General features: G+C 43.7%; 1 long non-coding RNA gene across 1 annotated transcript; it reads right to left on the bottom strand.

Annotated features, from left to right (window-relative positions):
* Nucleotides 1-28,238: 28,238 nt before the first annotated feature.
* On the bottom strand, nucleotides 28,239-56,571 carry LOC142827337 (uncharacterized). Its single transcript, XR_012902043.1, has 3 exons — nucleotides 56,402-56,571; nucleotides 37,338-37,550; nucleotides 28,239-28,378 (listed from the first exon to the last, which is right to left on the bottom strand). It is a non-coding gene; the product is annotated as an uncharacterized LOC142827337 (long non-coding RNA).
* Between the last annotated feature and the right edge of the window lie 15,518 nt (nucleotides 56,572-72,089).

Here is a 72,089-nt window from a genome sequence, read left to right as displayed (position 1 = left end):
AAAAGGAGTTAATCTAGAGTTGTAGGAATAAGATTTGCAGCATGCAGCGTGACAACTTGAGATTTTGAAAAGTGTGTCACGTGTCCACCAATAAATCACAATCAGAGAGAGAAAAGTGGCAAAGTTCACCTCATCTAATTCTCAGCACGCTCACAGGCCCAAACTCAAATTGTTTTTGACAGGTAGACAGAATGGAAATGGAAATAGGTCAGAGCACAGCCCTGGGAATGAACCCTGAATTCCAATCAGTGTAGCAGCACAGTTGCATTATTAATTACCTAGGTGAATGTTTACGTACAAACCTCCCCTCTCTTTTCCCTGCACCCTATCCGTAGCAAAAGGAACTGAAATATCTGTGTAGAAATATGCCCAATGTTTATTTTATGGGAAGGAAACATTTTCCTTTCCTGTTGCACAGATAAAGAGGGATGTAAAAGAATAAATAATGAACAATCAATGATAGCAAGTATTAGCTATGAAATTATGGTGGACATAGCTATGATTCCATTTTCTGTGACAGCTAGAGGACAGAGCTATCAGGGATTCAAGGCTCTTCTTTTGCTTTCATATGTCTATAAAGTGCCATGTAGCTCAAAATAAGCTATGCAATTCAAGCTACACACATTGCATAGCATATTTCAAGAGTCTATTTTGAAATCTGGCACTGTCTACACAGCGCCAAATTTCGAAATAGACCACTATTCCAACAAGTCCTCGTGGAATGAGGTTGACCGGGACATCAGAATAGCAAGCCCATTATTTGAAATATATTTTGAAATAACAGGTTTGTTGCTAAGACGCAGAAAATGTTATTTCAGGATACTGGATGTAACCCGAAATACTGCCTCTGTCTAGAAGTACCCATAGAGGTTTCTGTTTGTTCTTTCATTGTTAGTTCCATCTCCTCTTAAGTTACAATAAATTATCCAGACAGTTATTAAATGTTTTGCACTCCATTTTATAGAGAAAATAGCTGGTATAAGTATCCTTTTTCTATGTCTATGGGTACATCTCACTGAATAGCAGACAGCTCTCACTTTGGGGAAGAGAACAAAAATTGGGGCTGGGTCGCCATCTTCTTCACCCCTCATTGTTCTGGCCACATAACTGCATAAATCAGCTTTCATTGTTCTGATCATGTTATAAACAGGTAAACTTTCATTGCTCCTGCTTCTTCCTCATCCAGACAGACTCTAAGGCTATATCTACGCTACAGTGATCTATCAGAAAAAGGTATGCAAATTGCGGTATGCAAATTGCGTACCTTTTTCTGATAGGTTTTTCAGAAGAGGCTTTTCCGAAATTTGGCCCATCTACACTGGGCCAAATTTTGGAAAAATCTCCTCTTTCGGAAGAGCCCTTCTTTCTCATAGGAGGAGGAATACAGGGCTTCCGAAAGAGGGCATCTGCTCTTCTGAAGGAAGAAAAAAAAAAAAAGGCAGAAGAGCAGATGTATTCCCTGGACGTGGTGGAGCATAGAGTAGACATACCCTAAGTCTCCTGGTGGGACCAGCTGTTGTGAAGAGTATGGGACATAACCTGACAAAGCTGGGAGGGTATGTCTACACTACAGCGCTAATTCGAACTCACTTAGTTCGAATTAGTTAATTCGAACTAAGCTAATTCGAATTAGCACATCCAGACTTAAAAACTAGTTCGAATTAGCATTTTTCTAATTCGAACTAGCATGTCCACACTGAGTGGACCGTGAACAGAGGTCAAGGATGGCTGGAAGCAGTGCCGGCAGGGCATCAGGTTAGGACTTAGAGCGTGGAGCTGCTGCCTCAGGCTAGCCGAGGGCTCTGCTTAAAGGGACCCGACCCCCACCCTGGACAGACAGTTCTCAGGGGTTCCCCGCTTGCAAAGCAGTCCTGGCTTGGAGTGCCCTGAGTGCCCACACTTGGCACATCACAGCACTCCGCCATCAGCCCGGCTGCACTTGCCGCAGTCTGCCATCCGGGGGGGGGGCAATACAGGGGGCTGCAGGAGAGCTTCCACCCCGAGGAGCCCGCAGAGCCACCCCAGTCCTCCCCATCGGGGGCTCGTACCCCATTCCTCCCTCACCTCCTTCCACTTACCCCTCCCTAGCCCCCTTCCTGATGTACAAAATAAAGGACACGTGTGTTCAAAAATAGAATCTCTCTTTATTGAACAAAACTCGGGGAGACTGGGAAAAGGAGGTGGGAGAGGGGAAGAGAGAGGGTGGGAGAGGGGAGGGCAACTAAAATGATCAGAGGTTTGGAACAGGTCCCATATGAAGAGAGGATAAAGAGACTGAGACTTTTCAGCTTAGAGAAGAGGAGACTGAGGGGGGATATGACAGAGGTCTACAAAAGCATGAGTGGTGTGGAGAGGGTGCATAAAGAACAGTTCTTCATTAGTTCCCATAATAGAAGGACTAGAGGACACCAAAGGAAAGGAATGGGTAGCAGGCTTCAAACTAATAACAGAAAGTTCTTCTTCACAAAGCAAATAGTCAACCTGTGGAACTCCTTGCTGCAGGAGGCTGTGAAGGCTACAACTAGAACAGAGTTTAAAGAGAAGTGAGATAAAGTCATGGAGGTTGGCTCCATGGAGTAGCCAGGGGGTAGAAATGGTGTCCCTGGCCTCTGTTTGTGGAAGGCTGGAGATGGATGGCACGAGACAAATGGCCTGGTCATTGTCTTCGGTCCATCCCCTCCAGGGTCCCTAGTGTTGGCTGCTGTTGGCAGACAGGCTACTGGGCTAGATGGACCTTTGGTCTTACCAAGTACGGCCATTCTAAGCTCAGGGCTCAGGGTCGGGGGTCTCACTGGACCACCCTGATTTTCATGCAAACCTGCTCCTGGGTGGCCAGGCTGGCAGCTATCCTGCCCTAGACGGCCACTTTCCTGTGCCTAGTGCGGAGGTCGTGGATGAGGTCCACGATGTCCGCACTAGACCAGGTGGGTGCTCGCCTCTTGCGGGCCCGGGTAGGCTCCCGGGAGCTGCCAGCCTGGTCCCGGGAAGAGGCGGAGAGCTGGGTGGCAGCGGATGGCTGGCTCGAGCCGTGCCAGGTGCAGGGTCTGCTGGCTGGGTGCTCGCAGGCTTGCACCTGGCATGGGCACCGTAGCCAGCCCGTGCCCCTTTAAGGGCTCTGGGGCTGGGAGGGGGGGCAGAAGAGTTTCCCTGCTGGTGCCCAGAGTGGCCACCAGGGCAAGCTGGGGAGGGCTAGCCTCCCACTAGTTCGAATTAAGTGGCTACACAGCCCTTAAATCGAACTAGTTAATTTGAACTAGGCGTTAGTCCTCGTAGAATGAGGTTTACCTAGTTTGAATTAAGCGCTCCGCTAGTTTGAATTAAGTTCGAACTAGCGGATCGCGTGTGTAGCGCCTATCAAAGTTAATTTGAACTAACGTCTGTTAGTTCGAATTAACGTTGTAGTGTAGACATACCCGGACAGATAAGTTACAGTCATTTTGTAGTCTGGTCTGCAACATGGCATTAGGCAACCTTTACCTTCTTATAGCAGAAATTCACATCGCTTCCATTAGGAATCCTGAAGTTGGTTCTAAGCTCTAGTGATTACTTTTAAATCCCTCCCTACCTTCCTGGCACCAACTCATTCTTTTGCCCATTTATCTATTCCAATACCTAGATGGCCAACTGGAATGCACAGACCATTTTCAACTGCTATTTCCAGTAACAAAACCAACTACCATGGTTGGTTTTAAAGCCTTTTTTGTACAAAGTTGATTCTGAAAGTGGGGGTGAGGGAGTATAAAAACGTAATGAGGTTTTCCTATATTGAAATATTCCTCTAGGGTAACTGATGGAAATAGAACATTTCAATTTTTGAGGAGTGATGATCCCATTAATAACTATCCCTCTTGGTGAGAGTTCTGGTGGTAGTAATATGGAGACAGATGCTGGCTTTCAACTTGGGGTGTGTCTAGACTACCTAGTTTTGTCGACAAAAGTGGACTTTTGTCGACAAAACTATACCAGCGTCTACACTACCGCTGAGTTCTGTCGACATAACGTCGACAGAACTCAGCAGTTTTGTCGACGCTGGTAAACCTCATTTTACGAGGCATAACACCTTCTGTCGACAGAACTCTGTCAACAGAAGGTGTTATTGCCTGTAACATTGCGTCCAGACTACGGAGTTCTGTCGACAAAGCAGCTTGCTTTGTCGACAGAACTCAATGTGTCTGGACGCTCTTTGTCGACGGAAGTTTTGTCGACAGTATCTGTCGACAAAACTTCCGTCGACAAAACGCGGTAGTCTAGACGTACCCTTGGAAAGAAGCTCTGGCCAATGGTGGCATAGCAGGTGTGGGGCAAGGGCATAACTTGGGCAGATGGGGCTGACAGCCTGGCAGTATGAATAGGGAATCTGATGACTAAAACAAAGGAAGATTGTAGCATGTAGGTCCTATGTCAGCCATAATGTTTTGTGAATCTAACTTTTGGATCCTGCACTTAAGTGCTACCGTGGCAGGTGGATGCATTATCTATTGCATGATAGTCAGATATGATTTATTATTTTTATTGAATCATCAACTATGCAGGTCAGAATGAAAAAGCTTCATGGACTGTTTACAGTATGGTTCTATTACTTACATAGCACTCGTAGCATATATAGGGTATTACATTCACTGGCTACTCCCATTCTGAACACAGTTGAGAAGAAGTAAGTGTATTAGTAATATAACATTAATCATCTTAGAGTGTGGCCAGCCACCAGCTTGAGGAAAATAAATGTGAATAAGGAAGGAATCCAGAGCCCTTTCTGAAGCTATTTAAAAGAGGAAAGGCTTCTGCTTTGCTGGCAGTTATTAACAGGCAGGATGCATCTTCTGTTTGGCGAGCCAGAAATGCCATTTCCCATCAACAGCACTCATCACTGCCCAGTTCTGATCATCTCCCAGGGGGAGTTACAGCTATTCATCTGGTTTGGTTTTCTACAGACACAGGTGACCTTTTGCACTCAACCTGTGGCTGGCAGTTTAATCAAATAACTTGTCTAGTAATGACCCTGGGAAGCACATTGAAAAAAGCAATCCATCCCTCTCTGGCAGAAACTTGGAGCTGTAGTATTCATTACTGCTGTCGGGTTCTGCTATTTGATAGTTCCAGTTTCCTCTCCTGCATTTCTGACTGGCTTTGCTTTTCACTAAGGACCTAAATGCCACCACATGCAATTCCTTCTTTTTAGGACATGATAATCATGTCTGTCCTTGTTGCAGTTTAATGGGAGGATGCACTGTAATAACACAGTCCTAGAACTGCAGAATCAAACCTGCACCTGAGCCTTCTTTGAACTGCATTAGAAATGGGGAGGTAACTTCATTCTTACTGAATTTCTGATGGCTTTTATCTCACTGATAGGACAAGGTAGGGGAAGAAATGTGTTTTATTGGCCCAAACTCTGTTAATAAAAAACAAGCTTTCAAGTTACAAAGAGTTACAAGTCACCTGAATAAGAATTCTGTGCAGTTTGAAAGCTTGTCTCTTGCACCAGAAGAAGTTGGTTGAATAATATATATTCTCTAACCTAATCTTGCTAATCTCACTACCATGACCATCACAGATACCATAACACTTTATCTCATTACCTTAGTTCATCACTTCATTCACATTCTTGTGGCTCATAGTGTGTAAAAATATCTAATGTTCCAGGTCACATGGGCATTATTGCTATTTACTTCTTTCTGTTGGGGTTGTGCCCAATGACCCCAATTAGGCTCCATCATTGCAAATGCTGTGCAAATGCACAGGAGCTGGAGAGTTCATATTCTCACAAAGAGAAACAGAAGACAAAGAGGGTATGAGGAAGGGGGGTGCAAATAAAGTGATCAGGCAGGCTTGTTAACTTCCTATCTCCTGTCTGTCATGGAGCAGGAGTGGGGTAAGAGGGAAAAGTAGAGATTGGATGAATAGGATCAAGGGAGTGGGGACACTGCTGGGGATGGAAGGAGAGGGAGGGGATCATGGAAACCAGGGAGAGTGAGGTTTGTGGTGAGGGGAGGAGGAGGAGGAATTTGGGGCAATCAGGAGACAAAATACTAGTTTAAAGCTAATGTTACAAAAAGCCGTCTCCTGCCATTAATGATGTCCAGGGGTGTGTTCTTTGTGAGGGGGCATAAAAGAAATGGGGGTCCCATCTGAGCGTCTCATGCCCTGTTGTTGCTCACTGGGATTGGCTGCAGCCCTCAGAACAGTTCAGCATCTCTCTGCTGAGAGAAGGGGGATAGAGAAGGGACTCTAGAGCTTCTGAAGTAGGGACTGACTTCATCTGCTCAAGTCTGGCTCCTGGGGAGTTGTGAGGAAAGCAAAGTTCCCAGCTCGGCTTCTCCTATGGCTGTTGATCGGCAATGCGATTATTGCCAAGTAAAGCTAATTTTGAAATGTGCCTATAACTAGGTGACTTCATAACAGAAAGTCTGAAGGGCTGGCATGCATCTGAATTATATAATCATCTTCTGTCTACTACCCCTGACATGCTGGTTCGGAAAAACAAGCACCCTTGTACCATCTGCCTGGATTGCCCTAGTTCAGTGACCCTGGATGATAGGGAAGGTGTCACACGCAAGCCTCTATGGAACACTATTCCTGAATGTGGCTCATCTGTAGCTTAAGGAATTTGTAGAAATTTTGATACTTTATCAATAAGGGAGGCCAGAGAAATGCTGCTCTTTTCTACTATAGCCAATGTGAAATCATGCCTAGAAGAACTGCTCCAGATAATGAACCATTTAGTCAGCCAAGACTGTTTTCACCCATCGAAGATGTAGTGATAGGCCTTTTTTCACAATTAAGATGGACCCGAGGTGGGAGTGTGATGGGGTGGACAGAGCCCGACCTCCCTACTGGAGGCCTTTCAGCACCCTAGCCAGCAGCAGGAAGAGTGGAGAGGTCCTCTGAGCAGGGTAGAAGGGCAGCCTATCAGGGTACAGCAGGCTGCTATATAAAGAGCTGCTAAGTGAAGGCCAGGCAGTTCCATCCTGGAGCTCAACCCAGGCAGACCTCTGGACTGACTGGGAACATCAGCACCTGGGCCAGCTCCGAGTGGGAGCTGAGCCTTTTGAACTAAGCAGGGCTAGATCCTTTGGCAAAAGGCTAGCCTGCAGCGACTCGGAGGACCCCTAGGCAAGGGGGAACTCTGCACCTCGGCCACAGATTGGACTGTGCCTCGCCTCTGAGCAGGCAAGGTAATTATTGTGAGACTCCTTTTAGCCACCAAGGGGTGCTCACAGACGGGACTGAAACTGTTACAGGGAGTCATACTGTTCCCTCCCTCCAATGAAATTCAGATTGGTGTTGAAGATAGTTGTTTTAAATGTATGGATGATAGTCCTTTCTGTGCGAACCATGAAGCTCTTCCCCACAGTTAGTAGAGAGTTCTTGGATTCACGCTGATGGAGATAACAAGACCTCTTTCAAAAAGGTGTTATCAACAATCTATAAATATGTGGTGGTCCAGACCTTACTCTGAACACCATCATTCAGCATCAAGTATCTTGTCATTTTCTCTCTCATCTTTCTTTTGCCTCTCTCTTCACATATTCCCTTTCTTAAACTTGGTGGCGATCATTAGAGGCTTCAAGGCTGCAGGGTTATGAAGACACCGAGGTCTTGGTATCCATTTTATCAAGAGTGGGTGTGTATTCTAAAGAACACAAGAATCCTTTTCATCAAGAGTCTCTTTGTTGTTCTAAAGAAGTTCCCAGGCTCAGTCCTGGCAAAACAAAATTGACTAGCTGCCCTCCATACATCTTCTACATCGGATTTGTATGATCTATAAGGTGGAAAGGCACCACATCTTAATACTGAGCCCCTCTCCCTGTAGTTCTCAGAACTAATGGCAGTTTCAAAAGACATTTCCTGTATAAAATATGTTTATAAGTAATGTGAATGAATGTCAGGATTGTCCCACTTTCTGTATCTCTTTACTTGAATCTGCCTTTAAATACTTTGGATAGCAAATTTCACATTAAACCTAGCATAAACATGAGTAAAGCAGATGTTTAAGTAGTGAAAAAATAACCATGGCATGGGTGATATATACTTTCATCTTTTAGCAAATAAAGAAGTGACTGAAACTTGCTATTAGCAGACCATAACACAGAATAAGTCTGTTCAGAAGAAGAAATAATTCCCTGTTATTTTTGTACAAATTGACATAATGAGCTGTCACTCCATTATTATCTCTGAGCATTAACTGACTCTATTATGCAAGGTAACACTCAGAATAATTGTTACTTATCCACATGTACATACATTGAATAATAAAATAATTAGACCTTTTAAACAAGATTGAAAGGATTCCACTTAATGTAATCCTAGGTTTCTGATTATAAGGTTGGAATAAATAACATCTGGCAATTTATCAGTTTCAAACTAGTAAATTCTGGATTTCTGGTGGTACTCACTGTGCATAATATTTTTGAGCTTGTTCAGACATTCAATTATGGAATTAGAATTTTAAATACATTTTCAATATGATATTTAAAAGTTCAGAGATGAAGAAACAATGGATGTTTTTAAGAGATATAAAGAGATGTTCCATTGGCTCCCATTTTCTCCTGGTTTTGGAACTGAGAATTACTTGTGCTATCATTGCTTCTTTAACAACCCCTGAGCAGATGAAGTGCAAACTGCTTCCCCTCAGTGTCTGTGCCAGTGCTAGCATTAATGCAGGGATTTTTTGGTTTTTTTTGCCTCTTTCCCCAAATGGAATTTCTTATGCAGGGTCCCCATGAAGAGTTACAGTATAGTACTTTGGTGCCCACTGCTGTTCATACTCCCATTGTCTGAACCGTGGGCCAAAGTAGACATAACCATAGTCTCTCTGCCTCAGTTCCTCATCTGCAAAATGGGGATAATAGTACTTTCCTTCCAACAACTCTGAAGTAGGATAAAAGATTGTGAGGAGCTTGGCTATTATGGCAAAAGGGCCATATAAGTACAGAAGGTGTGAGTAATAGGGGTCAGAATCTGGCCCTGGTTTTATGCATTCATCCAAGGATACCAAAGACTGCAAGAAGTTCAATCCATGTAGAGTTTTGTATGGCTGTCTTAGTGATCCCAGAGACCTTTCCCACCTCTGCAGGCAGTGCATGCTCTGAGCATGCAGTGGGGTCACGTTGACATTTCCATCTAGGGCCTTGAGGAGTAGACTCTCCCTGCGAGTGCAAAGGGCAGGCTCTGGATGCTGTGTAATAGTGATAGTATAGCCCTAGGCCTCACACTTCAAACAGTTCTTTGCATCTGTGTAGTCACCAAACACACTGGAGCCAGGATTTGCCCTTAATGCAATTAATGAAAAACATCCAGATCTCAACGCTCACCAAAGCATCTTTGCTGCACCAATTCAAATGACGTAAAGTCGACAGAAAATGTAGTGCAAAAGAAAGCATTAAAAATGTTATAATAGGGTCCCAGATGCAACCCAGGGATTCATCCTCCTTGCTACTGCTTATTATTTTCAAGAGATGAATCTCCAAATATTTTGCTGAATCCCCTTTTGTTGATACATAGTCTGACTCTCTAGTGTGCTGATGGGAGGTCTAATTTGATCCTTTATTTATTCCTGACCAGTGATTGATTTTGCTTCATTTGGATTCCAGAGAAGCGACTTTGACCTACATAGATAATGCACTATGCTCACACAGGGGATCATGCACACAGGCCATTTATCACTTGCTAAATTATTTGTTGGGACACCCAGAAACTTACTACATCATGCCAGATAAATGAAGAGGAAACAGTCAATCTCAGCTTTTGCTCAGAATCCCAGATGCTGGGTTACTAATGCCAATGATGAGGAACTGGAAGCAGGCAAGTGGAATGTTTTAATTCTGCTTGTTGATAGTTGTAAACATAATTGGTTTACATCTTTGTTCAATAACTTAATTAGAGAGTGTTTCTGTTTGTGAATAATGTAGGATTCAAGGGAGGATGGCTTGCAAATTTTCATGACTCCATTGGATAAAGGACAGATAATTCCTTGTTTTGCCGGAAGGTGAAATGATAAATAAGGATCAGTAAATGTTGATTTTCTGGACCTGGAAAACAATTTGTAAAATACCAAATTTGTCAAATGATTTAAATATATGGTCTAATATAAGTAAAACCCTCCTTATTTTCCTTGGAATGCTAATGGAGAGATGACTGCAGTTTTCAAAATCCAGATTGTTAAAGCCTGTGCAATACCGACCTCTCAGTCAAGAGTTGAAATTGGTTTCAGCTCAAGTACACTCTTCTCAACTGATTCTATACCATGGACAGATGAACAAGAGCTGGGTGGGAATTTTTCAAAGAGGCTTTTTTCTGTTCCAGAAACTTGCCATTTTGACAACATTTTTGTCAAGAGAATTTTGTAGGTTCAGGAAGGAGAGGCTCTCAATTTATCCCAGAAGAGCTAATAGCTCCATAGTTAGGGCACTCACCTGAGGTATAGAAGATCCAGGTTTAAGTCCTAAGGGCAGGAACTTAAAGCTGGATCTCCTACATCTTAGGTGAGTGTCCTGACTGTTGGCTGTTCTGGGATTGAGCTGTTTCACTTGTTTTTTTTGCAAAAGGTCTCATTTGCATTCCACTGGGGGAATTAATTTAAATTAAAAAACCTTGAAATGTTTTGAAAAATGGAATTTTGTTCCAGCCCACTCCAATGTGAGCCTCAATAACGTCTTTGAAAAGATACTGGATAAATATACTTATAGAATTGTAGAACTGGAAGGACATTGAGTGCAGTCCCGTGCACTCATAGCTGGACCAAGCACCATCTAGACAATCCCTGGCAGGTGTTTGTCTAACCTGCTCTTAAAAATCTCCAACTTCCCTAGTCAATTTATTCCAGTATTTAACTGCCATGACAGGCAGGAAGTTTTTCCTAATGTCCAACTTAAACCTCCTTGCTGCAATTTAAGCCCATTGCTCCTGGTCCTATCCTCAGAGGTTAAGGCAGGGGTGGGCAAAAGCCTCTCAGTGGGCCAAATCAGGCCTGCCTAGGGCTTTGATCCAGCCCACGAGGCAGTGCCAGGCCTCGCCCCCTAATGAGCATGCACTGTGATGAAAGGAGTTCAGCCCTGCCTCTCCTTCCCCACCAGACAGCCACTGGAGAGGAGGCAGCACGGGGGCTGAGGTCCTCAATGGTGCCTCAATCATGCAGCCTGGGCTTGGCCCCAGGCCACCTGGCCGCAGTAGCAATGCTTCTGGGACTGGCCCCAGACCATGTGGCTGTGGCAGCGGTGCATCCAGCCTTGGAGGCCGGCCCAAGGCTATTGTGCCTCTGGGGCAGCCTATGGCTGTGGTGCCTCCGGGGCTGGCCCCAGATTCTGTGGCTGAGGCAGCTCTAGTCTCTGGGGCAACCTGTGGCCGTGGCACCATCCGGGTGGCTTGTGGCCAGGGTGCCTCTGGGGCCGGCCCCAGGCTGTGTGGTTGTGGTAGCAGTACCTCTGGCCTCCAGGGCCAGCCCTGGGCCTTGGTGCCTCTAGGGGTGTCTCTAGGCCATGTGGTTGTGGCAGTGGCATCTCCAGCCTCTGGGGTGGCCTGTGGCTGAGGTGCCTCGGGGCCAGCCCTGGACTGCGTGGCTGTGGCAGTGGTATCTCCTGCCTCCGGGGCCATGGCAATGGTGCCTCCAGCGCCAGGCTGTGTGGCTGTGGCACCAGTGCCTCTAGGACCGGCTCTGGGCTGCGTGGCTGCTGGAACAACAGGGCCTCCCTCAGGGTGGCCGGGACAGCGTGGATGCAGCCGTTGCTGCTAACGGGCACAAAGCCAGGTAAGGTTCCTCCTCATCCCCAGAATCCTCCCAATCCCATCACTTCCCTCCTCCCAAGACCTGGCACCTGCAGCTTGCTCCGACACTCTCCCTTGTTCTTGCACCCTCTCTTCTGGCCACACACTGCACCCTCCCTTGTTCCTGCTCCCTCCACCTGGCCAGACACCCTACTCCCAGCCTGCTTCTGGACCCCAGCTTCCTCCCAGATCCTGCACCCCATCCCTATCCTACTTGCTAGCAGCCCTGTCTCCTGCATTGTACCCCTCATTTTTGTCCTTACTCCAGAGCCTAAGGGGATGCATGAAATCCACTCGTTCCAGAACTCCAGAAAAGTAAATCTGGTTTATGGGCAGCCCTGAACCTCAATATCCCATAAGAACATAAGAACAACCATACTGGGTCAGACCAAAGGTCCTTCTAGCCCAGTATCCTGTCTGCCGACAGTGGCCAGCACCAGGTGCCCCAGAGAGGGTGGACCGAAGACAATGATCAAGTGATTTGTCTCCTGCCATCTCTCTCCAGCCTCTGACAAACAGAGGCCAAGGACACCATTTTATCCCCTGGCTAATAGCCTTTTATGGACCTAACCTCCATGAAATTATCTGCGTCTCTTTAAACTCTATTAGGGTATGTCTACACTACCACCCTAGTTCGAACTAGGGTGGTTAATGTAGTCATACAAACTTGCAAAAGAAGCCCGGGATTTGAATTTCCCGGGCTTCATTTGCATGTTGCCGGGCGCCGCCATTTTTAAATGTCCGCTAGTGCGGATTCCATGCCCGCGGCTACACGCGGCACGAACTAGATAGTTCAGAATAGGAAGCCTAATCCGAACTATCTAGTTCGTGCCGCGTGTAGGCGCGGGCACGGAGTCCGCACTAGCGGACATTTAAAAATGGCGGCGCCCGGCAACATACAAGTGAAGCCCGGGAAATTCAAATCCCGGGCTTCATTTGCAAGTTCGTATGACTACATTAACCACCCTAGTTCGAACTAGGGTGGTAGTGTAGACATACCGTTATAGTCCTAGCCTTCACAGCCTCCTCTGGCAAGGAGTTCCACAGGTTGACTACATGCTGTGTGAAGAAGAACTTTCTTTTATTAGTTTTAAACCTGCTACCTGCTTCCTGCTTCCCTTCCCCTCACTCCATGAGTCTGGGGCACCAGAAGAGTGAGGTGTCTCAGTTGGGTCCTCAACAGTGAGTGTTAGGGGATTTTGGAGGAGTTTTTTTGCCTCTCACTTGCATGGTCCTGATTTTTTGGTGGCTCAGTGACCCCCGACCCAAAAAGGGTTCCCCAACCCTTCCCATAAATAAAGAAAAAATTGAAACCTTTTGTTTTGGACATATTTTACTTTATTTAAAATGAAGTTTGATAAACTAACATGAGAAAGTTAAAATGCTTAATCTGTTTTATAATTTAAATTAAACCGTTCTCCCTAGCTACAGTTAGTTCAGAAAATGTCACCGTACCCAGCAGGGTAGTTCTCAACCCTGCCCGCTTCTGCCCAAGACCCTACCCCTTCCGCCTGAGGCCCTGCCCCTTCTGGGTCGGCCCATGGCCACTTCTGAAATGTGTGAAGTGGCCCCCCCCTTCCAAAATTATTGCCCACTGCTGGGTTAAGGAGAATAATTTTTCTCCTCCGTGTAACAATCTTTTGGGTACTTGAAAACCTATCATGTCTTATGTGTTTTGGTAAAGTTCTCTCCCATTGCTGTTATTTATTATTTGTATCTAGTGCTACGTGCTTTAGTTGAGTTTGTGATCCATTGTGGTAGGCACTGTACACATTCTGTAACAGATAGTTTCTGCACTGAAAGAGTTTGTATTCTAAATTAGAGATTTAAAATCCCAGTTAATCACTGGTTAGATGTTAGGTTAATCTAATGTTTAACTGGTTAACTGAGTAAGCGGGAACCCGGTGGAAGACTGCTTCAACCTGGCTGGAGCAGCCCTCAGTCTGTGGGGTTCCCACTCCCAGCCCCGTGCTGGGGCTGACTCTCCTGGCTCCCAGTCCCCGCCAGCTCTTGGCACCCAGCTGCTGAGGGAATAGCCTCTGTCTGTGGTGGGCCAAATTCCCTGCGTACAGAGGCTGCTCCAGACCCCAGAGCAGCCTTTGCCTGAGGGACACCCAGGCCCACTGCAGACAGAGATTGCTCCATACAGACTTTAAATGTGAGTTTCCCTAGTCCTGGGGGGAATTCTGCAATTTTACTATAGTTCCAAATGCAACAATTGGAGAACTATAGTAAAACTGCAGAATTCTTCCAGGACTAGTTTCCCTATAATAGAAACAGCACTGTGTATATTTTTGTCTGTCGTCCTGTAACTATGGCTGCTAGCTGAAGGAATGTCAGTAATCTAAAATTAATTGAGATTTAACTAAGAATGTCCATGAATTAAGGTTAATCTGCCACTTAGTTCTATAGAGAACTTTGAAGCAAAGTACTGTAAAACCTCAGGGTAACAAACAGCAGAATTTTGGACTGACTATTCCACTACACACCTCATTTGGAACTGGAAGTTCATGTTCAGTTGTAAACTTTTGAAGGAATAATGTTTTGTTCAGTTACAAACATTTCAGAGTTATGAACAACTTCCATTACCAAGATGTTTGTAACTCTGAAGTTCTACTGCAGATAGATAGGGATGAGCTGATTTATAAGATTATTTAAGAGAAGGCTAGGAAGGCCCCTTTATAAAAATATGTAGTGATAATTTTTTTCCCTGTGGTAATGGAGAGCGGGATTTGAGACTTCAAATCAGGCCCCAAACTCTCCTGGCATGGCCCTGGACACAGTTTATTCAAATCTGTTTGTCTAGTACTAATATGACCATAACGCTATAGCACGTTAAGGCCTGGTCTATGCTAGCGGATAAGTTCGAATTAAGATACACAACTTCAGCTATGTTAATTGCATAGCTGGAGTCGAAGTATCTTAAATCAAATTTTAGCACTGCCCACAATGCGGGAAGTCACAGGAAGCACATTCTCCCTTCAGTGTCCCTTATTCCTCATAGGAGCTAGACTACCGGCATCGAAGAGAACGCCCTCTCAGTTTGTATTAGAGAGTCTTCACTGGACCCGCTAATTCAAACCCCAAAAAATCGACTGCAGCTGCTTCAATCTTATCTGTAGTGTAGTCATGGCCTAACTGAGCATGAGTGGAGTTATTTATTCCAGCAATGAAATGGGCTCATTAAATCAATTATTATGAAATTCTAGCAAGGTTGAAAATGAAGTGAAAGAGCTTAAGAGTTCTTTTATGACAGTGACTTAGAAGATTCACATGAACAAAAAAACCTAGGGAGGGTTGATTTCCCAGGATAACAGGATAATAAGCACTGTAAAAGTGTTCCTGACTGCAATGGTGTGGTGCTTAATAGGTGGGAGAAATGCTTGCCACAAAAATGTGTATGAAGCTAATCTGAAGAGAACAAGTGGAACTGAATTTAGGACCGTAAGTAATAATTTTTGGGGCGAGGGGGGATAGCGAAACAGGCTTGCCATACCTGTCAGCCATCTGCTGGGTTAAATGGGCTGGATGCATTTATTTATTGTCAAAAGCAGTTTAATTTAACAATGCTTTAAAGGGTTTTCAACAAAAATAAACAATTGCAAATATGCAGAAAGTTTTATTTCGACGCAGCTTAATCAGGGTGATGGGAAAAGTCCCCCCACCTTCAATGTGATGAATGCATGTCAGTATTTGACTTGGCCTCTTGCCAAACATGGCTTTCATTAATCACACAAAAGGGGTGCACACGCCTACCCCTGCCAATGATCATCTACATAATCACCTCAAATCACATCACTGTTTAGCCATCATTGCGTGAAAAGCAGCTTGCTTACAGTATTCAGTCATTCTCTTCCCATTGGCTGGGATAGATCTTTTCTAGATGTCTGGTGGTTCTAGTCCCAAGCCTGTTTTCTTCCGGGGCAAAATTATACAGTAGTTATTTCTGCTGCTGTTTTATTGTATTCATGAAAATAGAGTTGGGCAGGTTCTTTTCAACTGTGGAATTTGAAGGATGCCTATAATCTCCTTTACTCTTGAAAGTCATATTATTTCTTATATAAGAGCTGCCCATGCGGATAGCACCTTTAAAAAAAACAATTGTAACCCTGATCTTTTAACTAAACTCAAATTATACCCAAATCACCTGCTGCTATAGTAATAACTGAACCATAAAATGACTTTTTCGGAGAGACGTGAAGTTTCAATACATTTTATCACACTACATCTCATGTCTGGAATAAGAGAGTAGCTTATAAAAGGAAAAAAGGCCAGTGCTAAAATGCCACCTATAGAGCTTAAAGTATATTTATCCTCTTTGAGCTTTCATTTATTCTTATCTCAGGAAAATCTGCTATTTTCATACTTACTGATGTGTGAAAACCTTGCAAGATACCATTGGTATTTTGTAACTCAGATCCCTCGGTTGTGTGAGAAAAAACTATGGTGTTCACAATGTTGTAAAAACATTCTAGGTGGAGGACATGATGCTATGGAGGATGGCCATGCTCCCAGCTTCTCCCATTCCTGCCCGTCTCACCTGCAGAAAACAAATCCCTCCAGAGAGCTCGTACAGGGTCAGTTATAATAGCAGTAAATTTGATGATAACCTCCACTGGTAGAGAAACTACAGATTGAACCTCTGTAGTCCAGCACCGAACTGTGGCATAATTTTAGTTAGTCGGATGTCCACTTATCATGGGTGTCACCAAATTTCCTGTTTGTTTTCAGCCATAAGTACTGGCTTTCAGTATTCTGTGCTATTTGGCTCCAATTTACCCTAAGGCTACGTCTACACTGGCCCCTTCTTCGGAAGGGGCATGCTAATTTTGAATTTAGGACTAGGGAAATCTGCAGGGGATTTAAATATCCCCCGTGGAATTTAAATAAACATGGCCGCCGCTTTTTTTCTGGCTTGGGGAAAAGTCGGAAAAAACTTCTAGACTGGCGCGATCCTCCGGAATAAAGCCCTTTTCCGGAGGATCTCTTATTCCTACTTCAAAGTAGGAATAAGAGATCCTCCGGAAAAGGGCTTTATTCCGGAGGATCGCGCCAGTCTAGATGCTTTTTTCCGGCTTTTCCCCAAGCCGGAAAAAAAGCGGCGGCCATGTTTATTTAAATCCCGCGGGCGATATTTAAATCCCCCGCGGATTTCCCTATTCCCAAGTTCAAAATTAGCATGCCCCTTCCGAAGAAGGGGCCAGTGTAGACGTAGCCTAAGAGTGTGTCTACACTGGCCACTTGAATTTGTGCAAGAGCTCTGACTTTGTAATGTACAAAATCAGTGCTTCTTGCGCAAATACTTTCACGCTCCCGCTCTGGAAAAAGCCCTCTTGCGCAAGAATACTTGCGCAAGAGGGCCAGTGTAGACAGGGAAGAACTGTTTTGCGCAAAAAAGCCCCGATGGCTAAAATAGTGATCAGAGCTTTCTTGCGCAAAATCATGTGTAGACTGGCCACGGATGCTTTTGCATAAAAGCACTTTTTGCGCAAAAGCATCCATGCCAATCTAGACACGCTTTTGCAGAAATACTTTTAACGGAAAACTTTTCTGTTAAAAGTATTTCCGCAAAATCATGCCAGTCTAGACACAGCCTAAATGTCTTCTAAGAGCCCAGTTAGTGGTATTAGCAATGCTTCCACTGCTCGACAGTATGGACCTCCCATAGTCCAGCAAATTCTCTCATTCGGCACCAGTCAGGTCCAAGGGTGCCAAGCTGGAGAGGTTCAACCTATATCAGTGAATGGGACTGTTCAAATGCTGACAGTAATGTACTCAAATGCTCAGCTGGATCAGGGCAAGAGTGTGGAGTAGCTTGTGAAACAGAGCCCCAAATGCTCAAGTTTTATCCACAATAAGACTCTCAGTTCTGTAAGTATGAAAGCTAAAACTCTACTTTACCACTAACAGCTAAAGAACAAAGACAGATTTCTCTGCTGTTCATTGGTTAGAAACAAATGCAAGAGACTGAATTTCAAAGAAGAATTGTACATTTTCCCCTCAACTTTTTGTTAGAGAAGAAACAGGAGACTCAGGAGTGGACAGAGCAAATAGACTTCTTTATGGCAGATACTCGGTCCCCTTGGGCCCCCCAACACAACATTCTGAGTGAGCAATGATGTTAATTCACACTTCTATCACTAATTCCCCATAAGCCTTATTTAGTAATGTTAACTCCTATATAATGAATATTAATAGGCAAGTGATGAGTATTATTATACCCACCCCTGTTTACTGTTTAGGATTTTCAGTTAGATCAGCACTTCTTTACATTACATACTTCCCAAATCAGCAGGTTACAGAGATTACAAAGGATGCGATCCTGAAAGTATTTTTACAGAGCAAGTTGGAATAAGCAAGAGACAAAGTAAAGAAGACACTAATCAGTTCAACTACATGCTTTTCTATCTTTATAGGCTGCAAGAACGATGGGAAAGAGCATGTTTATGTATCAGAAAGGATATTACCTGCACTAGCCAGACTTCCACCACTACTGCCTTCCCAGGCCCTATTAATTCTTACATATCCCAAAAGTTTTATTTAAAAACTAGGCGAATTTAGTCTAATTCAAAACAGCCAATTATGTTTTTATTGTGAACAGTTAAGCAATATTTCACAGAAAATTTAAAATAGCATGAGTAATTGAGCAAATATAAACTTGATTATAGTTAGAAGGAAAAATACCTGACGGTACGTCTACACTAGCCCCCTACTTTGAACTAGGGAGGCTAATGCAGGCATTCAAAATTGCAAATGAAGCTCGGGATTTAAATATCCCGGGCTTTATTTGCATGTTCCCGTCCGGTCGCCATTTTGAAATTCCACTAGCCCGAAGTAACTGCCCGCAGCTACACGTGGCAGCGAAACGGTAATTTGAACTAACTGTTACTCCTCCTGGAATGAGGTGTAACAGTTAATTCGAACTAAGGACTTAGTTCGAATTACTGTTTCACTGCTGCGTGTAGCCGCGGGCAGTTATTTCGGGCTAGTAGAATTTCAAAATGGCGACCGGATGGGAACATGCAAATAAAGCCCGGGATATTTAAATCCCGAGCTTCATTTGCAATTTCGAATGCCTACATTAGCCTCCCTAGTTTGAACTAGGGGTCTAGTGTAGACATACCCTTAGTGAATAGATTGCATAAGATTAATTTAAACAACTAGGCTACGTCTAGACTGGCATGATTTTCCTCAAATGCTTTTAACGGAAAAGTTTTTCTGTTAAAAGCATTTGCAGAAAAGAGCGTCTAAATTGGCACAGACGCTTTTCTGCAAAAGCACTTTTTGCAGAAAAGCGTCCGTGTCATTCTAGACGTGGTTTTGCGCAAGAAAGCCCCGATCGCCATTTTTGCGATTGGGGCTTTTTTGCGCAAAACAATACCTCGTTGTCTACACTGGCCCTCTTGCACAAAAGCATTTGCACAAGAGGGCTTTTGCCCAAACGGAAGCAGCATAGCATTTCCGCAAGAAGCACTGATTTCAGACAGTAGGAAGTCAGTGTTCTTGCGGAAATTCAAGCGGACAGTATATACAGCTGGCAAGTTTTTCTGCAAAAGCAATTGCTTTTGCGAAAAAACTTGCCAGTCTAGACGCAGCCCTAGGTTTTAATAAGATACCTTAATTTGCAGGGAAATAATTTCTCTAGGTAAGAAAAATTATAGTACTTTTAATGTTAATCGCTTACATAAGAACCGCCATATAGGGTCAGACTAATTGTCCATTTAACTTCATGCCTTGTCTTTAGAGCCCTGAAAATTCATGGGTATCTGAATTATATCTATGGGTATCTGCATCTACGGATGTCAGTACAGATATCCATGGATCATTTTTGTAGCTGCAGATGCGGATGCAAATTTTGTATCTGCGCAGGGCTCTACTTGTCTTCTAAAAGTGGGAAATGCTAGGTGCTCCTGAAGGAATTAAAAGAATAGGCCAGCGGTGGGCAAATACTGCCCCATGGGCTGGATCTGGTCCACCAGGATTAGCTCCTGGCGAGCCATACGCCCCCATCCCTGCTATATTTACCAGCACCGCCGCGAGTACTAGCTGTCACAGCTTGCATTGGCCACGGATCGCTGTTCCTAGCCAATGGGAGCAGTGGAAAGTCCACGCTACTTCCCGCCACTTCCATTGGTCAGGAATTGCAACTCCCATTGGCCATGTATTGCCATCACCCATGCCTGTGGCTGTGTAGGTAAATAGAGCAGCAGCAGCCAACCAGTGGCTAACCCTGGTGAACTGGTGCCATCTTATTACCCACCTTTGGAATAGGCAGTCATCAAGTGTTCTAACACCTGTTGTCCACTCCTAGCTTCCAGTGATCAGAAACTTAGTTCTTCTCTTATTTACATTTAAAATCTTATAGGTATTTACAGATACATATCGTCTTACGATATAAGTGTAGAACAACAGCCAGGAAGCAGACAAAACACATCTACAAAGCTATTTTTCTTTCTCTTTCCTCTGGCTCCTGTGAATGTGTGGGGTTTTTACACTTTTAAGAGAGTCACTGCTGAGGAAAGGCTATATTAAAAATGTATTTTATACTTTACTCAGAACAGTCAGTGTTAATAATAATCTGCTATATTCTTCAGTCTCTTGGTATTCATCTTGAGTACTTAAAGTACTTTAAGCCCTGGAATGACTCCTCTGATACAATCTGCTAGGTATCTAATTGTACCTAAGTTAGCAATTCTCAAATCTTTTCAGATTTTCTTTTGGAGTTTCTCACTTTTTGTGACAGATCAACATTAATCTGTCATTAATTCATATCTGTGATAGAGCAGACTAAGTTAAAATCTAAGTAATACAAATGTTAGCCCTCCAACTAGGACAATTTAACATGCAAAAGCATGGTAATTAAGCTAGATATAAAAGTAAGTGTGTGTGTGTGCTGGGGGGCTTTTTGGAATAAGATATTTGCAAGCACTCAACTGGGAAGGGGTTGCAAGCACTTTGGAGGACAGACATAGAACTCAAAATCATCCCAACAAGTTAGAGAATTGGTCTGAAATAACTAGATGAAATTCAATAAAGACGACAAGTGAAAGATATTTCTCTTAGGAAGAAAAAATCAAATATATAAATATGAAATGGGGAATAACTGGCATGGCAGCAATGCTGCATAAAGGGAGTTAGAGAGGGTCACATAGGAGTCAACCATGTGCCATAGTTGCACAAAAGGCTGATATTCTGTGGAGTAGCTCTTGATGTCCCTACATTTCTGTTGTGGTGTTATTTTGCAGTCAGATTCTGTCTTGTGCTCAGTAGGAGCTGTGCTCCCTTGTGCCTCTGTGCAGCCAGGCCTGCAATGGGAGGAGAGGGTGTGTGCCAAGGAGGCAACTGTCTAAGCCCAGTGATTCCAAAGGGTCCGGGATCCCAGCTGCCTCAGCCACTACAACTCCACTAGTTGGGATGTGTGAACATTTTTGTAAATAAACAAATAGAACTAAAAATACCTTGACTCAACTTCACGGACTTATTTACCAAAGAGAACATGACTTCATAGCTCCCTAAATGTGTCTCTCCAAAGGAGCACCTGTACTAATAGTTTTAACACCTTCAGTTGCCCCTACAGAATCAGACACAGGTTACTCATCCACTGTCAGAATCCCAACAAGAGCAGTCAAGACCAAGGGTCAAAGTCAGCGTTCCCTCTAATTTTTTCCATCCATGTGCAGAACACATCTTGTTATGTGCACTGAAGTGTGCAGATGAGCACTACCATTAGAAACATATGCTGTTGGTTGTGGCCACTCTGCTAATCAAGTGGGCAGCATTTGAATCTCTCTGGGGTGGCTGCCCAAGCACTCAGCTTGCAGGGAACACTGGTCAGAGCAGGGTCAAATCTGAAGTCGGGAGTAACTTGGGAGTTTGTAGCTGGGTTCCCAGGGGCAGCCTCCGAGGCTTCAGGCTTTGAGTGAGGAGGTGACATCCAAATCAAGCCAAGTTCCAGCCAGGAGTTCAGGCGCAAGGAAAAGGAATAGTTGTAGTAACTACAGGAGAGCTCTGCTGTTGCCTGGAGACTTACTGGAACACCTCCTGATTTTGTATAGGGGAGGATATCAATTTGGAGCCATGTGATAACCATCACCCCCTTGAGGTGGAACTTCCTCACAGCAGGTGATGAGAAACAGGGTGCAAGTTGGCTACAGCTGCTGCTGGGAGGCAGCCTGCAGATGCCAACTATCTGGTAGCTCTGGAGGTCTGGGTTCTATAGGGCCTTCCATTTACACCTTGATACAAATCTGATTGGAGGGGGGGTTCAAGCATTTGAAAATATCTCTGGGACAAATTCACCATAAGGTAATGTCTGCAGTGCAATTAAAACCCCCTAGCTTGCCCATGCCAGCTCCCAGGGTTTAGGCTCAGTAGGCTGTTTAATTGTGGGGAGCTTTGTTTAGGCTCAGGCTGCAGCCCAGCTGTGGCACTCTCCCATTTCATAGGTCCTAGTGCTCAGGTTGGAACCTCCACATGGCAGTTAAACCTGGCAAGCCTGAATAAGCTGGCACAGGCCAGCCAGGGCATTTTAACTGCAGTACGGACTTACCCTAAATATCTGTAATGTTCATAATATCTGTGGAGTTGCAGCCTGGCAAATTCAGTTCAAATAATATTTAGCCTGTTATTTAAACCTTGACTAAACATAACTGGCTAGTTAAAAAGATGAATTCAAAAAGTGCATTACACTTCAAAGGTCAGGTGGTACCATTTTTTCTTGCACTGCAGAGCACTTAGCTATGTTGCCCCATTGAAGTTCCAGTTTCCAATCAGGCGACTTGTGCAAGTAAAAGTTCACCAGTGTGGGTAAATATTGCTCAGTCAAACCCTATATAAGAGACCACTCCTAAGCCCAAAAGTTATTATCTAAACAGGATGGCTGTGTCTAGACTGGCATGAAGAGTTTTTCCATTAAAAGTATTTCCGCAAAAAAGTGTCTAGATTGCCACGGATGCTTTTGCGCAAAAAGTGCTTTTGCGCAAAAGCATCCGTGCCCAGCACAGATGCGCTTTTGCGCAAGAAAGCTCCGATGGCCATTTGTGCAAAAAATTAAGGTGCCTGTCTACACTGGCCCTCTTGCGCAAGTATTCTTAGTATTCAGGGCTTATCCCTGAGCGGGAGCGTCAAAGTATTTGTGCAAGAAGCACTGAATTCTTACATTAGAATGTCAGTGCTCTTGCGCAAATTCAAGCGGCCAATGTAGAGAGCTGGCAAGTTTTTGCGCAAAATCTTGCCAGTGTAGATGCACCCTGAGAAAATCTCAGAGCAACTGGATTATAAAGGTTTAAAGGAAGAAAAGAAAACCAAAGTTTCATACCCAGGATCATAACCCACATCCGAGCCTCTATAATTAACCAATATTCTGGCTTAGTTGTTTTTACTCTTTGTGAGGAAAAAACTGTGAAAGATTTCTGCTTCATTTGACATTACAACAAGACAATCACCTCAAAATAGCATCTAATCCCCAACAACTGTATCCTGATGTATCAACAGATTTTGTTTACCTTTTGTGACCACTACCAAATAAGTGGAAACAATAGCTTCTGAGGGAAATCTGACCAAACCTTTGAAGTAGGAATAAGAGCCTCCGGAAAAGGGCACTTTTTCCGGAGGATCGGGGCCAGTCTAGACGCTCTTTTCCGGCTTTTTTAAAAGCCGGAAAAAAGCGGCGGACATTTTTATTTAAATGCCGCGGGGGATATTTAAATCCCCCGCGGATTTCCCTACGACGACTAGTGAAATTTACATGCCCCTTCCGGAAAAGGGGCCAGTGTAGACGTAGCCGTGGAGATTTTGGCAACCAAATCTGGGGCATGCCTATTCCTGTATCCTTTTTGTGTTAGATGAACTGAGTTCCATTCAGTTTTCAGTGTTGTGTGCTGGGGGACCAATCATACTCAAATAGCTGCTTAGAGCAGCAGTGTCTTAGTGGAAGTTTCTGCAAGAGGAATCTGAAAGCCCAGCATTAAATATTTCATAGCAGTACTGGAAGATGAAAATTTTCTCAATACCCTTGACCAAAGTTTCCATTCCCTTGCCTGTGCTGTGGACTGCAGATTGCCTTCCACATCAACGGTAGCTACATGTTGGAGATGTGCGAGTGGTAGAATCTGGGCCTGCATTAATCAGGAAAAGCACTTAATGTCTTTCAAAGCCATGTACTTACTCAACAGGACCAGAGAGGTCTCTATGTCTAGACTGAAAGTTTCTTTTGGAAGAACATTTTCCGGAAGAGATCTTCCAGAAAAACTTTTTTTTAAAAGAGAGCGTCTACACAGCAAAAGGGCAACGAAAAAGCAATCTGCTTTTTTGAAAGATAAAGTCCACATTCATTGGACACTATCTTGCATTTAAGGCCACCCGGAACCAGTCCAGGCAGGGCATTAGGTCAGCAGTTGCTTCCGAGTGCTGTTGCCTAAGGCTAGCTGAGAGACGCACTTGAAGGGACCCCCTTGGACAGCCTGTTTCTCTGCTTCTTTTGTGTGCTTGCCTACCTCTCGGAGGGAATGCAAAGCTTTAGCAGTGCGTACTCTGGTTGCCCAGCTTTTGGAAACACAGCATTCTTCTTGCCATGGAGCCGGAGCTTTCCCTGGGCATGCGATGGGCCCATACTGCCATGCTGCAGTTTCTGCGGGCTACCTTCATAGCCCTGCATGAGCTTGACACCAAGCTCATCATTGAGACCCTCTCCCTGTGTGCGGGAGCAAGACCCTTGCAAACGCACCCCACAGGGGGAAACGATTTTGGAGGCTGGCCTCCAGTTCCGACTGGTGGGACCGGCTGCTTATGGAGAGGTGGGATGACCAGCAACTCCAAAACGTCCGCATGCGGAAGGTCATCTTTATGGAGCTGTGTGCTTGGTTTGCCCCTGTCCTCTAACAATGGTACACACACCTGCGGCCTGCCATCCCCTTGGAGAAGTGGGTCGCCATCGCCGTCTGGAAGCTTGCCACCCCTGACAGCTACCGATCAGTGAGCAACCAGTTCAGCATGGGAAAGTCCACTGTTGGGGCCCTTCTCATGGAGGTAAGACACTCTTGGGCTGCAGTCCCTGGAGGATGGGGGAAGTCCTGGAAAGGGGGACCCTAGGGAAAGGGAGTTTGAGGACTGTGGGGGTAGGCTGAGAGTCAGGGGGAAGCCCCATCCCTGGGGGGATTGTGCCATCCCACCCTCACACAGCCCTGCTTCTGGGGAGGGGCTCACAGGGGGTGGCTCCTGAGGTGTTTGAGAAGAGGGGAAAAGAGGCAAATGGGCAGGCACCTCCCAAGGGCTCAGGCACTCCCTCACATTCTCTGGTTTGTGTGTCTGTCTCCTTCTGCAGGTTGTGAGGACCATCAACTCCATCCTGCTGCACAGGGTCATCCACCTGGGAGACCTGGATTTGCCGTCCTGGGGTTCCCCCACTACAGTGGAGCAATTGATGGAATCCACATCCCAATCCATGCACTGCATCATCGAGCCACGCTGTACATTAACAGGAAGAGCTATTTCTCGATGGTGCTGGAGGCCCTGGTCCACCACCATGGACAGTTTACAGACATTTTCGTCAGGTGGTCAGGTAGGGTGCATAACACCTGTGTATTTAGAAACTCCAGCCTCTATCAGAAGCTGGAGGCTGGCACATTCTTCCCCCAGTGTGACTTTGGGGTTGGGGACGTGCAGATGCCACTGTGCATCGTGGGAGGACACTATTTACCCCCGATGCTGTGGCTGATGAAGTTGTACAATGGCCACCGGGACTCTAGCAAGGACCAATTCAATGCCCATCTCAGCCGAGCCTGCATTCAGGTGGAATGCATCTTCAGCCACCTGAAGGCACAGTTCAGGTGCCTTCTGACCTGCCTCAACATGGGGAAACACAACATCCCCAAGGTGGTGTCAGCATGTTGTGTCCTCCACAGCATCGTGGAGAGGAAGGGGGAGGCCTTTCTACCGAGGTGGGAGACAGAGGATGGCTGCAAAGGGAGTGCCTTTGAATATCCGCAGGCAGCTGCCATCCACCAGGCCCATCAGTTGGGGGTGTGCATCTGGGAGGCCCTGAGGGAGAGTTTCTCTCAAAGACCCCAGTAACTCTCCCCAGGGCCTGCCCACTAGGGGCCTGTGCTTTGTTCCACTATCCCTTTCCCACCACAACCCCTCCCTTCCCCCCCGGTCCCTAAACTCTCAATAACCGTGCTTCCAGGGGTGGGCCCATGCATGCGTCACATGCCCAGGGGTGGGGGCTGCCCACGTGCCCTGAGTCCAGGGCCGGCACCGTGCATGTGCCACGCACCTGGGGCAGGGACCGCCCATGCGCCCTGAGCCCAGGGCCAGCTCCATACATTTGCCGCTTGCTGGGGGTGAGGCCAGCCCAGATGTTTCGGCGGGCGCATAAATGTCTTGATGGACGCCATGGCATCTGCGGGCACCGCGTTGCGGACCACTGAACTATAGAGTTCTGATTACTTTGGACAGAGTGGCCACCAGGGCACCTGTGTTATTTCCTGGAGGCCTCTTCTTTTCAAAAAATCCCTCTGCCTCATCCACACATGACTTTTTCTGAATAAGCTCTTTCAGAAAAAGGCTTCTTCCTAATAGAAAGAGGTTTACCGCAATCCGAAAAATCCTTCTATTCTTTCGACTTTCTGTTGAAAGAAAGCAATAGCAGTGTGGACGTAAGTGTAGTTTTTCTGGAAAAATGGCTGTTTTCCCAGAAAACCCTGCAGTGTAGACATACCCTCAACGTCTGGATACTATAAGCTGCACCAAGACTGCAGTGAATTGCATTCTGTGAATGCCACAGACACACTGAACAGACTTTTTCAAACTTGCAGCCTTTCCTCTTTACTTATACAAATTGTGAAGTATTCTTTCAAATATTTAGGCAATCTTGATGCTTAATATTAGAGGGGGTGGAAATGATGTTACAACTGCCAGCTGAAAGGTGTCAAACTCACAACATGCTGTTTGGCAGCTCTGAAAGTCTTTCCTTTTAATTATTGATGGTATTTTAGAATAATGCTCGGGTATGACACCCTGTTATGATAGGTAGCAGATGGGATAAGTAAAGAATAAGGGGATGATATTCCCTTTATCCCATCCCCTGAAAGATACAGACAAGCTTTGAGATCATGAAAGGTTTAGAATGGAGAGCATCTGCTTGTTTGTTACGTTTATTTTTCCTATAATCATCGCTCTTTATAGCTATGGTTTTTTCAGAGGGCTCCCACAGGATGTTGTAGAACAGCGAGCAGGAAGGCTGGTAGCTCAGCAACTGAAATATGATTAGCATTATGGTAGAGAATTGACTGCCAGTCAGCCACCTTAAGAGTCTGAATTCTGTGTCTGCCTGTTCTTATTTATTGAGCCCTGCTGGGGTGCTTGCTTAATGCTGGGCATCATTTGTTTGGGTCATATGTAGCTGGCTTAGAAATGAAAGCAGCCTGTGCTTATGATGAGCTAGAACATACTGTGAGGCTTCATGGAGGAAAGCACCAAGGGCTTGACATATGTATGTGCCAACAGAGGGAACAAAGAGCTCTTTAATGAGACATATTGTGGTGAATCTGCGGAAAGCATAAGAGACGAGATTGTATAATCCAAAACTGAGTCAGACAGGAGTTAGAATACAATGGGAATCAGGTGAAAGGAAATTGTTGACACCTACTGCGCATGCCTTACAGAATGTATTTAACGAATTTAGGATTCTGTGAGAGCCGAAGGGTAGCACGGCAAATATGATGGGAGCTGGGAATGCAGCCAGCACTGAACTCTCAAGAGAGAAATTCCTGCAAGTTTGCAGGACATTTTGACCTAAAGTTTTCTTTAGAAGAGAAAACAATTCAAAAGGGACATACTGGCACTAGCAAAAGCTTTATCTGGCTTGAAGACAAAATGAAAATAGAATTTGCTCCTAGAGCTGATCATGAAGCTTCAGCGCAAAATGCAAGCTCCCCTCCTTGACCACAGTAACAACCCAAGCCAAATGATTATTAGGGCTGTCAAGCGATTAAAAAATTAATTGTGATTAATCACACTGTTAAACAATAATAGAATGCCAATTATTTAAATATTTTTGATGTTTTCTACCTTTCTATCCCAAATATTTTTATCTCAATTACAACACTGAATACAAAGTGTACAGTACTTACTTTATATTTTTTATTACAAATATTTGCACTGTAAAAAAAAAAGAAATAGTATTTTTAAATTCTCCCATTACAAGTACTGTACTGTAGAGCAGTTGTAACTCATACACCTCATAGGGAATTAACTCTCTAAGGGTATGTCTGCACTAGCCCCCTAGTTCGAACTACACGTCATTGCAGGAGGAGTAATAGTTAATCCGAACTAAGGATTTAGTTCGGATTAACTTCTGACTGCCGCGTGTAGCTGTGGGCAGTCAGTTCGAACTAAGGGGATTAGCTAGACAGAAATGTATACTCTATCCTAAATTTACTCTGTGGCATTGCAGGGGCAAGAGAAACAGCTTGCACCTCTCCTATTCAGGGGCTGGTGTAGGCCTAGTTTGATTCCTTCCGGAATAAAGTAGCAGCAGAGACTCCTCAAGGAGTAGAATTCTCCAGCTTCTTACCCATATCTTCAGATGCTATGGAATGATATCTCTCCATGTTTCCTGTGCACAACAATCAGAAAAGAATTAAGGATGCCACCAAACATGTCTAAGCCTTTCTGGTTTGTCTTAGGTGTGAAATTACGCAAGTGCATACATGCACCATGCACGATTGGAAGTTGGAAGTTTCTATTCTCCTCTCTCATAACACATGAACAAGGGACAAATGAAAGAAATTAAAACATGACAAATATGAGCTTGGCAAGGAAATAATTTGCCACACATGTATAATTAAGCTGTGGAACTCATTACCAGTGTTGAAGCCAAAAATTTGTTTAAAAGAGATTGGAAATTTATATGGAAAGAACATCCAGAGTTGTCATAATTAATGAGAATAAAAATGTTGGAAGCAATATTAAAGCCTGTACTTCTAGGCTTACACCTACCTGTAGCTATTAGAGACCTTTATATGAGGTCCTTTATAGGAGGCTGAGTTTCCCACATATGACTACTACAGGTTTTTTTGCCATCCTCAGAAGCTTCTTTCTCCCTTTAAGTATAGTTGTGTGTGTCACAGGATAAAATCCTCATCACTAGACTGGTGCCTCGTACTGGTCATGCTCAAAACGAATGCCCATGTCTGTAGTCTGAACACCAACTCTGTCTCTGTTCCTGCCTACAACTCCTATCTCAGCTCCTGGAACTGCAGCATCCTTTTCTAGACTCAGCTCTCCAGCTAGGTCACCATCTTCTTTATCCCCTTCTCAGGAGATATCTCTGTCCAACAGTCTTGCCATGTGCCTAGTGACCAGTGGGGGTGGGGGAAGGGAGAGGAAAGGAGATGGAAAAGAAACCTAACCCCATCCACTACTCCAGACCAAACCTAGGGACTCTGTAAAATAGCAGTCTCCTGCTACTGCTTTGTAACCTAGGTCGATGTGACTCTGTTTCCCTGGGCCACTTCCCCATGGCCCCAGCATCTTCTGTGCTCTTATCTCTAGAGCCCTGCAAATATGAGTGGTGTCTCTTCTACATCCATGGACCATTTTCACAAATAGCATCTTGGATGCGGAGACAAATTTTGTATCTATGCAGGGCTCTGGAGGTAAGGGATGGGTGCGTAGCTCTGAAGAACCATGGCACAGACCCTCCACCTGCCCTGGGCAGGGAGCCTGAGGAGCAGGGACATGAGCTGAGGAAAACTCAGGCTCTCCTGCCCCACTTAGGGCTAGAGGAGAGTCCGCCACTGCTGCCTGCCTGGATCTTATCCTGGTCAGGCTGTAGCCCCCACCCAACACTCTGGGTCAGAGATGGGCTAGGGAGAGTCCCACTGGTAGTGGGGGAGGGGAGGACTGCAACTCCACACCAGGCTTAAAAATGAGTTGGCCTTAGAGACTAACCAAAAAATAGATGGTATCATGAGCTTTTGTGGGCACAACCCACTTCTTCAGATGACAAATAACAGTTCTCTCAGCCCTCCAGGGCAAAGTTTCTTAAATCCTGGGTTCTCAGCAGCAACTGTCCTTACTCTGCCTTTCAGCTCCCTTTTTTATGCACCTGCAGAGCCCTGATTGTCTGTTCTTCACAGCCCCACTCTTATTAGCTGCTCATTCTGCAGCCTCCCTCGGGTTCTATTAACTCTTTGTCCTCCAGTTGGGGTAGATGTGCCATCAGAGAGAGAAAGAGAGAGAGAGTAGTTTAGAGAAAGAGACATCTGTTGAGTAATGTCCCTTGCCATTTAAACTGACACACCTCACTTGAGTGATAACTTATTATAGTTGGTGTACTGCATTCTCTGTATGAAGGTTTTACAATGTATCTGAAATCAATACTAAATAAAGCAAAAGGGGATATAAATACAGCAGAACGTGCTCATTGGAAGTCTGATGTAGTAGAATTTCATTTGAAGTGAGGTAGACTGAAAATCTTGATTGGTTTCAGTACATTAAAATTTACCGATTCCAAATCAGGTTACTGTGAATCTGCACATTGGATCTCCATTTACACTGAAGCTGTTTTGCTGATAAATTACTTCACTAATTAAGGGCCCCCCAGTAATATGCATGTTAGGAAATGAAACACTGATGTAAGAGGGAAGAATTGTTTTCTCAATATGGCACACCTCAAGTAGTTGCACACCTACACAAATACTATATAGATCCATAACACAATGTAATCTCTTATACTGTGAAGCATGATCCTTCTTGTAGCCATTTATGTGAATATTCATGATTCCATTTGTACACAAATGGCAAACTGGTACATGGAGCCAACCCTTAGTCACTATAGAGTCAACCAGACTAAAAGTGTTTTCATGGGGAAAAAACACAGGGAAAAAAACTTGCATTAGATGAGAGAAAATAGTAATTGTCTACTGTTTATATGATGTGTTTGTCAACAAGGGCAAATTCTAAAGTCCTTACTTCATTTTTGTTCAAGCAGAAAGTTCATTGCCTGAGTAGACTTGGCTCTGAGTTTTTGCTTAGTGAAAAACAAGTAAGGGGCCCAAAATCCTAAAGTTCTTATTTTCTAAAGACATGAATATGTCTGCCTGCTTCTGTAGCAGATTTGCCTGAAGGTAAATTGCACAAGGTAGTCTTAACTACTTCCAAGTGAATAAAAAGTCAAACTGTCATCTGCTTTTATGGTGATTATCGAAGAGCAGTTCTGTTTGGAAAGACTGGGACTAATTCTGTTTTCAAATGCAATGACAAGTGGCAATGAGAGTGGTTACGCCATCCAAAAATGTATATGTGTATCAAATTTGTTTGTAAGGTAATTGAATTTTGGGACTAATGATGAGCAGAATGAAGTAACCTGCAGGATGCAAGCAATGTTGATATTTAATAAAGTTTGCAGGAATGAATTATTTTGCTTTTATGAGAGTGATATCTTGAGTAAAGAATAGATATTAAAATGTGTTCTCTATTCAGTTTTGAAACTAATAGTAGCTATTGAAAAATGGAACTCATTCTTTTATCCTAATGGCTTTTGATACTTAATAAATAGAAAAGTGCTGCAATTATGTTTTCTGCTATCAAACAGTGTTACATTGTAGACTTTTAAAAAGCTCTCACTAAAAATATACCAAATATTTTGGGCCACATTTTAAAAACCTTTTGTAGAGTTTTCTTTCTGCCTGGCCCATTTCACTGGGATTTTCTGCTGGAGATGAATATTTGGATCAGGATGTTAAATAATATTAACATGTTTAAACATGTTTAAACAAACATGTTTTGGAGGATTCCAGCAAGGCTTAAGCCTTATAGAGTGGGCCCTATCGAATTCACAGCGTTGAGAAACATCACGAATTGTGAAATCTGGTCTTTTGTGTGATTTTACCCAATACTTCATAGATTTTACTGGGTGTCTCAAACTGAGGTCCTGATCAAAAGGGTGTTGAGGGATGGGTCACAATGTTATTTTAGGGGTTTTATGGTATAGCCACCCTTCTATACTGCCTTCAAAGCTGGACAGCTGAGAGTGGCAGCTGTTGGCTGGGCACCCAGCTCTGAAAGAAGCACTCTGCCAGCAGTAGTGAGGAAATAAGGATGCAACACTATACCACACTGTTCGTACTTCTGCACTGCTGCTTTTTGGATGACCGGAGAGTGGCAGCTGCTGACTGAGAGCCCAGCTCTGCAGGCAGCAGCGCAGATGTAAGGGTGGCAATAGGATACCGTGCCATCTTACTTCTGAGTTGCTGCTAGAATAGCTCTGCTTCTTCAGAGCTGGGATCCTGGCTAGCAGCTGCCATTCTGCAGCTGCCGATTTCTGAATGAAGCACCACAATCTCTCCTACAATAGCCTTGCAGTTCCCCACCCCCCAACTGTTTAAGTCGGGACCCCCTACAATTATAACACTGTGAAATTTCACATTTAAATAACTGAAATAATAACATTTGTGATTTTCAAAATCTTATGAGCATGATATTAACCAAAGTGGAGCATAAATTTGGTAGAGCCCTACTTATAGACCCAGAGCACTGGGTATTATATAGTGATTTCTTTTATTTGTACGTGCTTAAAATGACGAGACTAAACATTGCACATTAATTCTTGTGGACTTCCCTTTTTAAATCTTAGGCCCTTCAGCTTTATTAGGTTTCAAACATGTTCAGTCAAACATTCTTATTCAAGAATATAGTTAAGCAAAGCCTACTGAATTCAAAATGAAAAATTATGCATATGCTAAGGTGCTGTGCTGAATAAGGATGGATTTATGCACATCCATATGTGGTTTCCTGGATCATGGACCAGAATGCGGTAGAGTAGTTTCACGTTTGTTGGAAACATATCTCATGGCTTTAATGCCCGAATTTAGATTCAACTGTTTGTTTTTATTTACTGGCAATTCTGTGGTACTCATCATTCTACTTTCTGAATTAATCCTCCCCCAATACTTTTCAGAGGGAGTATTCGTATCCTATTTATAGACAGGGAAACTGAAGTCAATGGGAATTGGGTATCTAACGTCTGTTTAAAAATCTAGTCTCACACGACTATGAGATTTTCTCAAATTCACACATGAAGACTCTTAGCTGGAAATAGAACCCAGGTGTCCTGGCTCCCAGTTTTGTGCCTCATCTTTCTTTCTTTTTGATCATATACCTCTTATTTGTTTACACGGAACCCTGACTTTCTAAATACCATTGCTATAAAAGGATTAATCTCTTCTAACATTCTTGCTACTATTTGTATTCAAATAAATTCAAATGAGGGAAATGCACTGGCAACAGAGAAGGAAAAACCTGTCTGCTTAATGTTTTACAGTAAGAAATAAAAAGCACAGCTTCAAAGTAATGTCTTACAGGAGATTACATTATAATATTATTGATCTATACCATGAATCATGTGCATCCTTGTAGATTTTTGTGTGAATAACGCTGACTAAACTAATCAATGTGTAAAGCTCCTTTGAGAGATTTCTTCCTCCTGAGACTGCTTTTCATTAGAAACAGCGTGATTAAAAACATTGCAATGCAACAATGGTAAATGGAAATGAAATGTTGGAATTTGCTATTTCTAAACAGTCTCTGAATCCTTAAAGGGCAAACTTCTAATACTAAGCCAAGATAATGCTCTCCAAGACTTCCTGGTTCATTCTCTCATTTTCCTTCTAGAGCAGGGTCTATAAAATTGTGAATAACTTCAATACCTTTAAACTAATATCTTAACAATGGAATTTTACAAGAAGACATTATGAAGTAATCTATGTTTTTTCATTTAAACTTACATTATACAAAGTGGAATGGACCAAATCCTAAGGCCTTTACTGGGGCAAAACGCTAATTTCTTTCATTCAAGTACTATGCTAAACTATCTGTTCCATTCTGTACTTAGCTGTGATGCTCTGTGTTCATTCCCCTAGGTGAAGAAGAGGTCTGTGTAAGCTCAAAAGCTTGTTTCTCTCATCAACAGGAGTTGGTCCAAAAAAGATTTTACCTCACCTGCCTTGTCTCACTAATATCCTGGAACCAAGATGGCTACTACACTGCATACACTGATTTCAGTTGGCTTTTGCTTGGATAAGGACAAACTAGGGTAAGGACACAGAAAACACTTAAGGCTCCATTTTACCTTACACAGAAATAACCCATATAAGCAACAGTTATTTGTGGAATTTCCTCCTACTTCTTTTCAGTGAAGTGGAAATGGTTAGCTCCATACCAGATGTGGTGCGTGTTCTGCCTCCTTTTGAGATTCCTATAGATTTCCAATGATCTTCATAAGGTAATAGGCAATCACATAGAAATCAAAGTCCTTCCCTCTTCAATCTAATCCTATAGACTTCTGTTGGATACTGGGAGCAGTAGCTGTGTTTCCATGAAACCCACATCAGAACTTGGGCTCCAGAATACAGAAAGGGAAACAGGTGCAAGTTAATAAAGCCTGAAGCTGTATTGCTAACTTGTTTTGTGTTTCCCTGTAACTTAAAGGGCCCACCTGGTTTTCCAGCATGCCCATGCCAGATTCACTTTCCCTAACTCAGCAGAGCTGTAATCCCTTTTGTGCATGTGGTGATAAAAGGTGGGCACACATGCTGTATTTTCCATCACATAGTTCTAAAATAAGGTCTGACGGATTTCATTTTGCAAGGGATCTATTAACAGTACTTGCACCTTCTCTTCTTCTAACAGTGCAGGCTGAGCACCAATGTGCTTCAGACCCACAAGTTCTGAATTGGGAAAATATATTGCCAGCATGCAGGAGGAGAATTGTTGGGAACCATCAAGTTGACAAAGTATTAGAACAAGTGACCAAGAGTCATGTTGAGTATTTGGATATTTTTATTTGTAAAGGTTAAAAAATGCAGCAAATTTAACAGGTCATTTTGAAAAAAAAAGCCTTAAGTGATATAGAAGGGACCTAATTTATAGCTCTCAGGAGTTGAAGTGATTCTACTGCAAACTAATAAATACTGATGAATTTGAAAAGGACATTTTGGAATATTTGCAGTAGATACTGTTTTTTTCTCTCATATTAGTGGGAAGTTGTTCTTGATATTCAACAGCCAGGAAACCTACTGTTTCTGAAAATGGGCTTTTCCCCTCAAATGGAAACATATGTTGCCTGTTGCTCACAGATGCATACTATTCAGGACTTCTTACAGCAACCCTTTCTGTGTTGAGTTATAAATGAGTGCAAGGAAACTTTGAATATCACAGATATGTTGTGACCAATATCAAGAGGTTAGAGAAATGAATGAATAGGAAAACTAAGCAAGTTCAAGTTTGCCACAAAGTCATCAAAAGGCAAATTCATCTGTCTAAGGCCTACACTTATCCCCTGAGATCGATGCTCTAGAGATCCATCTCCCTGGGTTTGATTTAGCGGGTCTACTAAGGACGCACTAAATTGACTACTGATGGCACCTTCTTTGACCCTAGTACTCCATGGAGTCATGAGGAGTAAGGGAAGTAGATGAGAGAGGTTCTCCCATTGACCTCACGTAATTGGGGTATCATAAAAATTCAACTTAAGATACATTGACTCCAGCTATGCTATTGTTGTAGCTGGAGTTGCGTATCTTAAGTCAACTCCCCACCTCCCCCAGTGTAGACATGGCCTAAATAACTCACCCTCCAATATCATTAGAAACCCAGATTTTCATTTTAAACAACCAACCATACATTTAATTGCAAATATTTGAGAAATGGTTTAAAAACACAAATGGGGGGGAGGGGAGATTTTTCAGCTGAATTCACATGCTTTACAAATGTTAGCCTCACACTTCCTACTCATTCTCTTTAGTTTTTTAGTCTTGGTTGCTGCAATGTGGTAAGTGGCTTTTCTTGTATGTAGGTTACACAATGTAGGAAATGCAAGGGGAAAAGAATCAGTGAGACTGTTTAAATAATCCTTTTGTGAACATTTTTAAAAATGTCTTTTTCATTGCTGATAGAACAACCAATTTCTGCTCAATCTTTTGAGTGGAACATAACCATATAAAAGTCATTTTCCAGAAAGTTACAAAACACTGCTATAAGTAACTATCGAATAATATATATAATGAATGAAATACAAATAGTTAATGTAACTCAGTGTTTCTCAACCTTCTTTATAAAGTACCCCTTTTTCAAAATAAATAAATACATTATAAGTACTCCCAGTACCTACAGTTTTCAGACACACACATTTTTTTCTATCATTGCAACACATTTGTTTAAACAACTTAATTGTAGCCAGGAGGTTAATGAAATTTTTGGGTGTAAAAAGTACAAAAATTATAAAATGGTGTAAAACTTAAAACAAAAATCAGTTTTCTCCAAATTTCGGTTGTATTGACATACCCCCCCAATGGTACTTGAGTACCCCAACAGTACTCGTACCACTAATTGAGAAACACTGATAAAACTAACCATATTATCACCATAGATAGTGAATGAGGCATGGCTACACACAAAAGGAGGAAAGATCTGACATTTTCTACAGAGCCCAAATGCCCAATGACTGTATTAATTATCAGTCAGAGTCTCATCCCCTTATTCACAGAGTAATTTCTTTAACAGCAAGTAGTCACACTGGAGTCAATAGGGCCTAATAAGCTCAGATGTTGTTCAGCATCAGTTAAGGGATCAGAATTTGGCTCCTTAATTTTGATTGTCAAAAAATGCTATGTAAATACCTTTGGCTTCTACTTTAACTACAAGCATTTCCCTGGTAAGTACTGAGTACATTTAACTCAGTCACAAATGGAACATATGTAATTCCATGCCACTTGTGTGATCAATCCTCTTCATAGGCTATGCTTCTCATAAAGGGTATGTCTACACAGTATTTCGGGATAATGTCCATTATCCCAAAATAGCGTTGTGCATGTCTTAACAGCACTTCTGTTCTTTTGAAATAATTTCAAAATACCGGGCGGCTTATTCTGGCTTCCTGTAAACGTCATTGCACGAGGAATAAGGAAGATGCTGGGACAGCTCTCTATTTCAAAACTTGGCATGGTCTGGACAGCACCAAATTTTGAAACAAGTGTGACAGGGCAGGTTAAAGGACTTGATGGAAGGGAAGAGAGGCAGCTCTTAAAAAAAAAAATCTACAGCCCCAACTGGACCGGGGCATCGGCCCAACATCCCTTTATTTTGCTGAGAACAGAAAGCTAAACACTGAGAAAAGGCAAGTGGGATTTGTACCATGGCTCCTAAACTGCAGAATAGTGGGTAGAACAGAGGTCTGGGATCCAAGAGTGGGACTGACCCTGCTACACAGGCTATCTCGAAATAAACTATGCAATTTGTGTAGCTCAAATTGCGTAGCTTATTTAGAGCTATGCACAACTGTGTAGATATACCCAAAGAGTGTTGTTCAAAATGTGTGGACTCAGTGTAAATTAATGTTACCGTGACAGCAAATTAGTTACCTTACAGGATTCATTAATACACAGCAGTTTGTATTCATAGGTGGTTTACAAAGCTGGTAAACATCATATTGTGTGTAAGAAAATAATTTGTTATTTATAGCAAAATGTATATACAATATAGCATAATAAGTAATAATACATAACAGCACTTACTTAGTGTTCAGTCACCGCTTAAGCATTGTCACTCCGCATATGCTTTCACATCCACAAAATCCCATTGGTGTATTGGATTACTTAAAAATCACTTCACACAAAGGGTATAATTCTGCTATTTTCTTACTGGTGATTAACATCTGATTTCCCAAGCAGTTCCATTGGTGTGGTGAAGCTGTTTGCAGTGCAAGGTGGAAGCAAGAGCGGCAGAATCTGATACAAAATAAGAATGATGTAGGACACTGAAATTTCTTGTTGTTCATTCCTAAAAATATGATTACAACTCCATGAGCTACAAACAACTCCAAATTATTACTGGTAATCTAAAAGTATTTTGTTGCTTTCAAAAGATGTCCCTGGGTAAATTCTTGTTATGAGTCCAGTGCCATTTCCCCACTTTACTTACCTTTAATGTGAATGTAATACTCTGTGAAAAGCACCATACTAATAACCTTGACGACTGAAATTATTAGCTAGAAGAAATGCATGCTGGCCAGCATACTACCCAGCAATTTTGCTTCCCCTTAGATCAGAAGGACTCAGCTATTCAGGGGCACCATTTCAGATTTTGGTGGGGTTGGGGTGACCTTGGGCAAACTGGTGGGGTTGGGGTGACCTGTATATGCCATTAAGGAGGGTGAGGAGAACATGGCAGGACAGACTGGCTTCAGCAGTGTTACTGAATATGCTTGGTACAAGCCAAGCAGCAAATTCGGAGGGGGGGGGCACAACCCAATCCACCTTCCACCCCTCCATCACCCCTTTCCAGGGGCTACTGAAGCACTGGAAAACTATTTTTTTTGGCAGATAACTTATCAGTTAGCTGACAAGAGGAGCACTGTATCTAATCCCTAAATAAAAGAAATAAAATTAAATAAATATTAGGCCCATTCAGCTCTAATTTTAACATATTCTGACATCTTGTGGCAAGTCACTTAAGGGACACTGGTTAGCCTTAAAATATTAATATATATCAGGGGTGGGGAACCTAAGGCCCAGGGGCTGGATCTGGTCCCTGGCTTGCCTGGATCCAGCCCCCAAGGCTTGGGGATTCCTCTCCAACATTGGGGAGCCCATGCTCCTGCCCCCCACTACAGCTTCCCTCATGGAGCATTAGGTAAGCCAGAGCTGGATCCGATCCACTGGCTCTGCCTGGTGTGGGGAGGAATCCTTGTGCTGCTGTTCCTTCTCCTCTTGGCTGGCAGAATAAAGTGCTGCCTGGAGGCTTTTCTCCAAGAAAATCTACTAACCCTGTCCCCTTGAGGTTCTGCTGTGTAAGGAGAATGTGGGCAGTTTCTTTTTACTTCTCAGTTAGGGGCGATGTCAGTGAGGTGTGTGTGTGCGGGGGAGCGGTAGGTGAGTGGGGGAGGAGTTGTATGTATTGTCCTGACTGATTTTTCTGTGGGTCAGCAGTTCCTGACCTAAAAAGGTCCCCCCCAGATATATATTCATACTTTGTTACTAATCAGAGAGAGAGAGCACGCGCGCGCACAAGAGAGAGAGAGAGAGAGAGAGAGACTGACTGACTGACTGTCAGGACTCCTGGGCTCTATCTCAGTTCTGAGAGGGAAGTAGGGTTTAGTGGATTACAGCAAGGGGCAGATACATTTGGGCACTATTTAAGAATGGCCATACGGGGTCAGACCAATGCTCCAGCTAGTCCAGTGTCCTGTGTTCCAACAGTGGCCAATGGCAGGTGCTTTAGAAGGAATAAACAGAAGATCCATCCCCTGTCAACCATTGCTAGCTTCTGGCAAACAGAACTGTAATGAGGTGTAACATGGAACGAGGTGTAACAGTTAATTCGAACTAACTGTTTCACTGCCGCGTGTAGCCGCAGGCAGTTATTTTGGACTAGTGGAATTTAAAAATGGCGACCGGACAGGAACATGCAAATAAAGCCCGGGATATTTATATCCTGGGCTTCATTTGCAGCTTTGAATGTGTACATTAGCCTCCCTAGTTTGAACTAGGGGGCTAGTGTAGACATACCCTCACTGTTTAACCTAGTGGTCTCCAACCTTTTTATGCCCAAGATCACTTTTTAAATGTCAGAACAAGACAAGATCTACTGCCCCATCCTTCTCCCAAGACCTCACCCCTTCCTTGAAGCCCCGCCCTCCTGTTCTTCTCTTCATCACTTGCTATCCCCAGCCCTTATACACTCTCAGGGTATGGCTACACTGCCACTTTTTTCCCGATCCTTCTGTAGGAAGAGGTTTTCCCAACATTTGGCCTGTCTAGACTGGGCCAAATGTCAGAAAAACTGCTTTTTTTGGAAGCCCTCTTATTTCTTATGAAATAAGTAATATAGGGGTTGCCAAAAGAGCATGTTTGCTCTTCTGCTAAAAAAAGCAGAAGAACAAACACATCCCTGGACGTGGAAGAGTTTTTCTGGGATACCTCTGGAATCTAGAAAAACTCCTGCAGTCTAGCCATACCCTCACTAGGTTGAGACAGGAAGTGCAGGCTTTGGGGTGGGAATGAGGGATTTAGGTGTGGGAAAGGGTGAGAGGTGCAAGCTCTGGGAGGGAATTTGGATGCAGGTGGATGTGGAGAAGGGGATGCTGGCTCGGAGAGGGGGCTCCATTTTTTAATAAAATATGATGTCAAACACAAAGGCTGTGTCTAGACTGGCTGGTTTTTCTGTAAAATCAGCCGCTTTTCTGGAAAAGCTTGCCAGCTGTCTACACTGTCCACTTCAATTTCTGCAAAAGCACTGACTTCCTACTGTAAGCAGTCAGTGTTTCTTGTGGAAATACTATTCTGCTCCCGTACAGGCAAAAGTCCCTTTTGCGCAAAGCTTTTCCGCAAAAGGGCCAGAGTAGACAGCTCAGATTTGTTTTCCACAAAAAAGCCCCAATCGCGAAAATGGCGATCAGAGCTTTTTTGCAGAAAAGCACATCTAGATTGGCACGGACGCTTTTTCGCACGAAGTGCTTTTGAGCAAGAGTGTCCGTGCCAATCTAGACGCTCTGTTCCGAAAATGCTTTTAATGGAAAACTTTTCCGTTAAAAGCATTTCCGGAAAATCATGCCAATCTAGACGCAGCCAAAAAGTTTCAGCATTGTCTTTATTCATGAAAAGAGTGGGGAACCTGTTTTGAGTCAGGGGTCACAACAGGCCCTTTTTCTGTTGTGAAAAGTCAGTTGGGGCCACACAAGTGAGATGCAAAAAAATAACTCCTTCAAAACCCCACAAACCTCACTAATGTGGCCCCAACTGTGCTGGTGGGAGCAGGGGACATGGTACTGGCGAAGGGTGTTAGTGGGTACTGGGACGAGGACAGGGTGACAGTGGGTGCTGTGGCAGGGGATGTGGGGCAGGGTGCTGGGGTGGGAACAGGGTGCCAGTGGGGGCAGGGAACAGGGTGCTGGGGTGGGGGCAGGGTGCCAGTGGGGGTAGGGGAAGGAAGCCCGGGCATGTCCCTTCTCTGGGGACTCCTACCTGTCCCCCCTCGCACAGGAAGTCCACGGCGCACGCCTCCTCTGGGAACTCCGACCCCTTCCTCGCAAAGGAGGGAAGCCCTGGGCATGCCTCTTCTGGGGACTCCTACCTCTTGCCATGCAGGAAGTCCCTGGCATACACTTCCTCTGGGGACTCCTAACTCTCCCTTCCCCACCCTGGAGGTCCCTAGCATGCAACAGACCTGGTCTTTCAGGTACCACATTGGCTGTTTGGCCATTGATGGACCTGTTCTCCTTGAACTTTCAGGTACCGCGTTAGCTGTTTGGGAGCAGCCAGCGCACTTCCTGAAACCCTGGAGGTGGCATGCAGTTGCGGGACTTTCATCCACCCCGCAGGAAGCCAGCGCTACCTCCATTGTCACTGGAGGTAGATAGTGGGGCATCCTGCAGGGTGAGGGATTGCGAATACCTCATGATCGACTGGTCGAGCCCTCCCGATTGACCAGTCGATTGTGATCGATGAGTTGATGACCACGGGTTTAACCCTTTTCCAAGATCATTTATGAGTAAGTTGAATGGCTGTGGTCCGAATGCAGACCCCTGTTTATTCTTACTCTTTTTTCCTATTTTAAAGTGGAGTACCCAGCAATGTGTTCGTGATCACCTAACAATCCTTCAATTATTTGAATGACGAGCCTTTAGATATTTTAATCACCCTGCCTCCCTCTGTTTATAAAGAAACTCCCTGCCCCAAAGGCAAAGTATTGCAGTTAAAAGCTGCCTCTGGAGCTGGGGCATGTGCCTTCAGCAGACTTCAAGTATGAAATCCCAGTTCAAATGAGGGGGGAGGGGGCTCCTGACCCCCTCTAGCTGTCCATAAATGGTGCTTTTATAGCTGTTTCATAAAAAACTTATAGCTCATTTCAATTTCCAGATTCTGCCTCCTTTCCACGTACTACCTTATTCCAGAAGTAGTCATTTTAAAATCAATGTGTTGGCTTGAAGACTAGGGCACCATTCCATACAGAAATCTGGCAGAATCTGACCACTTGTCTTTGCTGTTTCTTCTGAAATCATCAACAAGGGAGCCACTTTTTGACATGTGCACACCTGTCTATTTTGAATTAGGCTGAAACTGCTAATTTCTACTATTTAGTCTTTGAGGTGCTAATAAGCTATTTGTTGTTTTTTAAGTTTTCCCATTACAGACTGGCTCAGCTATCCCTTTGAAACTTATGTACCCAATGTCCTCTTCCCTCCCCTTCCCCCCCTCCCCCCCCCCCACACACAGGGGCAGATATAGGGCAGGGCGAACGGGGCGGCCGCCCTGGGCCCCGCGCTTCAAAAAGCCCTGCGCATAACGTCACTGCGCATGCGCCGTGGCAAAGGGGGGGCCCCGTGGAATTATGCTGCCTGGGCCCCCGCAAAACGGCCATCTGCCCCTGCACACACACACTTCCCTTATTTATTCTTGGTTCTGGACTTCTAACAGTCCAGTCATCTGAAGAAGTGGGCTGTGCCCACGGAAGCTCATGATACCATCTACATGTTTTGTTAGTCTTTAAAGTGTTACCACACTATTTGTTTTTTAAGTTTTTCCTGTTACAGACTAACTCAGCTACCCCTACACTCTAAAGAATAGTTAGCTGTCTACCAGGACTGCCAACCTCACTGGCCAGTTGGAGTGACTCCGCAATAGTTGAAAGACTGCATATCACAGAGTGAACCCGTAACCACTTAGCCACCTTGCAGGTGTTTCATAACATGAACAGCAGAATGGTTTATCAGGCCAAAAACTGAAATATATAGAAATACTTAGTATAAATCCATGGATTTCATCCAGAAAAATGTTGGAAAGTAATTTTAAGTCTAAAATTAAATGGTGTGTATGAAATATATGGGCCATATCTAATAGGTATCTAAGTATAATCAAATGTGGCTAGTTGATCTTGACTATATATTTGACCTTTATCCAAAGACAGCTATATTTTTAAACACATGGTGTACAAACTATATAGAACCAAATTCTGCATTTTGTGCCTGCTAAAGTCAATGGAAAAACCCCTATTGACTTCATTAGGCTTTGGTTTGGACCCTAAGTAACTTTGTAATGTTGTTATTGCAGCCTTTTAGCCTACTACTATCCACCCTTCTTCTTTTACCTTCATTATTTATATTATATCTAAAATATAATTCCATATTCTACCTGGCCCTTTTCTGGGTGCACAGTAGGTCAATAAACATGTAAGGACCAAGCATAATTGCATTACATAATTGTATGCACAAAGATTGCTCAATCCATTTTACCTCAGAAATACATGGTACCCAAAATCACAGGCAAGAAAGAGAGAGAGAGCCATAGATTATATTTGCCCCTCCTACCAAACAATGCATATGTGATTATCATGTGAGGGATAATCAGTTGGATTCCATAAAGAGGCACAGCAGCAGATATACAGCTTCCGTGTGCTTGAAAAATCTGATTCCACTTTGCCAGAACTTCACCCTTCTCCCACCTACACAATTTTATCCCCCTTTCTCCTACAGACAGTGACTACATGGCACAATTGGAACTTCCATTGTAAACTCTCCTGGAAGGTAACTGGTAGAACTGGCCAAATTGAAAAATTGAAGAAAAAAAAAAGTTTTGGGTCAAACAAAACATTTTGTTTTTTAATTTAAACTTAATAAAATCTATATGAAAAATGCTTTGAATGAAACAACAGAACATTTTCTTTTGAAAATGTCTGTGAAATGTTTAGATATTTTCAGAAGTTTTGGAGAGTGTTTTTTTTTATTAAAACAATTTGACAAACTCAGCACAAATTAGGGAAATGTTTTGGCTAACTAGCATTTGTATTTTCAGTGAAAAACTTTCCACTAAAATTTCACCCAGCTCTTGTCCCTTGTCTTGTATGTTTCCTGTGAAGTATTTAGTGCTGTAACACTAATATATGAAAATAAGACCATCAGAATTTTTCCCTGTAAATCCTTGCAAAGGGCACCCAAAATAAACATCTTTTAATTAGATTTTGGTCCAAGTTTGGATCTGAGAGACACCAGCTGTTGGCATGAAGGTTACATAAATCTGAAAAGCATAGATGAGTACAGTTTGAGAATGTAATAGGCTAGTTATTATGTGAAAAGTCGCATTTTCTTTCAGAGGTGACAGACACTAAAAGTCTAATTCAGTTCTCAAAAAGGAACTTTTATTCAGCTATACAACAAATCATTATTTATCTTAGAATCATCCTAATGTTTCAAATGTTCACACTACTGACTGGTCAAGATTTCACTCACAATTCTTAGGCATAAAAAGAAATTCAGTTATTGGGGATGTCACTCCCAACCAAATGTGCAGTGTCAATTTTATTGCAGCCTGCTACCAGAAATGCACATGGTTTTCTGCATTTAACATGCATTTTTCGATAGCCTGTTGTTCTTTACACACTAAACAGGGGACTGCAGACAGGGGAGTTGAAGAGGGAGTTGGGCAGAGGGAGTAACTGATGGTGATGAAGACCCGAAGCGCTTGTGCCAGTACTTCTCCTGTCTCCTCCACCTGTGCCTGTATCCAGACAGAGAACCTGAGCATGGATGCCTCTACCCAGGTCCTGGTGTGGTCTTGCTGTATTTGTGGCTTGCAATTCCCACTGAGTGATCTCCAGGCTGGGGGAGACAACCGTTGTGAAAGGTGCCTGCTGGTGGAATCTCTCAGGCAGCAGGTGGGAGAGCTACAGGAGGAGGTGGCCAGGCTGAGGAGCATTCGAAGCCATGAGGAATTCCTGGACAGTATTCCTGTGGAGTCCACGGAGGTCACTGTCCTAGGCTGTGGGACTGTTGACCAGCCACTTATGGAGGAGGGTGCAGGGTGAGAACTGGCAGCTGGTTACTTCCGGCAGCAGGCAGTGTTCCACCCCTGCTCCTAACCCTCCCACTGTGTTGTTACATAACCGTTACACTTTACTTTCAGCAGGAGACAAGGAGTCACCCCCCACAGTGGAGGAGACCAGGCCTTGCACCACCAAGGTTGAGCAGTCTCCTGCCACCACTGCGAGGAGGAAACGTAGGGTAGTGGTGGTTGGAGACTCTCTTCTGAGGGGAACGGAGGCACCCATCTGTCGCCCTGACAGCTCATCTCGAGAGGTATGCTGTCTGCCAGGGGCCCGTATCCGACATGTTACGGAGGCATTGTCGAGGATTATCCGGCCCTCTGACTACTACCCCATGCTACTCATCCACGTGGGCACAAATGATACTGCCAGGTGTGACACTGAGCGGATCAAGTGTGACTACAGGGCTTTGGGAGTACGGGTGAAGGAGTTTGGAGCGCAGGTGGTATTCTCTTCTATCCTTCCTGTCAAAGGTAGGGGCCCGGGCAGAGAGAGGTGCATCCTGGAGGTGAATGCCTGGCTGCGACGATGGTGTCGCCAGGAGGGATTCGGCTTCCTTGATCACGGGGTGCTCTTCCAGGAAAGACTGCTTGGCGAAGATGGAGTTCACCTTTCCAGGAGCGGGAAGGCCTTGTTTGGACACAGACTGGCTAACCTTGTGAGGAGGGCTTTAAACTAGGTTTGTTGGGGGCAGGTGAACAAAGCCCACAGGTAAGTGCTGCATGTGCGGGACTGGGAGATGGGTTGGAAATGGGGGGGACTACGGCCTATATTGGGAAGGAGAAAGGAGGGTCAGGGCACAACAGGGAGGCAAGATCAAATCAGTATCTTAGATGCCTATATACAAATGCGAGAAGTATGGGTAATAAGCAGGAAGAACTGGAATTGCTAACCAATAAATACAACTATGATATCATTGGTATTACAGAAACCTGGTGGGATGGGACGCATGATTGGAATGTTGGTATGGAAGGGTACGGCTTGCTCAGGAAGGACAGACAGAGAAAAAAGGGAGGAGGGGTTGCCTTGTATATTAAAAATGTACACACTTGGACTGAAGTGGAGATGAATGTAGGAGATAGCTGTGTAGAGAGTCTCTGGGTTAAGCTAAAAGGGGTAAAAAACGAGGGTGATATCATGCTAGGAGTCTACTACAGGCCACCTAGCCAGGTGGAAGAGGTGGATGAAGCCTTTTTTAAACAATTAACAAAACTATCCAAAGCCCAAGATTTGGTGGTGATGGGGGACTTCAACTATCCAGACATATGTTGGGAAACTAACACAGCGAGGCACAGGCTATCCAATAAGTTTCTGGACTGCATTGGAGACAACTTTCTGTTTCAGAAGGTTGAAAAAGCTACCAGAGGAGAAGCTGTTCTGGATTTGGTTTTAACAAATAGGGAGGAACTAGTTGAGAACTTGAAAGTGGAAGACAGTATAGGGGACAGTGATCACGAAATAATAGAGTTCATGATCTTAAGGAAAGGTAGAAGGGAGACCAGCACAATTGAGGTAATGGATTTCAGGAAGGCAGATTTTGATAAGCTCAGAGAACTTGTAGGTAAGGTCCCATGGGAAGCAAGACTGAAGGGAAAAACAACTGAGGAGAGTTGGAAGTATTTCAAAGGGACGTTATGAAAGGGCCCAAAAGCAAACAATTCCGCTGTGTAGGAAAGATAGAAAATATGGCAAAAGACCAGCTTGGCTTAACAAGGAGATCTTGCACGATCTCAAAATAAAAAAGGAGTCATATAAAAAATGGAAATTAGGACAACTAACAAAGGAGGAATATAGGCAAGCAACATGGGAATGCAGGGGCAAGATTAGAAAGGCAAAGGCACAAAATGAGATCAAACTAGCTACAGGCATAAAGGGAAACAAGAAGACCTTTTATAAATACATTAAAAGCAAGAGGAAGACCAAGGACAGGGTAGGCCCACTGCTTAGTGAGGAGGGAGAAGCAGTAACCGGGAACTTGGAAATGGCGGAGATGCTCAATGACTTCTTTGTTTCGGTCTTCACCGAGAAGTCTGGAGGTGTGCCTAACGTAGTGAATACAAGCAGAGAAAGGGTAAGTTTAGAAGATAGGATACACAAAGAACAAGTTAAAAATCACGTAGGAAAGTTAGATGTCAGCAAGTCACCAGGTCCTGATGAAATGCATCCCAGGATACTCAAGGAGCTGATAAAGGAGGTATCTGAGCCTTTAGCTATGATCTTTGAAAAATCATGGCAGACAGGGGAGATTCCAGAAGACTGGAAAAGGGCAAATATTGTGCCCATCTATAAAAAGGGGAATAAGAACAACCCAGGAAACTACAGACCGGTCAGTTTAACGTCTGTCCCAGGGAAGATAATGGAGCAGGTAATTAAGGAAATCATATGCAAACACTTGGAAGGTAATAAAGTGATAGGGAATAGCCAGCATGGGTTTGTGAAGAACAAGTCATGCCAAACTAATCTGATAGCTTTCTTTGATAAGATAACGAGCCTTGTGGATAAGGGAGAAGCGGTGGATGTCATATACCTAGACTTTAGTAAGGCATTTGATACGGTCTCGCATGATATTCTTATTGATAAACTAGGCAAATATAACTTAGATAGGGCCACGATAAGGTGGGTGCATAATTGGCTGGATAACCGTAGTCAGAGAGTTGTTGTTAACGGTTCTAAATCCTGCTGGAAAGGGATAACAAGTGGAGTTCCACAAGGGTCTGTTTTGGGACCCGTACTGTTCAATATCTTCATCAATGATGTAGATATTGGGATAGAGAGTACGCTTATTAAGTTTGCAGATGATACCAAATTGGGTGGGGTTGCAACTTCTTTGGAGGATAGGGACATAATTCAAAATGACCTTAGCAAGTTAGAGAAATGGTCAGAGGTAAACAGGATGAGGTTTAATAAAGAGAAATGCAAAGTGCTCCACTTAGGAAGGAACAATCAGTTCCATACATACAAGATGGGAAGCGACTGTCTAGGAAGGAGCATGGCGGAAAGGGATCTAGGGGTCATAGTGGACCACAAGTTGAATATGAGCCAACAGTGTGATGCTGTTGCAAAAAAAGCAAATATGATTCTAGGTTGTATCAACAGGTGTGTTGTAAGCAAAACTCGTGAAGTCATTCTGCCGCTCTACTCTGCACTAGTTAGGCCTCAGCTGGAGTACTGTGTCCAGTTCTGGGCACCACATTTCAAGAAAGATGTGGAGAAATTGGAAAGGGTACAGAGAAGAGCGACAAGAATGATTAAAGGTTTAGAGAACATGACCTATGAAGCCAGGCTTCATGAACTGGGCTTGTTTAGTTTGGAAAAAAGAAGATTAAGGGGGGACATGATAGCGGTTTTCAAATATCTAAAAGGGTGTCACAAGGAGGAAGGAGAAAATTTGTTCCTCTTGGTTTCTGAGGACAGGACAAGGAGTAATGGGCTTAAAGTGCAGCAGAGGAGGTTTAGATTGGACATTAGGAAAAAATTCCTAACTGTCAGGGTGGTCAAATATTGGAATAAATTGCCAAGGGAGGTGGTGGAATCTCCCTCTCTGGAGATATTTAAGAACAGGTTAGATAGACATCTGTCAGGGATGGTATAGACGGAGCTTGATCCTGCCTTGAGGGCGGGGGGCTGGACTCGATGACCTCTCGAGGTCCCTTCCAGTCCTATTATTCTATGATTCTATGATTCTATGAAACAAAGACTATAGGTACCACAGCTTCAGAGGGGTAGCCGAGTCAGTCTGTAACTGGAAAAACTTTAAAAAGAACAAATAGTCTTGTAGCAGTTTACAGACTAACAAAACATGTAGATGATATCATGAGCTTTTGTGGGCACAACCCACTTCTTCAGATGAAGATGATTTTGTTAGTCTGTAAGGGTATGTCTACACTACAAAGTTAATTCAAACTAACAGCCGTTAGTTCGAATTAACTTTAATAGGGGCTATACATACAAACCGCTAGTTCAAATTTAAATCGAACTAGCGGAGCGCTTACTTTGAACTAGATAAACCTCATTCTACGAGGAGTAACGCCTAGTTCGAATTAAGGAGTTCAAATTAAGGGCTGTGTAGCCGCTTAATTCGAACTAGTTGGAGGCTAGCCCTTCCCAGGTTGCCCTGGTGGCCACTCTGGGCCAAACCAGGGAAACTCTTCTGCCCCCCCTCCAGGCCCCGGAGCCCTTAAAGGGCCATAGTCTGGCTACAGTGCTTGTGCTAGTTGCAAGCCTGCCAGCACCCAACCAGCAGACCCTGCACCTGGCACAGCATGAGCCAGCCACCCGCTGCCACCCACCCCTCCGCCTCTTCCCAGGAACAGGCTGGCAGCTCACAGGAGCCTGCCTGGGGCCGTAATAGGTGTGCTCCCGCCTGATCTAGTGCAGAGATCGTGGACCTCATCGAGGTTTGGGGGGAGGCCTCCAACATCCATGATCTCCGCACTAACCACAGGAACGTGGCTGTCTACAGCCGCATGGCTGACAGCCTGGCCACCAGAGACCACATGTGGACCCAGGAGCAGGTCCGCTGCAAGATCACGGACCTGCAGCAGGCCTACTCCAGGGCCTCCCAGCCAGGGGCCAACCCGGAGGCATGCCCTCATTATGAGGCCCTGGACCGCATCCTGGGGGCTCATGCAATCTATGCCCCCCGGGTGGTGATCGACCCCGGGGCAGAGGGATCCATCCCTGACACGGAGGAGGAGGATGCCGAGAGCCAGGAGCCTACAGGGAGCCTGCCCAGGACCCAGGACTCCCGAGGCACCCCACAGAGCACATCGGCTGTGTCGTCCGAGGCTGGGGAGGGTTCCACATGTGAGTACCACCATGCTCCCCTTATGCGTATGGGGGCGTGGGGGGAGAGGGAGCCCAGGGACCGTGCACCTGGGCCTTGCCCACCATGGAGCAGCAGCTGGGTGTCATAGACTCTAGTTCCTCCATTTTGTTACCTAGGCTTCTCGCATTGGTATACAAGCATCTTAATTTTTGCTGTTTCACCTCACTCACATTCTTTACTCCATTTGGCCAGGACATTGTACCTCCAATATGACCTATTAGACTAGTATCCACTCTGCCCTTCCTCCTTATGCTCATTCTCCTACCCCCGGCTATATCCTTTCTTACTTCGTTTTCCTCCCTCTCAATGCTAAAATCCAGCATAGAGATTACCTGGACATCTCCCAACTGTCTCCCCCAAATTCCTAGTTTAAAGCTCTCTTAATCAGTTGTGCCAGCCTCCATCCTAGAAGTCTATTTTCCTCCTACTTAGATGAAGTCCATCCTGAGAGAACAGTCTTCTGTCCGTAAATGCCTCCCAGTGGCCATACAGCCCAAAGCCCTCCTTATAGCACCACTGCCTAAGCCACCTATTGAGCATCATAATCCTATCACACCTTTGTTGCCCTTCTCTAGGAACAGGCAGTATCCCACTGAAAATCACCTGAGCCTCGATTTCCTTAAGCGTCCTCCCCAACCTGGCATAGTATCCCTTGATTTGTCCCAGCGACAATCTAGCCATATCATTTGTTCCTACATGAAGGATGATCAATGGATTCTTTCCCGCTAGCCTTTAGTTCAACCTTAGTTCCTTAGTTCCATCCTCTTCAACCTTAGTCATGCAGGGGCCCTGGCCTGTTCCCCACATGCCGACCTCGCCTTGAAGAGCGGGGGTGGGTTTCACCTACTGTGTCTCCAGGGAGAACTGACCACTGCTCTTGTTTCACCACAGCCGCAGCACCTTGGACTGCAGGGCGCACCACCCCGCCTGCAACAGCCACCTGCACCTGGGCCAGCAGGCGCACCCGCAACCTGGAGGACTACCACTGGTGGCACCTGTGGCTACTGGAGCACCAGCTCCGCACCCAGGACCACTGGGTCCGGGAGGACCTGCGGCTGTGGCAGCGGAGCTTGGAGGTGCTGGAGGAGCAGAGCCGTGCCCTCAGAGGTCACCTGCAAACCTTGGTGGACAGGTTCCTGCCTCCTCCTGCTCCAGCCCCTGCGGCTGCCCCAGCTCTTGCTCCACCAAGAGGATTTTGCATCTCTTGCCATATGACTAATATATTTTATAAAATTCATTCTTCAGCAGGATACAAATAGCTCGCTCATTGGTGCATTATATGCCATGGACATCCTATTTACCTTAATGCACACTAAAACTGTAATGAGTGTTACAGTGTCTGCATATCACAATATATTTTTCCTAGCTTCTGGAGACAGAGAGTGAGAGTACTTCAACATGGGCACTTCTGCTTTACGGGCAATTGTCTGAAACCAATAATGAGACTGTTAATAGCTAATGTGTATAATAAAAAATTAAGCATTGCTCATCAAACTGGGAAAAGCTACTTTGCTGATATAGTCAAGCTTCCTGCGGCTCTTGTACTGAATTTCTGCCAAGTTTGTTGTCTGTACTCACTCTCCAAATACACTCTCTAAACACAATGTAATGATAATATTTATTATTTAATATTATAATAATATTTAATATGAATGGATACTTTCCTGCTTTACAGGCATTAAGAGTGTGTAACAATTGTAGGTAGCCCACAGTAAGGACAGAGCTGATTGTCCAGAGGGACTGATCCAAAGTGCCTGGAGAGAATCCTATTAACTTCAATGCACGCTGAATGGACTGAGAGAGAGCCCTAGGAAGCATTCTTCCTGAAGGATAGTTCCCAGAGTTCCCCAGTTTTCAGGGGGACCAAGCATTCTGCCATGTTGGGAGTGCAGCCCACCTCTGGCCAGCTACCTCTGTTGACAGGTGCATGGAGAGGAAGCATAGATGCAGGAATTAGTGGTTTGAGGGGTTGCTGCAGCACCCCCTGGGCTTCTAGCCTAGTGCCCAGAGTCCTGGCTGCCTCCCCATGCACCATGGACTCTGCTGCTATTCCCATGCCTGGGGTCCCAGTTGTTGCCCTGTACACGCGGGGTTCTGCTGCCAGCTCTTTGCCCTGTGTCCTGGCTGTTGGTCCTGCACACCAGGGCTTTGCTCCTGGCTTCATCTGGGGGGCAAGGACACAGGTGAAGGGGAGTGTCAGCACCCCCCACTCTTAAAAATGTTCTTGTGCCACTGAGAGGAAGAGGTAACCCCCCAAAAAGACCCTTTATCCATGTAGCTTTCCCTCATGCATGGAGGTAGAAGCCAATAATTGAATTAGAGCAGGTTTCTCACTGTCATTCTGTGCTATACCCATATTAGACTTCAATCAACATGCCAATTATTAAAGTCAGAAGATAAGAAAGAGGCAGTGTGTGTTCTATTAGACCATGCCATAACCCCTTGAGCTCTCTGAACAGTTTCCTTTCCAGCTCTAACTCTTGTTGATGGTTAATGTATGCCACTATCAGCCTGGACTCTAATTCTGGAACTTTGGAAAAGTTTTCACAGGAATTCAAATGTTGCTGTTCAGATTCTTCTCTAATTTTATCTGACAGGGCTAAACAACCAGCATTCTCCTACAGGGGAAATGGTCTGTGGTGCTTTGTATTCTAAATGGGTAGGCAAGTTTTCAATATTCAAGGTGATAAAAGACACCCACTTGCAGGGGAAAATAAATTGATTCACTGCAGTAGTTTCTCCAGAATGAAATGGTACCTTGCAGTTTGAAGTGCTTTGCAGCAGAGAATTGAATGGGGTATGAAAGGAAGGTGATTGTTGTAGCCTTCTCAAATTAACAGTGGAGATAACGTGTATGAGAAATAACCGCAGACTTTGTTCATTAGTTCTTACGGTTGATGTTTAACAAAAGAGGTGGGGGATGGAGAAGAGGGAGGGAATTGATTTCATAGACTATGCACTAGATACTAGAATAATATTTAGACATTTTAAGATCCCCGTCTACACAGCCAAGCTTAACAAACTGCTGTACTCTACTGTGAGCAAAATGAACTATAACATGGTTTGGTCACCTGTAAGTGGGTAGGCTGAAACTAACATGTCAAATCTGCTGTAGAGATCGTAAGACCAGAATTTGACTCAACTTTACCTTTTAAATTTTTCCTTGATTTTTTCCTTTAATATTTTCTTTTCTTTTAGAAGTTGTTTTATTTATATACCTTTCTTTGGATAAGGCTCTGAGATATCTCCAGAAGACAAATAAACAAGTCTGGATTACATTCCCACAACATCTGTCTGTGGATAGGAATCCCCTTAAAACAGGTGTTCCCAAACTTTGTGATACCGCAACCCCTTCTAAGTTGCTTGCGACCCCCCTCTAAGTTGCTGTGACCCCCCGGGGGGGATCGGGACCCACAGTTTGAGAAATGTAGCCTTAAAGGGATTCTGGGATCAGTCACTATCTGGGAAAGCCTGATAGTGATGCTCAAACAGAGCCACAGTTCCAGAGAGGGAAGGCAGAGCTCCTGGAATCACAAAGTTTCCGTGAAGATGGCACTGTCATCCTACAGATAATCTGGGATTCATGGGGCTTGAGAGCTGGCCAAGTAACTTGTTTAATAGGGTTAGGAAAACAGGTCTCTATTTTGTATCCATAATGTATTTGGGAGTTAGCAGATTATGATTTACCAATTCTGTTTAGCTGTGTATAGACATTGGAAGAAATGTTATGTTAATTGTGGTGCAGTTCTTCTTAGATGCTGAACACAGTAGCAGTAAAGCTTGTTCTTTCTACTTCAATCTCTTTCTGATTGGCATCATTATTTAATTATAGTGCTGTTGCCTACAAGTGATAGCATGCAGATTCAAGGAAACAAAAACCTTGCATGGTGAAAAACACAAGAAAACTCCAAACAAATAAAAAAAACGTAAGGCAATTCAGGGGAAAACTTTGCAAGGAGACTCTTGTGGTGTTTTCTGTTCCCCTACCTGTCTCCTGAGAATTTTTCCTTTGGAAGGGGTCACTGGTTCCTGAGAGAGAATTTTGCGATCTGGCCCATTCATAATAATTTGTTGCTTTTTCTCTTTTCTGAACTTTTTATGGATATTTAATACACTATCCAGTAAACTGCACTGTATTTACAATTTGGTGTTTTCTCTCTCCTGATCTTCCTGCCCTCACATAAGGTGTTCTGGCATTATAGCTGACACATACAAAACGTCTTCTCTCAGGTGCCTGAGTTAGGATCCCCTAACTCTCTTCAGAACTTTCCACAGGTTTAAAATTTCCCATGTCAGTGGGCTGTAACTGGGGGCGTAAATTGCATAACAGCTCTCCTCCAAGGTATGCCTCTAACAAGTAGCTTTCAATACAAAACCTGTAATTTCAATTACCATGCTTTTGTGTGAGTTCCGAGGCACAGTGATCTCATCTTTGCAGTTCACTGCATTGTGCTAACAGCCTGTAACAAAGCTTAGTCTTGAAAATATCAGGCATGATGAAACTCACTCTGAATTACGATACTTTCCTATTAACTTTCATTATAAATACTAGCACCGCATTGTTATTATAAGAGCTAGGAAAGGGAAGAGCATGTCACTGCTGATCCAGTCCTCAGCATGCCTTTATTGTGGGCATTGTGGATTTCACAATCACAGCCCTGCTTCCTATACCAAAGTTATACTGCTCACTGTACATATGAAAATGATTCATCTGATTATTTTAAGGAGCACACCTATGCTGTCAATTTGATGTTAATAAGGCTTGTGTGACAAATGCTCACTTTAAAGCTAGGAGGCATTACAAATGAGCCAAATCAGTTAAGTTGAAGTTGACGTGAGAGTTCTGCAATGCATGAAGACATGAATAATCCCTCCCTACCTTTCAGAACTAGAGGAATCTCCCTCAATTGGCTAAATCTGCAATAATCTGCCCTCAGGTAAAATTTCCTCCTAGCCTAGGGTATGTTAGTTCGAACTAAGCTAATTCGAACTAACGCGTCTGGAACTAAAAACTAGTTCGAATTAGCGTTTTGCTAATTCGAACTAGCATGTCCACATTGAGTGGACCCTGAACAGGGCTTAAGGATGGCCGGAAGCAGTGCCGGCAGGGCATCAGAGGAGGACTTAGAGCGTGGAGATGCTGTCTCAGGCTAGCCGAGGGCTGCGCTTAAAGGGAACCGACCCCCACCCCGGACAGACAGTTCTCAGGGGTGACCCGCTTGAAAACCAGTCCTGGCTTGGAGTGCCCGGAGTGCCCACACTGGGCACATCACAACACTCGGCCATCAGACCGGCTGCACTTGCCGCAGGCTGCCATCTGGAGAGAGGAGGCAATTGGGGGGCTGCAGGAGAGCTTCCACCCCCAGAAGCCGGCAGAGCCAGCCCAGTCCTCCCCATTGGGGGCTCGTACCCCATTCCTCCCTCACCTCCTTCCACTTACCCTTCCTTAGCCCCCCTTCCTGATGTACAAAATAAAGATAACGTTTCTTCCAACATTGACTCTGTCTTTATTGAACAAAAGTGGGGGAGACTGGGAAAAGGAGGTGGGAGAGGGGAAGAGAAAGGCTGGGAGAGGGGAGGGCAACTAACATGATCAGGGGTTGGGAACAGGTCCCAGATGAAGAGAGGCTACAGAGACTGGGACTGTTCAGCTTAGAAAAGAGGAGATGGAGCGGGGACAGGATAGAGGTCTCTAAAAGCAGGGGTTGGGTGGAGAGGGTGCATTCAGAAAAGTTCTTCATGAGTTCCCATAAAGAAGGACTAGAGGACACCAAAGAAAGGAATGGGTAGCAGGCTTGAAACTAGTAAGAGAAAGTTGTTCTTGACAAAGCAAATAGTTAACCTGTGGAACTCCTTGCTGCAGGAGGCTGTGAAGGCTACAACTAGAACAGAGTTTAAAGAGAAGTGAGATAAAGTCATGGAGGTTGGGTCCATGGAGTAGCCAGGGGGTAGAAATGGTGTCCCTGGCCTCTGTTTGTGGAAGACTGGAGAGGGATGGCACGAGACAAATGGCTTGGTCACTGTCTTCGGTCCATCCCCTCCAGGGTCCCTAGGGTTGGCTGCTGTCGGCAGACAGGCTACTGGGCTAGATGGACCTTTGTTCTGACCCAGTATGACCATTGTAAGCTCAGGGCTCAGGGTCGGGGGTCTCAGTGGACCCCCTTGATTTTCATGCACACCTGCTCCTGGGTGGCCAGGCTGGCAGCTCTCCTGCCCTAGATGGCCACTTTCCTGTGCCTAGTGCGGAGATCGTGGACGAGGTCCACGATGTCCGCACTAGCCCAGGAAGGTGCCCGCCTCTTGCGGTCCCGGGCAAGCTCCCGGGAGCCGCCAGCCTGGTCCCGGGAAGAGGGGGAGGGCTGGGGGACATCGGGTGGGTGGCTCTGTGCCGTGCCAGGTGCAGGGTCTGCTGGCTGGGTGCTGGCAGGCTTGCACCTGGCACGGGCACCGTAGCCAGCCCGTGCCCCTTTAAGGGGACCGGGGCCGGGAGGGGGGCAATAGAGTTTCCCTGGTGTTGGCCAGAGTGGCCACCAGGGAAACCTGGGGAGGGCTAGCCTCCCACTAGTTCGAATTAAGGGGCTACACACCCCTTAATTCGAACTAGTAAGTTCGAACTAGGCTTAATCCTCGTAAAATGAGGTTTACCTAGTTCGAACTAAGCGCTCCGCTAGTTCGATTTAAATTCGAACTAGCGGAGCGCTAGTGTAGCGCCTATGAATGTTAGTTCGAACTAACGTCCATTAGTTCGAACTAACATTGTAGTGTAGACATACCCCTACTTAGTTGGATGATACTTGACACATGAGATTTTACATCCCTTCCAAACTCTTAGCCATGTAATATTTAATCCCTGTTTTTGAATCATTCATGCTAAGCAGTTTTGGGATCTATTTATTTGCATTGGAACATTCCGCAAACAACCAAGTTGTAACTAACCTTTAAACAGTTCTTTGTTCTCCTCTCCTTTCTGAAATGTGGTGGGATGGCTACTCTTCCTTGTCCATTGTAGATGTTGAGGAATGTAGCATCACGACTACCAGAGGTCTTGCTGCATCCCTTGTAGTTCATCAAGCTTCAGAAGTGCCTCGTCTTCAGTGGGAAATGCCACTGGAATGCCAGAGAATTTCAAAGGGGGAAAGAATTTTAAAAGCAGCTGAGCTATACATTAATCCTGCTAATTACAAATATTCATTTTGGCTTTAGAATTTAAATTTCTGCTCTTATCTGGGAACTATGGTAAATGCGGCAAATAAGGAAGCAGATCTTGTCAGCCAAGGTGCTTGTTGATGAAGTAGCCCACACTGTAGCCAACATGCTAAAAAGTAATGAAACAAAATGTAGACCCCAGAGAACACAACAGTAGACAATGTATAGAAAATAAGCTGAAAATGTAAAGGCTGTTACATCCAATCTGCAAATTCTCAGTATGTGGAAGTCTCCTTTACATTGAGGAGAATGCTCTCATGAAATATTTATTGGATTAGACCATTTTGTCTGAAACAATCCTTTTTAACCATTAAAAATCACAGGTTAGCTGTCTACATATGCGTAACAGTTACTCCAGAGGAGATTCAGGACTAGTTTCTGATCGCATTTCCAGCAAGGTTAATCTGAATCATATCTCTTGAAATCTGGGAATTGCACCAGATTTACATCCATGAAACCAAGATCAGAATCTGCCCCTTTTCTTCATCTTTCACTGCCATATGATGAAGAAAAAATTGACTGAGTATTGCTTATTTCAATTCATTCTCACCATCACACTGTTTGCTTGAGCAGTTCACCTATCTGTTTTTACAATACAAACACTACTTTCACCAATCAACTATTTATTTCTATCATAGGCTGCTTTTATACAATACTTATGTCAAAATGCATTGGTGGCTCTGGATAGCACATCTGATGTTCTGTACATGGTGCTGCTCTTGTCAGGGTAACCCTTAACTGTAGGCAGCATAGATAATTTTTCCTAAGAATTTGCCCATGATGTTATGTTTCTACATAATTACATTTTCCTCATCATCTCTCATGGCAGCAAGCATCTTTCACAGTTGCTGTCTTAGTCACAGAGTCATAACATTTCATTTAAAAAACCTAATTGGCATACCCAAAATAAAAGATGTGAAATTTAATGAATATTTAATGTTTTATACCTCCTACTAAAAAGTTCTGGCTCACCTCCTGACTTTATTGTTATGCACACAGCCCTGAATATTGACAGGTGGTGATTGGCTGACATCTCACTGACAGAGAGGGTTTATCCACTGAGACTAGCATTCTGAAATAAATCTCTGTATAAACCATTTAACAGTAATAGAAAGAGAACTAGAAAATAGACGGCTGAGGGAGGCTGTGATAGTCATTCATTTCTGAAGTCTGATTTCCAGTCCAGCCTGAGTCCTAGCAGATATCTATTCACATAAACAATTCAACAATGATTTAGAAAAATAGTAATCTTTGCTCAAGGGAAATCCACCCAAGATGGAGTGTAGAGGGAGACTGATTCACGCACAAAGAGAACGGTCTCTCTACGTCAATTAGGAGACTGTACATCAGCATCAGAGACATCATTCCTGAAGCTGAATTTGACAAATGAATTGTGATGTTGGCTTGTCAAGTTTAGGGAATTAAGGATGTGTGGGATGATCTCTGTGTGTGCATGTGTGTGTGTTTGGAGAGTCCATACATGAGTGAAGTAGCCTAAACATAATCAACTGCTCTTCCTATTGCTTTAGCTTTCCTGGGGACTGTAATCTTTTGTCACAGCTTCAAGGATCAAATGCCTTAAGTTCGGATTCCTTCTTAGGAAGTTGTGTAATTTGAAACTACTGCTCATATTTTATAAACATTTGACCAAGTTCTGCTCTGGATGCACCTGTCCTTTACATGGAGAGAGAATATCTGCAACTGTCTATTTCACAATGTGAGATTGATCTTCTGGGATTCAATTTAGTGGATTTAGTTAGGACCTACTAAATTGAACACCTAGGGCGCTCACCAACTCTGGTACTCCACAGGTTCGCAAGGAATAAGGAAGTTGATAGGAGAGTTTCTCCCATTGATCTCCTGAAGTGGAGATTCTGCAGAAATTCAACTTAAGGTACATTAACTCTAGTTATTCAATTCTCATAGCTGGAGTTGTAATCTTCAATTGAATTTCTCCCCCAGTGTGGACCTGGCCTGGGAAATGGAAATGTTACTCCCAATCCTGTCTGCATTAAAGGGTAGTTGTGCCATTGATCATGCCCATGGACTGCAGAGAGCCACATCTAAAGTCAATTGTCCATCTCCATTGTTTCTTTGTATATAATCAATTATTTGGTTGTACTGCTGACAAACTCAACCAACAAGCAATTTTTATTTGTCAGGGGAGATGCAAACATAAATATGTACAGTGAAATTCATTGAAGAAATCACCCTCACTTGACAATGACCACCTAAACATAAACAACCAGCCAATAGGAGCTGAGAGATTGGCTTGGGGGATGGGGACAGCATAAATCTCTCCACTCTCCCAGAGTTGAGAGCCACATGGAGGGAACAGCCTGCAGATTTAAGAGGTCTGGGGCTGCAGTAGGCAGGGAGCCCAGCCTGCTTTGGGGGTGCTGCAGGGCTGCTGGCTGGGATACACTTAGGTAAGTGCCTCTTAGCCAGAGCCTACCTCTGGCACCCCTAACCCTTCCGCACTCTAACTCCCTCCCCCAGGTCACCATCCAAACCCTCTACACCCCACTGCCTCAGGTCACAACTCCCTCACAGACCTTATACCCCCCTCCTACACTCCTGCCTTAGGCCAAAATACTCTCCTGAACCCATACCCCTTCCCTAAACCCTACATTCTAATCCCCTGATGCAGGTCACAATCCCTTCCTTCATCCAAACTCCCTCTCAGACCTCACACCATCTCCTGCACCCCAGTCCCTTATCCCATGTGCCCTTCTGCACCATCCTAAACCCCGGACACTCTCTACAAAAAAGTGTGGCCCTTGAACACTTTCCAAAATCTTGGAGTGGCCCTCCGCCAAAAATTATTGTCCACCTCCACATCTTCACATTTGCTGAGAAGTGTTTTTCCATTCAATTTTTGTTAGATCACCTCTGTTAGGCTAGTGATTTTTATTGGCTCATTGAGTGGCCACTTAACAGAAGTTCTACTATTATTTATTCTGACAAAAGGTTGTTATGGCAGTGTGCATTTTTAAAATGTCAGATGTAGTTGGAAATCCCCAGTAAAAAAGGGAAAGAACAGAGGTGAACTAATAAAGGTAGAACAAATTTGTACTCATTAGGTTTTGGGAGTAGACTTTTAAGATAGGCTGTTGTCTAATGATATACCTCTTGGTATTTAAACTTTTAAGTCTTTTTGGTGGGACTCACCTATTTCTGTCAAGAATCATTTTAGTCCTTCCAAAATGCTCTGAGATGTTGGACTTAATATTTACAAACTTCCAATCCAAATAGTTCTCTGCCTACAGGAGCTGCTGAATGTATATGTCAGATTTTCTAATACTTTTGCTTTTATGTATCTTACAAAGTTAGACGAATAGACTTTGATTTATAGAAAATGATTTAAAGAAGTTTTTTGAAGCTGTAATTTATGCTGGTTAATAGTGGGAGGGAAAAGATTTTTTTGTTATTTCACATGAGAATTGTGAAATGTTTTTCTTGTATTATATATTCCACAATCTTCACAGCTGAATAGAATCAGGAAAACAAGAGAGCCTGAATTATCCTCTTTTTTTCTTCTCATAGGCCAATTTAAATGTATCATGTACAAGAATAGAAATGTTTTTGTTAGTAAAATATGCCTTAGGCAGTGACTAGAAAATTAAATAAATAAAAATCCATAATAAGGCTCTGACTTTTAGTTTAAAAGACGAACATCACTACTGAGTGTCTTTTTTGCCACCTGATAATTAATTTAACTAAACGGCAGAAATAATGATAAAATGCAGCTCCTTACATATTCATGAAATCTGATTTACTCTCAAAATATTCCTTAAATATAGAGACTTAGACTTTTTGAATTGTAGAAACACAGTCACTAGCAGTTACTTAGCATACACTCAATTATTTGTTTCCATAAACTATTTCCTCATAACACAAGAACTAAGAGTCCTCACATGAAATTAATGAGCAGCAAGTTTAAAACCAACAAAAGGAAGTATTTCTTTACATAACAGGATGTTGTGAAAGGTCAATACTATAACAGGGCTCAAAAAAGAACTAGATAAATTCTTGGAGGATAGGTCCATCAATAGCTATTAGCCAGGATGCATAGGGATGATGTCCCTAGCCAATGTTTGCCAGATTTTGGAAATGGGTGACAGGAATTAGATCACTTGATTACCTGTTCTGTTTATATCCTCCCGGGCACCAGGCATGGGCCACTGTTGGGCCACATGGATCTTTCTTATGGTCTTATTTACCTCTTCTGTCCATGAAAATCTTATTAGAACACGCTAGCATGTGCAAGAGGTTTCATCACAGAGTTTAGATGCACAATAGCCAGTCACATACTTGTATTAAGAAATTAAAGCAGCAGTGAAAATAATAAAAAAAATGTTCCAGGCTTTAGGACGCCAAATGCAAAGAAGGGAAGAACTAAGAGGACATATTTCTGTCTGGGCCCATCTGACAACAGAGTATACAGGCGAGTGAGAGGATCTGAGTCTACTCAGATCATTTATTGTCCAAACTCATCTGAGGGGCAGAGGTAAGTAAAAATGTATATTGTCAAGTGCCTCATTTTGCATGCCTCAATTTTTGGCTGACCAACTGGAGAAATTTAGAACCTTATTTTCAGAGGTGATGGACATACCTACATAAACCCATTTACTTCAGTGAGAGTTGGAAGTGATTTTTAAATTCAGGGCCTAGATGTACTGAGATGTGTATCCACAAATCTAACAACCAAAGAATGGTGGACATGGTCCAAAATGTATGCTTCACTGACTTGCTCAGAGCATTCAAAGAACCAGTAGCATATCCAGGAACAGAATCCAGATCTCTTCACTCTGTTCTATGCTTATACCACAAGACTATCCTTATGGTAGGAAGGGACTAATTTTGTAATGTGAACAGGTATCAACTGGTATGAGTCTCAGACTTTGACTTTCATCTAGCTAGACAGAGTTAAAATTGCATCTCATTTCAAGGTTAAATTTGTCTCGTGTCAGTTTCTAGTCATTAGATCGTCTTATGTTTGTTCCCCCTTTCTCCTTAGGGCACCCCCTCTTAATTGGTATTATTTTGGGGTGTATGGTCTGGTATCTTTCATCATTTACTGGTCTCCTGACATCCTCAGGGAACAGCTGACTAAATCTGTGTACTCTCTTTTAGATTTTTCAGGTGTCACTGGCTGGCCATTTGTCCCATCTTTCGTCTTTGGGATGACTAGCAAATTGGGCCTTTGCAGATTCTGCCACTAGTTCTTCGTCTTTCCTGGCACTTTGGTTGTGTCACTAACTTCACTGAAGATAACAGCAAGAGGAGAAGGCTGTGCTGTCTGTTAGGTTATGGGTTCATGTCAGAAGGGCTTAAGGCATAGTGAATGCAGTAAGGGGTGGAGGGTTTGTTCAGATTCAGGGATCAAAAATTTCAAGAATATCTGAATCAGCAATAAGTAGTGGTCTTAAATCCAGCTATATTTTATTTTGCTATCATGGGTTTTCAGATTTGAACCTTGAAAGGGTAACAAAGATTTAAGAACAAGAATGGTCACAATTATAAGATATTTTAGGAATGTTAAATCCAACTGAAAAAATCCCAACCCAAAACCATTTGCTTTTTAGTCAAACAGATCAGACACATAGCACAGAGCTTTAAAAACTCCCAAAATCACACATTAAGGTCAACCTTCCCTTATTAGTATGTTGTCTACACTACAATAATACAAATATTAAATACTATGAATTTTGCATTTTTTCAACTAAAGACCTGTGTCCTTGAAAAACTCTGTTAGTTGTATAAAGAACTTGATTCCGTTTGATTTGTGAAATCTGATGATTATGCTACAGAAAAGCTTGGCTTCATTATCCAGCAATAGAGAAAAATATCCTCACCTGTAGATGGCTGGCCTGATTCTGAGATATTTTACGCTGTGGCAAATGAAGAGCAACATCACTGACTTCAGTGGATTTATACTGGTATGACGAGGGTGTCAGTGAAAGCAGAATCATGCCCACTTGGTCAAGGCTGTGTAACTGAGGAAGAGAACCACTCAGTAAATGCTAGCAATTTTATAATGGCTACTTTCACAGTTCCTTGGTTGTTAGAATATATCTACACATGGGTGGCAGGTATAAGAACAAGGGGAGGCAATGCCTTCTCTGGGTCTTAGTGCTCAACCTTTCCCCTCTTCCTATCTCTTTTCTGACCCTGCAGGCTCCCACAATTGCTGTTGCAGCCTGGTAAGACTCTTCCCCAGGAGTGAGTGGATTTATTATCTTAAGAGTGAATAGCTTTCCTGCTTACTAGACTTATTAACATAGCACTGAACCTGTGAAAGAGCCAGTAAGTGGTAATGAAGCCATTTAACAGGCATGTTGCAAACTGAAAGCATTTACTGTCAGTTTCTCAATTTACTGACAAAAAACAGTTGTGCATTAAAAACATTAAAGACTAACAAATTTATTTGGGCATAAACTTTTCCGTAAAAAGTATTTACGCAAAATCATGCCAGTCTAGACGCAGCCTTTGGATATGTCTACACAGCAAAGTTATTTTGGGATACCAGAAGTCTTTTGAACACATCTGCTATTTCAAAATATAGCAGTTGCACTATTTCGCCATCCCTTTAAACCTCATTCTACAAGGAATAAGGGATGGCTCGAAACAGCACTGTATTTCAAAATTTGGTGCTCTGTAGAGAGTGCCAAATGATGAAATAAGATATTTCGAAATAGACTCAGAATAAGCTATGCAATTTGTGCTACACAAATTGCGTATCTTATTTCCAGCTTTGAGTGCTGTGTAGACGCACCCTTTGACTGCTTGCTTCCTTCAATCAGAACAGAAAAATCAGGCTTGTCACAATTTCAGATGGGCCAGAAGGCTCGAGACATTTTTCTCAGTATTTCTAGCAGAGGCACATTTTTAGACCGGTTCACATTTCAGGCAAAAATTGAAGTCCATTTTTATGCCAACCAGCTTTCTCATTGCTATGTCATTATCAGCCTAACTCTCCCAGAAATCAATAAAGACTCTCATTAACTTTAGCAAGAGCTAGAGCTCAACCTGACTGTTCAAATCCTATTCCTATTCCTGAGAAATGACACCTGAAGAAGAGCTGCAAGTTAATTTACTAGTTAAAAGAGACAGAAGAGCTTAAAACTATACCATCTGCACTGTATATAGTTAAGAAGAGGCAGTAGCAAATTGAGCAGTTTCTAAAAATGAAAAGAGCGCCACAATTGATTAGTATTTCAGCTGAAAACTAAAACCTCCTTACATCAAATTATGTAATGTGAATGCACTGGTTTGAAAATTTTGCAAGTCTTTATCAGGGAAGCAAATACATTTGTCTGCATATAATGACTTATCTTTCAGAAAATGAGGCTGAAAATAACCATTTTCTAACTCCAAAGTTTGTCAAAGCTTATTAGGGTTTTTTGTACAAGTTAATCTTCATGGAAATGAGCTTTTTTTAAAAAAAAAAATCAGCATTTTCAAACTACATTAACTGAAGTTATATGTGCTTTTTAAAAAAGCTCAAGCTCCCTTCCCTTTTGGAATATAAGCCTGTTCAAACAGACTCAGAGTAATTTAAATTACAAAACATCTCTTCTGGCTGAACTACAGTTTTCACCTTTCAAAATCACTTCCTTACAATGGATTTTTCCAAAATTCAATTTATATTATGTATCTCTTGTCATATTCTGCCTCCAGATTTATCAGGGCACACCTCGCCTTTCCTTAGAAAATATGAACGTACACCTCAATACAACTCCTTCACCAATTCAAGATATCATTATTTTTTAAATCCTAATTTATAGTAGGGGACCATGCCCCCTGCTTTCTATGATTGCCAACCCTCCTGTCAGCTGGGGAGGGTCCCAGCTCTTCCTTCTCACCTCCCCTCAACACTGGGGAAGGTCCAAGGTTGCCCAGCCTTGGTTCTTCCCCGCTGCCCCCGGCTGCTAGGGAGGGCCCAGCCCCAAGGCTGCCCCAGCCCTGAGGCCACCCCAGCCAGCCCTGGCTTTTGGGCCTCCCAGCCAGGCCTGGCTCTTTGCCTCCCCCAGCTGCCTGGAGGGCCTGAGTCTGGTTGCTTGGAGGGGCTTTCCCCCCAGCTGCCAGGGGTTAGGCCAGGCCTGACTGGAGGCCACACAACTTTCCTTCCCCTCCCTCCCCTGAGCACAGAGGAGGAGCAAGGGGGGAGACCGCATGGAAGGGAGTGGCCACGTGGAGCACAGGGGTCAGGGATGCCATGCAGCTGAGGGTGGAGGGTGGGGCTGCAGGACACAGAGTGACACATGACATCACTCTGTCATGCTGCAGGCAATGTTTTTTATATATACAGAGAGAGTTTTTTTAATCAAACATCTTAACTTTTCTGAAACTACATTCTTTGAACATTCAGTTTTCATACTTGAATAATCCCTCAAATAAGAGAAAAAGAAGAAATTAAATCAAGACATTAACAAATGGAGAGTTTGGGCCAGGAGGAGTTGTTAGCAAAACTCTCTCTTATGGATAGTCCTCCACTCCTGTATACAGTTGGAAGAGCGGGTGGCAGGGGTAAAGAATAGGCAATGAGAACTTTGATTTCACTCCTTTGCTCCAAATCACTAGCCAACCTAAATGAGCTAGTGTTGCAGAGGAAATAACTGGCTACTAAGCTGTACAGGTAACATGCTACTTCCCTGCCTGCCCGCCCACCTGCCCGCCACAAGAGTCAAACCAGGAACCGAATTCTGATGGGGATTCTTCTCCTAGAGCAGAGCATCTACTTACTTTCCCTTAGTATGCGCTGGGACTGTGACTAAACTTCTTTTGAATTAACCACAAGACAGTAACCATTAGCCAAAATCTTAGTTATTGGTCAGCAAGCCTGCCAGCGGGGGGGAGGGAAGGATAAAGTGGGGCAATTGCCCTGGGGCCCGGTGAGTCAAATGGGCTCAGGGTTCCCAGCCACTACCACCACTGCCACAGGATGCTCCAGACAGCTTCAGGGCTGCCTGAAGGAAGAGTGGCCCTGTATGGCATGTTCTGAGTGGCTCTGAGGACTGGCTGCCCCAGGCCTCATCCCTTACTCCTGAGGACCCGCCCCTTCTGGGAGCGTGGAGCCGGATCCCCCCATGCCTTGCCCAGGGACCTGGTAAATCTGTCAGCCGCCCTATTGGTCAATCAACATCAAAGTTATTTTCCCACATCACATACTGATTAATAAAGCAAATTGACCACCTCTTTGAAAATACTGTGGCGCCCCTTACCACAGAACACATCATCTACCCTGTGGTAGGAAGGTGCTTTTCAGAAGGCACTGGCACCTGGGAAGGACTTCTTGATTTCTATAAAAATGCAGGCAGAAGTGCAAGCCCAATTATAGCAAAGATTCATTCAGAACTAAATAATGCAACAACATGGGTTGCTAACAGTGTGTCAATGAGCTATTAAAAACATCCGTTCAGTCTTCGCCAACCTTCTCCAATTGGGTGCTATAGCCAAGCATGCAAGGTAAGAATTTATTATACTGAAGCATTAACAAACAGATGCTCCCATGAGTTTTTCTACTTCTGCAAAGAAGGCTCAAGAACTGAAAGAGTTCTTGTACTACAGAAAACTAGCATGCAGTAGCCTGCTGTTTCTCACTCTATCCAATGACTCAGAAAAGATTATTCAAAAATCGAAATGGAATGCACCTCACCTGTTATTAAGGTTGCCCGACATGCCCCATTGTAAGACCCTGGTCTTGTTTATAACTTTGTTAAACTTAACTCTAATTCTTTTCAAGCCATGGGCCTGAATCAGATATTTTCAGAAAATTTCAGACACAATGGTTCAGCCATTTCCAGGAATGAGGCTTTGGAAAAATATGCTTTGCCTACATTAAACAGTTCTGGTGATCTTTTCCTTGAGAAATCCTAGCTAACCCCTTCCTTTGCAATAGAGACTTGAAATTTTGTAGGGGTAGGCCTTTGTGTCAAGGTTGCACCTTTTGCTCTCTCTGTGAAATCTGCTCAAATTTGGTCACGTTATAAACTTTTGCAAGAAATCAGAGTCCACACATGCTCAAGAGACATCTTGGGACTTAAAAACTCATTTCCCTGATGATTGTGTGTCCATTGAGTATGCTCCAGCCTGAGCTGGTCAAGTCCCATGCCTCATAACTACACACCTTCTAAATTCTGCAGCAAATGATGAAGCAATGGTCCTACAGACCACAGACTCTTTTACTAGACAACTCTGATTCATTCCCAGAGCAGATCTGCCTTGTGCACTGAATGAGGCAAGAGGTCCTGTAGGAAAAAAGAACATGTGATCATGTAATTAAAGATCTTATCATAATTAAAGATCTTATCATAACTCATATGCATAAAGGGGGCTAAATTAAGGTTGGAAGATTAATTTCTGGAAGACCCTAACCTTTGAGTGTTTGTATTTGCAACCTTAATAATGTTTTTAGCATAGTTTTGCATGTGATGGTTGTACATATACATATACATATACATATACACAGAGGCCAGATGCCCAGCTGCATAGATCTACCATCTGTGTTGTTGCCATAGCTGGATATTGCTTGAATCCAGGCTCTGGGACACCACAAGGCAGAAGGATGCCGGAGCTTCAGCTCTAGTGGAGTCTGAGGTCAACACTGCAATTTTACCCCCAATGGATCACTACCTTGTCACGGTTGGGGGGCTTGTGTGTCTCAGTGACCCCTAGAGCTATGTTGGCAGGAGCCTAGTGTTCCTGGTAGGATCCTCCATGCCAGACAGGTCGAAGGGTAGAGACCAGACTAAGTATGATTCACTGGTCCTCCAGGTTGGGGGGTTCGGCTCAGGGCTAACAACCCTGACCTAGAAAAAAACAGCAGCCTGTTACAGAAACAGCAGCCTGAGCTCTGTGAACCCAAGTCAGCTGAGATGGGCCAGAGATAGGTGTTTAATTGCAATGTAGACATACCCACAGTGGTTCTGGACAGCTTTTCATCTGCCTGTTCAAAGTCCATAACACTTCTACAGCTTATCAGGCTCTATGCTCGGAGAAGGGAATTAGGCAGGATAACCTAAAAAAGTACACTCTCCACTCATTTACAGCTCAAAAATCATGGAGCTGATTTTCTCTATTTGAACTCCACACATTTGAACTCCACACCAAAGAGAAAAAATTTCAATCACAAGGGAATAGGTAAAAACCTGGGATTATATTGGAACTATGTAGAAGATGCAGCTTGAATTTACTGCTGTGAATGCCATAACAGTTAGAAACAATCCTACACAACTGATAAAATAAGCTGCTAATTGTTGTATTTATTCCCCATGAAGGCACACTTTGGCACCTTTAATAGTACTTAGTCACAATTTGTTCATCATCCCACTGTTCTCATCAGAGCTGAAGGGAACTAAATATTTACCCAAATGAACTTATAAATATATTGTTATGAATCATAATTCTGCTTTACAATGTTTTTCTTTGAAATCACAATGGCTAGCAACTTACTACCTTGTTAAACACAACTTCAGCTTGATTTAATCCCACAACTCTAAGAACTCTAAGTCCCTATGCTTAAGGCTAAATCCAGTTCTGATTGTCCAATCTGCAGGATATAACTCAAAATACTCTGTTGCACACAGCATTAAAATGAAGATTCATATTTACATAGAATGACTAATGGACCCCAGTGTTGTCATTCCTGGCCTGCTGCAAAGGGATTATGCTACAGGGTTTCTGTAAAGGAGGGGAGGGCAATAAAACAGCAGTAGTTCACTATGATTAGCCCCAGCTGGCCACCACCATTATATTTACCTGCGCCCCCACAGGTACTGGTGATCAGAGCTCCTGTTGGCTGTGGATTGCCGTTCCCAGACCACGGGAGTGACGGGAAGTAATATGGAGCAGGATACCACTTCCTGGAGCTTCCATTGGCTGGGAAAAGTGTTCTGCGGCCAATGGGAACTACAAACACCTGTCCCTGTGGAGGTGCAGGTAAAGATAGCAGTAGGGAACCACCAGGATAACCCTGGCAGACCAGATTCAGCCTTTGGGTCAGTATTTTCCTACCTCTGGTGTAAAGACTCAAATCAGACCTTTCTCATTCCAGAATGGTTTGCCTATCCAGAGCCCATTCCTAGTATAAATTATTGGGGCTGTAGGCAGGATTTGACTCCATCATCACACAGAAAAGAAAATATTCTTTTTATACTCTAATGGAAAGTTACCTATTTAATTGTTTAATAGATTGTTACCTATTTAATATGCTATAGAATCATAGAATCATAGAATACTAGGACTGGAAGGGACCTCGATGGGTCATCGAGTCCAGTCCCCTGCCCCCATGGCAGGACCAAATACTGTCTAGACCATCCCTGATAGACATTTATCTAACCTACTCTTAAATATCTCCAGAGATGGGGATTCCACAACGTCCCTGGGCAATTTGTTCCAGTATTTAACTACCCTGACAGTTAGGAACTTTTTCCTAATGTCCAACCTAAACCTCTCTTACTCCAGTTTAAGCCCATTGCTTCTTGTTCTATCCTCAGAGGCCAAGATGAACAAGTGTCCTCCCTCCTCCTTATGACACCCTTTTAGTTACCTGAAAACGGCTATCATGTCCCCCTTCAGTTTTCTCTTTTCTAAACTAAACAAACACAATTCTTTCAGCTTTTCTTCATAGGCCATGTTCTCTAGACCTTTAATCATTCTTGTTTCTCTTCTCTGAACCCTCTCCAATTTCTCCACATTTTTCTTGAAATGCGGTGCCCAGAACTGGACACAATACTCCAACTGAGGCCTAACCAGCGCAGAGTAGAGAGAAAGAATGACTTCTCATGTCTTGTTCACAACACACCTGTTAATGCATCCCAGAATAATGTTTGCTTTTTTTGCAACAGCATCACACTGCTGACTAATATTCATCTTGTGGTCCACTATAACCCCTAGAACCCCTTTCTGCCGTACTCCTTCCTAGACAGTCGCTTCCCCTTCTGTATGTATGAAACTGATTGTTCCTTCCTAAGAGGAGTTCTTTGCATTTGTCTTTATTAAACTTCATCCTGTTTACCTCAGACCATTTCTCCAATTTGTCCAGATCATTTTGAATTATGACCCTATCCTCCAGAGCAGTCGCAACTCCTCCCAGCTTGGTATCATCTGCAAACTTAATAAGTGTACTTTCTATGTCAATATCTAAATTGTTTATGAAGATATTGAACAGAGCCGGTCCCAAAACAGACCCCTTCGGAACCCCACTTGTTATGCCTTTCCAACACGATTGTGAACCATTAATAACTACTCTCTGAGTACAGTTATCCAGCCAGTTATGCACCCACCTTATAGTAGCCCCATATAAGTTGTATTTGCCTAGCAAATGATTTCCTTAATTACTTGCTCCATTATCTTCCCTGGCACAGAAGTTAAACTAACTGGTCTGTAGTTTCCCGGGTTATTCTTATTTCCCTTTTTATAAATGGGCACTATATTTGCCCTTTTCCAGTCTTCTGGAATCTCTCCTGTCCCCCATGATTTTCCAAAGATGATAGCTAGAGGCTCAGATACCTCCTCTATCAGCTCCTTGAGTATTCTAGGATACATTTCATCAGGCCCTGGTGACTTGCAGGCATCTAACTTTTCTAGGTGATTTTTAACTTTTTCTTTTTTTATGTTATCTTCTAAACCTCCCCCCTTCCCACTAGCATTCACTATGTTAGGCATTCCTTTAGACTTCTCGGTGAAGACCGAAACAAAGAAGTCATTAAGCATCTCTGCCATTTCTAAGTTTCCTGTTACTGTTTCTCCCTCCTCACTAACCAGTGGGCCTACCCTGTTCTTGGTCTTCCTCTTGCTTCTAATGTATTTATAAAAAGTCTTCTTGTTTCCCTTTATTCCTGTAGTTAGTTTGAGCTCATTTTGTGCCTTTGCCTTTCTAATGTTGCCCCTGCATTCCTGTGTTGTTTGCCTATATTCATTCTTTGTAATTTGTCCTACTTTCCATTTTTTATATGACTCCTTTTTTATTTTTAGATCATGCAAGATCTCATGGTTAAGCCAAGGCGGTCTTTTGCCATATTTTCTATCTTTGCTTTTGGGCCCTTTGAAATACTTCCAACTCTCCTCAGTTGTTTTTCTCCTCAGTCTTGATTCCCATGGGACCTTACCTATCAGCTCTCTGAGCTTACCCAAATCCGCCTTCCTGAAATCCATTGTCTCTATTTTGCTGTTCTCCCTTCTACGCTTCCTTAGAATTGTGAACTCTATGATTTCATGATCACTTTCACCCAAGCTGCCTTCCACTTTCAAATTTGCAACCAGTTCCTCCCTATTTGTTAGGATCAAATCTAGAACAGCTTCCCCCCTAGTAGCTTTTTCAACCTTCTGAAATAAAAAGTTGTCTCCAATGAACAAGAACAAGAACTTATTAGATAGTCTGTGCCCCACTGTGTTATTTTCCCAACATATATCTGGATAGCTGAAGTCCCCCATCACCACCAAATCTTGGGCTTTGGATGATATTGTTAGTTGTTTAAAAAAACCTGATCCACTTCTTCCACCTGGGTACATGGCCTGTAGTAGACTCCTAGAATGACATCACCCTTGTTTTTAACCCCTTTTAGTCTAAGCCAGAGACTCTCAACACTTCCGTCTCCTATGTCCATTTCCACCTCACTCCAAGTGTGTTAATTTTTAATATATAACGCAACACCTCCTCCCTTTTTTCCCAGTCTGTCCTTCCTGAGCAAGCTGTACTCTTCCATACAAACATTCCAATCATATGTATTATCCCACCAAGTTTCTGTGATGCCAACAATGTCATAATTATACTTATTTATTAGCACTTCCAGTTCTTCCTGCTTATTACCCATATTTCTCGCATTTGTATATAGGCATCTAAGATACTGATTTGACCTTGCCTCCCAGTTTTGCCCTGTGTCACGTTACTGAATGTGAGGGAAGCAGCCAGATCACTGCTGCACCCATAGGTAGGGGTGTTGGCCCCAAAAATGGTATAAAAGGGGGCCATGTTGGGTGTTGAATAGAAGCTTACTTTCTGCTAATCCTATGTACACTAGTCAAGTGATTGTATACTGTCTGTGTGTGTAGTTAGGAATCTGTAATCTGTGTGGATACTGAATATTTCTCTGCATGTGGTTGAGCATTGGGCAGAGCCCGGCCTATAGACATGCTAATTAGCGAGGCCCTGTGGGACAATGGCACTCAATGGGCCAAGGACACACCTAACGAATGAGGGCTGATACCTAAGGGCTGCCAGCAAGGAACACAGGGATAGGCCGCTGGCCAGGTGACCTGCTGCAGCCAAGAAGAGACCAGGAAGGATGTATAAAGAGGCCATGTGGCAGACTCCATCTTGGTACTCAGCTCAGCACTTCATCCCAGAGGCAGCAGTGCAGGGATCGAAGAGCCGGAAAGAACTGTGGACCCATCCTGATCTAGGATGTGCAAC

This window comes from Pelodiscus sinensis, chromosome 2 (assembly GCF_049634645.1).
Source record: "Pelodiscus sinensis isolate JC-2024 chromosome 2, ASM4963464v1, whole genome shotgun sequence".
Lineage (NCBI taxonomy): Eukaryota > Metazoa > Chordata > Testudines > Trionychidae > Pelodiscus > Pelodiscus sinensis.
The sequence above is the reverse complement of the archived record's forward strand: the minus strand, read 5'-3'. Positions and strand labels throughout refer to the sequence as shown.